This window comes from Cervus canadensis, chromosome 14 (genome assembly GCF_019320065.1).
Source record: "Cervus canadensis isolate Bull #8, Minnesota chromosome 14, ASM1932006v1, whole genome shotgun sequence".
In the NCBI taxonomy this organism is placed as follows: domain Eukaryota; kingdom Metazoa; phylum Chordata; class Mammalia; order Artiodactyla; family Cervidae; genus Cervus; species Cervus canadensis.
Window position 1 is genome coordinate 161,558 of NC_057399.1, and position 71,241 is coordinate 232,798.

General features: G+C 40.8%; 5 protein-coding genes and 1 long non-coding RNA gene across 9 annotated transcripts in view; 2 read left to right on the forward strand and 4 right to left on the reverse strand.

Moving 5' to 3' along the window:
• Positions 1-4,462, reverse strand: part of LOC122452766 (antiviral innate immune response receptor RIG-I-like) — a 145,555-nt gene extending 141,093 nt beyond the window's left edge. The window contains exon 1 of the mRNA XM_043486405.1: positions 3,434-4,462. Coding sequence (XP_043342340.1) covers positions 3,434-3,539 — 106 coding nt within the window. The 5' untranslated portion in view covers positions 3,540-4,462. The remainder of the gene's footprint in view (positions 1-3,433) is intronic.
• A 1,804-nt stretch (positions 4,463-6,266) lies between these two features.
• On the forward strand, positions 6,267-8,529 carry LOC122453332 (UPF0415 protein C7orf25 homolog). Its single transcript, XM_043487315.1, has one exon. It carries the CDS (start codon positions 6,292-6,294, stop codon positions 8,164-8,166), a length of 1,875 nt encoding a protein of 624 aa, XP_043343250.1. The 5' UTR covers positions 6,267-6,291; the 3' UTR covers positions 8,167-8,529.
• A 15,470-nt stretch (positions 8,530-23,999) lies between these two features.
• Positions 24,000-34,748, reverse strand: TOPORS (TOP1 binding arginine/serine rich protein, E3 ubiquitin ligase). 3 transcript variants are annotated; one of them, XM_043487312.1, is made up of 3 exons: positions 34,427-34,748; positions 32,592-32,786; positions 24,000-27,548 (listed from the first exon to the last, which is right to left on the reverse strand). In XM_043487312.1, the coding sequence occupies exons 1-3, from the start codon at positions 34,427-34,429 to the stop codon at positions 24,636-24,638; spliced, it is 3,111 nt and encodes a 1,036-aa protein (XP_043343247.1). In that variant the 5' UTR covers positions 34,430-34,748; the 3' UTR covers positions 24,000-24,635. The 3 variants fall into 3 exon arrangements, with proteins under 3 accessions (XP_043343247.1, XP_043343245.1, XP_043343248.1); XM_043487310.1 differs by lacking the exon at positions 34,427-34,748 and adding an exon at positions 34,088-34,237; XM_043487313.1 differs by lacking the exon at positions 34,427-34,748 and adding an exon at positions 28,214-28,308 and having other exon boundaries at positions 32,592-32,726.
• Positions 34,306-34,995, forward strand: SMIM27 (small integral membrane protein 27). The gene is made up of 2 exons (XM_043487319.1): positions 34,306-34,472; positions 34,789-34,995. Exons 1-2 carry the CDS (start codon positions 34,428-34,430, stop codon positions 34,909-34,911), a joined length of 168 nt encoding a protein of 55 aa, XP_043343254.1. The 5' UTR covers positions 34,306-34,427; the 3' UTR covers positions 34,912-34,995.
• A 654-nt stretch (positions 34,996-35,649) lies between these two features.
• On the reverse strand, positions 35,650-50,181 carry NDUFB6 (NADH:ubiquinone oxidoreductase subunit B6). 2 transcript variants are annotated; one of them, XM_043487317.1, is made up of 4 exons: positions 49,839-50,158; positions 46,249-46,341; positions 39,206-39,250; positions 35,650-35,820 (listed from the first exon to the last, which is right to left on the reverse strand). In XM_043487317.1, exons 1-4 carry the CDS (start codon positions 50,016-50,018, stop codon positions 35,752-35,754), a joined length of 387 nt encoding a protein of 128 aa, XP_043343252.1. In that variant the 5' UTR covers positions 50,019-50,158; the 3' UTR covers positions 35,650-35,751. The 2 variants fall into 2 exon arrangements, with proteins under 2 accessions (XP_043343252.1, XP_043343253.1); XM_043487318.1 differs by lacking the exon at positions 46,249-46,341 and having other exon boundaries at positions 49,839-50,181.
• Positions 50,182-50,694: 513 nt separating this feature from the next.
• On the reverse strand, positions 50,695-55,801 carry LOC122453336. The gene is made up of 3 exons (XR_006273009.1): positions 55,729-55,801; positions 55,423-55,498; positions 50,695-50,817 (listed from the first exon to the last, which is right to left on the reverse strand). It is a non-coding gene; the product is annotated as an uncharacterized LOC122453336 (long non-coding RNA).
• Positions 55,802-71,241: the final 15,440 nt, after the last annotated feature.

Sequence of the window (71,241 nt, forward strand, 5' to 3'; positions counted from 1 at the left end):
GGATCTTCCTGACCCAGGGATCGAACCCAGGTCTCCTGCATTGTAAGCAGATGCTCTACCGTCTGAGCCACAAGGTAAGTCCTATTGTCAGTGGGATGTAAATTCTAAGGGAGTAATTCCAATTGTCTGGCAGGTTTACCTCTGTATTCTCAGAGTTTAGAAGACCTAGTACTCAATGTACACTTAATAAAGGTATGCTGAATGAATGTAAGAAGACAGGAAGGAACGCCTCCCTTTTCTGCCAAGGTCTATGCAACAATAAAACAAACCCTTTTAAAGTATAAAATTCAATGGCTTTTAGAGCTGTAAATCCATTACCACTATATAATTTTACTGCCTTTTTATTACTGTAGAAAGAAATCTTATACCCATTAGCAGTCATTCCCCATTTCCCCTGTGGTAACTATGGATTTGCCTATTTTGGACATTTCATATGAATGGGATCATAGAGTATGTGGTCCTCATGGCTGGGTTCTTTCACTTAGCATAATGTTTTCAAGGTTCATCCATGTTGTAATCATGTATCATATTTAATCCTTTTCCCTGCTGAATAATAATCCAGTGTATAGATACACCAGTTTTGTCTATTTATTCATCAGTTAATGGGCATTTAGGTTTCTACATTTTTTCTTTTATGAACAGTAATGCTATAAGCGTTCATGTACAAGTTTTTGTGTGAACATACATATTCATTTCTCTTATGTACATAAACAGCTAGGCACAAGACTGCTGGGTCTTAAAGTCACATTCTGAAGCCTGGGGTTAGGATTTAACCAAAAGAGCTGAGAAAACAAGGCGGGGGAGGGACAGATAATTTAATCAGTGTAACAGAAAACAGGAAAAATGGGGTGGAAAGCAAAGAGTTGATGTGGTAAAATACAAAGAAATGAACAGGAAAGATATAAACCAACTACATGAAAACAGCTGCCTATGGGGCAGGACTTGAAGTAAAAACTCTAGGGTATTGTTAACATTCAAAAATAAGATAATATTATACACAGAATTTTTAAGCTTGCTTTTAAAAAATTATTTATTTCTGGCTGCACTGGGTCCTCATTGCTGCATGGGCGGCTCTCTAGCAGCAGAGAGTAGGGGCTACTCTCTAGTTGTGTGGAGGCCTCTCACTGCAGTGGCTTCTTTTGTTGGAGCACAGTCTAGGCACACGGGCTTCAGTGGTTGCAGCAGGAGGCTCAGTAGTTGTGGCTCTCCGGCTCTAGAGCACAGACTCAACAGCTGTGGCCCACGGGCTTAGCTGCTCGGCGGCACGTGGGATCTTCCCGGATCAGGGACTGAATCCATGTCTCCTGCACTGGCAGGCAATTCTTTACCACGGAGCTACCAGAGAAGCCCTCAAGCTCACTTTTTAAACTTACCTTTTGGGGTTTTTTTTGTTTTGTTTTATGAGGGGTTTATTGTCTTTTTTTTTTTTAAGGTTTGTTCAGAGAGATACATACTTCACAGAAACTTTTGGTATTTTTATTGTGATGTATTATAACTATAAATTAAAGTTAATATATATTAAAAAATAATCCCACCTATGCACTCCCATAAGCACACTATGGTTTTCCATCAACACAGTCATCACACTTTTATTAGCTATTGTTCAGTTACCTGACTTCACATATGCACTCTAATCTCAGAGTAGAACCATTCTTATTGATCCTTCATTTCCTAAAAGGATGCTTCCTATTAACTATTATGTGTAGTAGTATGTGTTAATGCTAGCCAATGCTAGCCTCAGGCCTGACACACACCTTAACTGGTGCTAAGTTGCTGGTTATTAAATCAGTATACTAATACATGAAAGAAGGGGATTCATATCATTGTTAGTGTTTCACTTTTTGGAGGATTTCTAGAAGAGACAGATGTCTTGCATGGCTTACATTCTTCAAGGGCCCCAACTACTCTGTGGCCATTAGGATGTTATTTTGTTACTTGTCTCTGAGCATAGCAACAAAGTGGGAGTCCTTTGTGTTGGTGGTATTCTTTCACTCCTCACTCCACAACCTGTGCTTTGCTTTTACAGAGCAATTAGCACTCAAGTTACCTGTCAGCTTTAATAGTTTCCAAAAACTGACTCACATCAGGAAAGTTATGTAGGCGTTTGGAGCAGACTCCCTCTTTCACCTCACTCTTTCCAGGCAGCCCCTCCCTTCTCTTCTCCCTAAGGCTCTGCTTACCCCTGGCACAAAGTACCTCAATACAAATCTGTAAAATGGCCATTATCCATCATCATGGGACTCAAATGCTGTGCGGAAACACCTGAATTGAAGCCTAAAGCCGTTCACTCCAGTGAGTCTTGCTCCTCTCATAATTTGAAAAGATACATGCACCCCAGGACTTATTACAGCACTATTTACAGTAGCCAAGACATGGAGGCAACCTAGCTCTCCAATGACAGAGGAATGGATTAAAAAGATATGGGACATACATACAATGGAATATTACTCAGCCATAAAAAAGAATGACATAATGCCATTTGTAGCAACATGGATATACCTAGGGATTATCATACTAAGTGAACTCAGACAGAGGAAGACAAATATCATATCACTTATATGTGGAATCTTAAAAATGATACAAATGAACTTCTTTACAAAACAGAAACAGACTCACAGACCATGAAAACAAACTTATGGTTCCCAAAGGGGAGAGGTGGGGGAGAGATAAATTAAGAGTCTTGGATTAGCATATACACACTACTATACAAAACAGGTAATCTATGGAGCACCCACTGGATAGTGCCTAGAACTCTGCTCAATATTCTGTGATAACCTATATGAGAAAAGAATCTGAAAAAGAATAGTATAGGTATATCTGAATGGTATAGGTGGTATATATAGGTATAACTGAATCACTTTGCTGTACATGAAACTAATGCAACATTGTAAATCAACTATAACCAATATAAAATAAAAATCAAATTTATAAAAGTTTTCCAGTTATCTGCTGATAAGATCAAGATCTGGCAGAGTGAGTCTCAACTTCTTTCGGAGTACAGCACTTTCTTATCATTTGTGTGCTTCGGTCCTCACCTGTCTCCACCAACCCCTTGGACTTTAAAGTATTTTAAGGAAGGGCTTGTATCTTATTCTGAATCTCTGATGTCAGCGCAAAGACCAACACAGTAGACGGACACAACTATTAGTAGAAATAAATGAAACGGACAGCGACATATTTCCCCAGCTTTAAGTCTAAACAAATGTGCAGCTCTAAGCAAGTCGTTTCACTTCGCTGGGACTCAGTTTCCCCATCTGGGCCTCCAAGGGCTTCTCAAACTCTTGACAATCCCCAGTCTAAAATATTGCGAAGATCTTGCCACAAACCCGGAGTTTACTGTATTGTTTCAAAGACCGGGATGGGGGTGGAAGGGGAATAAGAAAGAAGTCCTGAACTGTTTTCTTGCCCCAAGGGACAAGCGGCAACCACTCACCGTCCCTAAACCAGGGAGTCATGTAGCTCAGGATGTAGGTAGGGTCCAGGATCTTCCTGACATAGCCGCGGAAGGCGTGCAAATTCCGCCGCTGTTCGGCAGTCATTCCGGCGGCTCAGCTCCCCGCGACCACCTGCCTCGCCTGCGCTCCGCTCGGCTGCGCTCCGAGAAAACACAGCTGTGAGGCGCGAGAAATTTTCCCAAGTGAGCACCCAGCGCGGAGGCGGAGCTGCAGGGGAACCCGGGCTGCGGAGGAAAAATCGAAACTGCAACTAGCGGTGGGGGCGGGACGCCCAGGCTCCCTGCGCGGTTTCGTTTCCTCTCGGGCTCGCGTTTCCCGCGAGTTGCTCTTTGGTGTTCACATCATCTTAGACTTTCTGTTTTGCTTTTAGGGCCGTAAAGTTTAGATACGATAAAATGCATAGGTGTTAATTTATAATTCCGTGAGTTTGGGGAAATGTATGCGGGTGTAACCACTTTGCCCAGGTTGTCTGGGTCCTGTGGTCTAGTGTCTTAACTTTACAGGAGACTGTCACCTGTCTTCCAAAGTGGCCATCCCGCGGTGCCTTCCCGCCTGGAGTGTGAGAGCTTCAGGTGATGCAAGTCCAGGAAATACACACGCTGGTTAGTCTGTTGTTCGCTTGTTTGGTTTGGGCTTTTGCCTGGTATGAAATAGTGCACTGTTGTCATATATATGTAGTCCAAATATCCTCTCCCAGTCTGTCTTACATCATTCTCTTTAAGGTGTCTTTTGAGCATAAATTTATTTTGGTGAAACCTAAATAAATTTAAATAATAAATAAATTTACCAGTTTTTTCGTTGATTACTGCCTTTTGTGTCCTCTTTGGTGAATCTTTGCCTACTCCGAGGTCATAAAGATATTCTTTGTTTTCTTTTAGGTCTTTGTGTTTTCAGCTTTTATCTTTGGTTATGGGCTTCTCACATTAATTTTGTTGTGGTATGAGGCAGAGGTCAAGCTTTCACTTCTTCCATACTTGTACTTGTCTCACACAAACTATTTCATTGAAAACTTTTCCCTTTTAATAGCCTTGGCACCTTTGTCAAAAAAACCAACTGACTGTGTACTATATCTGATTTTATTCTGTTCCACTTATCTATTTGTTTACAGTGCTTTATTTCTCTTTGTGAAGACTACACTGGGACTTACCTGGTGGTCCAGTGGCTAAAACTCTTGCTCCCAGTGCAGAGGGCCTTGGTGTGATCCCTCGTGGGGAACTAGATCCCACATGTTGCAGCTAAAGATCCTGTGTGCCACAACTGAGGCCTGGTACAACCAAATAAATTAAAAAATACTAAGGAGAAAAAGTACATTGACCGTTCTGGGATCTTTGGATTTTGCTATGAAATTTCCTTGCCTGGAGAATCTCATGGACAGAGGAGCCTCTTGGCTCTAGGGTCGCAAAGCGTCAGACGCCTCCGAGTGACTTTCACTTTCATGAACTATTCAGTTTGCCAATTCCTATTTTTAAAAAAGCATATTGGGGTTTTGATCAGAACTACATCAAACCTACAGGTGAACTTGAGGAGAAATGACATTTTTAACAGTAGTGAGCCTTCAAATGATGGATGTAAGTTTTCATTTATCTGGGTCTTTAATTTCCCTCAGCATTATTTTATAGTTTTACAAGTACAGATCTTCTACATCTCTATTAAATTTATTCTTAACTATTTTACATTCTTTGATGCTTCTTTAAATTGAATTGTTTTTAAAGTGTCATTTTCAGATTTTTTTGTTGCTGGTATATAGAATCTATTAATTCACTTGTATTATGCAATTCACTAACTCACTTATTAGCTCTAGAGAGTTACTGTTCTGTAGAGTTCTTAAAAATTTCTATGCAAACAGTCATGTCATTTGGGAATACATGGGTTTTATTTCTTCTTTTCCAATCCTTACGCCTTTTATTTTGCTTCTTTCCCATATGGCACCTCCTATGGCTTCAGAAGAAAGCTGAATAAAACTGGTGCGAGTTGACACATACTAATCTCAGCAGGGAAACAATCAATGTTCACTTTAATCACAAACTCTGTAACAGAGAAGAACAAACCTGACTCCATACCAAATCCATTCCTTTAGCTCTAACATGTGTGGTCTGTTGCTTGTGCTTGGTCACGCTGACTCTGCACCAAGGGTTCCTCAAACTCAAAAGAATGCTGCCTTCAGGCTGAAATATACAGGATAGTCCATTCTCAGGACTCTGATCTTTAGAGGCGTAACACCTTTCCATTCATAGAGAGATAAAAATTTGAAAGCAGAGCATAACATTTGTCTTGTCGGAGGTTTGTAGGAACATCATGCCAGACCTAGGTCAACGGCGGTTAAGAACAAAGGATTCCAGTGCCAAGAAGTTTGCAACAACCAGCCACACCGCTTTCCCTTTTAATATAAAAAAAGGCTCAGTTCTAACTTTTGAAAGATGGTTCCTTAGGACACTAGTCCACCATCTTCTTGGTCTGTTGGCTTTCCAAACAAAGTCATTATTCCCTGCCCCAGCAGCTTGTCTTTGAATTTACTGGCCAGTCATACAGTGAGTGGTATAAGCTTGGACTCAGTAAACAGGTTGGCTATTGGTTTTTCCTAGATGCCCTTTATCAGATTGATGTTTTCTTCATTTCTGCTTTGCTCAGAGGTTTTTTTTTTTGTTAAATCATGAATAGGTGTCAAATTTCTCAACTTTTTAATATCTATTGAGGTGATCATATATTGTTAATATACTGAATTTCATTTATTGATTTTTTAATATTAAATCAACCTAGAACTCTCAGGATAAATCACATTTGATCATGAAGTAGCACCCTTTTAAAAATATATTTCTGGTTGGGTCTTCGGGTAAAGATGGCGGAGCGTGGTTACAGCTTTTCGCTGACTACATTCAGCCCGTCTGGTAAACTTGTCCAGATAGAATATGCTTTGGCTGCTGTAGCTGGAGGAGCTCCTTCAGTGGGAATTAAAGCTGCAAATGGCGTGGTCTTGGCAACTGAGAAGAAACAGAAATCCATTCTGTATGATGAGCGAAGTGTCCACAAAGTGGAACCAATCAGCAAGCATATAGGTTTGGTGTATAGTGGCATGGGCCCAGATTACAGGGTACTTGTGCACAGAGCTCGAAAACTAGCTCAACAGTACTATCTCGTTTACCAAGAACCTATTCCCACAGCTCAACTGGTCCAGAGAGTAGCTTCCGTGATGCAGGAATACACCCAGTCAGGGGGTGTTCGCCCATTTGGAGTTTCTTTACTTATCTGTGGTTGGAATGAGGGACGGCCATATTTATTTCAGTCAGATCCATCTGGAGCTTACTTTGCCTGGAAAGCCACAGCAATGGGAAAGAACTATGTGAATGGGAAAACTTTCCTTGAGAAAAGATATAATGAAGATCTGGAACTTGAAGATGCCATTCATACAGCCATATTAACCCTAAAGGAAAGGAATAATGCTGTCAGCATGTCTGCACACTCCATGCTCTGTGAACGCATCACCATAGCCAAGGAGCTGATCAAGAGAGCAGAATCACTTTCCAGATCAAGAAAAGGGGGCATCGAAGGTGGTGCCAAGCTGTGCAGCAAGCTGAAGGCGGAATTAAAATTCTTACAGAAAGTAGAAGCTGGAAAAGTAGCTATTAAGGAGTCCCACTTGCAGAGCACTAACCTGACACACCTCAGAGCCATCGTGGAATCAGCAGAAAACCTGGAGGAAGTGGTCAGTGTTCTCCATGTCTTCGGTTACACAGACACCTTTGGAGAAAAGCAGACCCTTGTGGTGGATGTTGTTGCAAATGGTGGTCATACTTGGGTGAAAGCCATTGGCCGCAAGGCTGAACCTCTGCATAACATTTGGTTGGGCAGGGGCCAGTATGGTGACAAAAGCATTATTGAGCAGGCTGAAGACTTCCTCCAGGCCAGTCACCAGCAGCCCGTGCAGTATAGCAACCCTCACATCATCTTTGCATTTTACAATAGCGTCTCCAGCCCCATGGCTGAGAAGCTGAAAGAAATGGGCATATCAGTGAGGGGGGACATAGTAGCAGTGAATTCTCTGTTAGATCACCCCGAAGAGCTCCAGCCCAGTGAGAGTGAATCAGATGATGAGGGCCCTGAACTTTTGCAGGTGACCCGGGTAGACCGAGAAAACATCCTAGCAAGTGTCGCGTTTCCTACAGAAATCAAGGTGGACGTGTGCACAAGAGTCAACCTGGACATTACTACTTTAATCACCTACGTATCTGCCCTCAGCTATGGAGGCTGCCACTTTATCTTCAAAGAAAAAGTGCTCACGGAACAAGCAGAGCAGGAGAGGAAAGAGCAGGTTCTGCCGCAGCTGGAGGCATTTATGAAGGATAAGGAGTTGTTTGCTTGCGAATCTGCTGTCAAGGATTTTCAGTCTATTCTAGATACCTTAGGAGGACCCGGGGAGAGAGAGCGAGCTGTGATGCTGATTAAGCGAATTAATGTGGTCCCAGACCAGCCTTCTGAGCGTGCCTTGAAACTAGTGGCTAGTTCAAAAATTAACAGCCGCTCATTAACAATTTTTGGGACAGGAGACACCCTGAAAGCCATTACAATGACTGCCAATAGTGGTTTTGTCAGGGCTGCCAACAACCAGGGTGTTAAGTTTAGTGTATTTATCCATCAGCCCAGAGCGCTTACTGAGAGCAAAGAGGCCCTAGCTACCCCCTTACCAAAAGACTGCACAACTGACAACAAACACTAATGATATCCTTTATTGTCATGGAAATAAGTTATTTATACCAAAGGCTGTGTCTCCCCATCTTAATTGGAAAAAAAAATCTATGGTAAAATTAATACTTAGAACTCTTATTAAATCAGTTGATGGTGTGTCTCATCTATAAAGTAAATAGCCTACCATAGAAAAAGCATAAGAGACAACCTTATTTATCAAACTGGCTACATTATAATTAGAACAGAAATACATCTCTGCAAGGCTTGTAGCTGTATCACAATACTTTGATTTGTTTGATTCAGTAGGGCTCCATCTCCCCTAATGGTAATTGCATCTCTTTGACTGTGGCTACATTGCATCTTGCATTAAATATCGAGCAACCTCTGAAAAAAATATATATATATATATATTTCTGGATTCAGTTTGCTAATATTTTGTATTTATGGTCATACATTTTCTTGTAATGATAAGGTTATGCTGACCTTATAAAACAAAAGTTTGTGTAAGACAAGTATTGTTCCATCCTTAAATATTTAACAAAATATACCAGTGAAGCCACTTGGGATTGGAGTTTTGTTTGAAGATTCTTCTTCTTATTATTTTTTATTGAAGGATAATTGCTTTACAGAATTTTGATTTCTGTCAAACCTCAACATTAACCAGCCATAGGTACACATATATTCCCTCCCTTTTGAACCTCTCTCCCATCTCCCACCCCATTCCACCCCTCTAGATTGATACATGAAGATTCTTCATAACAGTTCAATTTCTTTACTAGCTATAAGGCTATTCTAATTTTCTGTTGTTGTTGTTTAGTTGTTAAGTTGTGTCTGACTCTTTTGCAACCCCATGGACTGAAGTCCACCAGGCTCTTCTGTCTATGGGATTTTCCAGGCAAGAATACTATAGTGGGTTGCCGTTTTTTTCTCTAAGGGATCTTCCAGACCCAGGGATCGAACACTCATCTCCTGCATTGGCAGGCAGATTCTTTACCACTGAGCCACCTGGGAAGCCCTAATTTTTTATCTGACATCAAATCAGTTTTGGTTAAGTTGTGCTTATTAAGGAATTTGGCCATTTCCTCTAAATCATTATATTTGTTGATATAAAGCTATTCATGATATTCTTTATTATCTTTTTACCTTAAAAAAAACAGTCTTGTAGAATCTAAAATATGACACAAATGAACTTATCTACAAAACAGAAACAGATTCACAGACATAGAGAACAAAGACTTGTGGTTGCCAAGAAGGAGTGGGGTTGGGTAGAAATGAACTGAGAGTTTGGGGGTAGCAGATGCAAACTATTATATATATGATGAATAAACAACAAGGTCCTACTGTATAGCACTGGGAACTATATTCAATATACTGTAATAAATGATAATAGAAAGGAATGTAAAAAAGAATATATATATGTATAACTGAATCACTTTGCTGTTTAGCAGAAATTAACACATTGCGAATCAAATATACATCAATTTAAAAAAAATTTAGTCTTGCCAGGAATTTACCAACTCTGTTTTTTCAAAAACCAACTTTGGCTTTGATAGCTTCATTGTTATTCTATTTTCTGTTTCATTGATTTCTGCTCTAATCATTATTTTCTCCTACATCCACTGGGTTTAATTTGCTCTTCTTTTACTAGTTTGGTAAGTTAGAAGTTTAAATCACAATTTTACAATTTTATACATTTTTCTTTCCTAATAAAAGCCATTTAAGGCTATAAATTTTCCTTTCCTCAGCTGAGTTTTAACATCCCATCAGTTTGATAGGTTGTGTTTTCAACATCATTCCATTTGAAATAGTTTCTAATATCCCTGTGATTTCTTCTTTAACCTGTGAGTTAGCTAGACATATGCTGCTTATTTTTCAAATATTGGGAATTTCCTAAATAGCTTGATGTTATTGACTTCTGATTTTAAACTGTTGTGATCCAAAAGCATATGTTGTAGGATCTCAATCTTTTGGAATCTATTGGAATTTGCTTTATGACCCAGCATATAAACTATCTTGATATACCTTTCAGATATACTTAAGAAGAATGTGTATTCTGTAGTTCTTGAGTATAATATTTGATAAATTTCAATTATGTCAGGTTGGTCTATGAGTGTGGTTCTAGTCTCCTATATCCTTACTATTCATAGTTTTCTTTACTTGTTGTATCAAGGACTGAGAGGGGTGTTAAAATCTCCAGTTATGATTACTGGTTTGTCCATGTGTCCCTTTTGTTCTATCAATTTTTGCTTCATAAATTTTGTAGTTCTGTTATTAGATGTGTACACATTTAGGATTGTTGTTTTCCTGATAAATTATGTCTTTATGAAATGTCTTTTTGTCTGTGTTGATACTGGTTATATCAAAGTCTACTTCATGTGTTATTACAGAACCTATAACAGCTTTCTTATGCTTACTGTTTGCATGGTATATAATTTTCCATCCTATTATTTTCAACTTCTCTGTTAATATGTACAGTGCACCTTTAGTATACAGTTTATAGTTAGGTGTTCCTTTTTTATCCAGCTGACAATCTCTGCCTTTTAATTGGAACATTAAATCTATTTATATTTAGTCATTTTACGGGTTTAAAACTGCAGGTTAGCTGTTTGTTGCATCTGATTTTGTCAGCTGTAAATTGTTTTCTTTTTAGTTTTGTCTGTGTGTGTGCATCTTTAACTTATATCCGTCTACTTATCGTTAATATACCACATCAAGTAAAAATATAAGATCCTTGCAACCATGTAATTCCATCCATCCCAGCCCATCATTTTGCTATTGTCCTAATTTTTACTTTTTTATGCATTATAAACCACATAATACAATGCTATAAGCTTTACTGTAAAAAGTCAGTTGTCTTTAATAAGAAAATATTAAATAAGAAAATTATTTTCTTTTCTATTTCCCATTTACCATTTCTAGTGTTATTCATTCCCATTTGTAGATAATGGTTTCTTTCCATCTGATGTCATTTCTTCTGGTTCCTCCAATATGTTGTTTAGGCTTCCAGTGAATTTATCATTTTAAATATTGTTTTGAAGAGTTCTAAGATTTTCACTGTTTTTTTCTTCTTTCAGTTTCTCAGCTGAGAAACTCTATGTTCACCATTATAGCTGTCTTTTAAGTTCATGTATATATTTCTAATTATATCTTTAGAGTCTTCGCTAATTCCACCACGTGGATTATCTCACAGTATGTGGTTGGGTTTTTTCTTTCTTTTTACTTTTTTGGCTGTGCTGCCCAGCATGCGGGACCTTAGCTCCTTGGCCAGGGATCACACCTGTACACCTGCATTGGAAGCACTGAGTCTTAACAACTGGGCCATAGGCAGGTGCCACACTATGGTTTTGTAACTTTTTTCTCTTGACTACAGATTCCCTCACACGTTTAATAACCTTTTATTTTACACTGGACATCACAGATATGCTGTAGAATCTCTGGATTCTATTATTTTACTTTGGGGAGTGTTGCTTTTTGTCTAGTGTACTAACTTACCAGTTATTAATTTTGAAATTATAGAGGGCTTGTTTCACAATTCTGGTGGGTTTCACACAACTGTTAAAGGTTTGCCTTTATGCAAGGTGATTCCCTTATTTGGGGATATAGTCTTTTTTGTTAAGGTGTGGCCCTGAGGGGTTTCAGTGAAAAGCCCTACATGTTTCCACTGCCTTTCCAAGTTGGTGAAACTCAGACTCCAAATTCTGCCTTCCCTTTCCAGCTTTCTTGCTGAGAGTTTCCAGCCCTCCAGCCGTTGCTTACCTGGGCCCTTGGATTCTCCCCTCCATGGAAGGATTTGAGTGAAAGTTATATACAAATTCTAGGGGTCCCTCTGTTTCCTTTCAGAAATTTCCCCCTCAGTATCATCACTGTGGCAGCCCCAGGGTTCAGCTTCTAATTCAATGACTGTGACTCTCTGTGTTCAAACTGACAGACGGACGAGTGGGAACCCTCAGAAGAAAAGTCAAATGAATGCAGTCCTCCTGCAGTAGGGTTCCTGTCTTTCAGTATTCTACCTCCCTCTAGTTTCTGCTTTTTTTTTTCAATGCCTTTAAGTACTTGTTCTTTATATTTTGTCCATTTTTATCACTGTTTTCTCATACAAGCTATTCTGCCACTAATTGGGTTTAAATTTTTAACTGAGGAAGAAAAATCAGATCTAAAATTCCTTAAAAAAAGAAAGACATGCCTCCTTTTATGCTACAGAGCTTTGAATAACAATGAATTAATTAAACATCAACAATTACAGTGCAGAACCTGAAAGAACTGAAGTTCTATAGACAGAGGCATTTGAGAAGTCAGAGAAGCAGCGAAAGAAGGAAAGCATCACCGAATGATGAGAAGAAAGGATTCAGCAGAACTGCCAGCTCACCTGGGCATTAATTTTAACCAGCACATTTGCAGAGTATTTACTATATCGGGGGTATTGTGAAAAGAACTGGGTATGTGGGGATAAGTAAAAAAGTTTCCCTCAGGTGGAAAAGCATAAATAAGAAATTGACAAATGTGAAATAATGCAAAGAAAGCTAGTAAAGTCATGAATCAGAAAATAACAGACATTGAGAAAAAACTTTTAATACAATGGTAAGGGTATATTTTTCTGAATAGGGCACATTTCATTCAGCTGGATCTTTAAGAATGAGAACTGTTCACAAAAAGCTGGAACAGTGGATTTCATGCAGGGGGACAGAAAACAGAAACAGGTCAACAAGAAAAAGTAAAAAACACTGGTAGCTGGAACTTCAAGAACAAGGGGTAAATAGTAGGCAATGCTGCTAAAGAGGCAAGCAGGGCCTTGTAATGCAAGGAATGAAGGGCAGTGGTAACACATGGCAAGGTTTTGAGCAAAACAACATAATCTGATAACATTTTTAAAAGAACTCTCTGGTTCCTATGCAGAACTAGTAGTTCAGTTGGGAGGTGACTCGAGTAAGATATATGAAGGCTTAGATAAGGACAGTGGCAGTGGAGAGTGGAAGAAGAGATGTATTTTAGAGACAGGATTGAGTCAATAGCAGCAGAAAAGAATAGGGAAAAGAATCAAGGCCACAGCTCAGGCATCTGGTCTGAATGACTGAACATGGTCGCACCATAACTAAAATGGAGAAGATACGTTTAGACTTTATGACATTCTAGTGTGGGAGACGGACAAGAGATTAGATGTCAGGTAAGAGCAGTGAGGAGAATAAAGCAGGAAAAGGGAATAAAGAGTAAATGGGGGCCGCTTATGTTATATGAATTGATCAGGAAGATTCATATCAAGTGAGAACATGCCAACTGGGTGAAGAGCATTCTACTCAAAAGGAAGAGAAAGTACAAAGTCTGGTAGGCAGTAGTAAACTGAGTCTGCAGGGAAAAAAAACAAAAAAGGTAAGCAGGGCCGTGGGAGTGGGGTGGACAGGGAAAGACAAGGGAGAGAGGTGGCCAAGGCAGTGCATGGAAGGCCTGACAGCAGACAAGGAAAACGATTCTGATCCTAAGTACACTAGGTAACTACTGCAGGATTTGAGAGGGAGGAAACAGAAAACAAACTGCAAGGGGGGAGGTGGAAGCAGTGACCTGGTAAGAAGCTACAGCACTAGTCCCAGTGAGAGACAATGGAATCTTGAACTAGGATCAAAGCAGTGGAAGTGGTGAAGTTGCTGGATATGTAACCTTAAGACCCCCACGACAATTTGCTGATGGACTGGATGAAGGATACGTGAGACAGGAGCCAAGGAGAACGCCCGTTTGTCTCCCCTGAGCAGCCGCATGAGTGGGGGTGCCATCTGCTACCGTGGATGCTGGAAGAGAGGCAAGCTTGGAGTAGGAAATCAAGAACACGCTCGCTCGCTTGCTGATGAGGACAGTTCACAGGTGGCACTGCTCAAACATCAATGTGCGCACAAATCATCCTGATAAAGGTACAGCTTCTAATCCAGTGTACCTGGACTCTGCATTCCTAACAAGCTCCCAGGTGATGCTGACGTTGGTGGGCCACAGACCTCAGTCTGGATAGCAAAGTCACTAAAGAAGCAAGAGCTAAAGGAAAAGGAGGAGAGCTGCAAAGTCAAAGTTGTTATGAAAGTGAACGGAACTGAAACCCAGAGCACACAGGGAGGGAGGAGCCTCAACTAGCGGTTCTCAAACTGGTGTGCGGGCCGGGAGCACCCGAACCACCTGGAGACTTGGTAGAAAAACACATTCTTGGCATCCCAGACCTTCTGAATCAGAAACTGTACGGGTGGAGCCCAGCAATCTATGTTTTAACAAACTCTCCCAATGATTCTGATGCATGTGAAGTCTGAGAACAGAGGCCAAGAGAAAGAGGAGTTCATCGAGTGGAAAGATGAGTGCTATCACAGGTTGATAGCAAAGATTACAAGTCACTTTTCTCAGTATTTACACCTGTTATCAGGTAACTGCAGTTCCCCTCATCAACAACAGAATCTCTTTTCCCTCCCCTGGAGTCTGCTTGGAATTACGACTTTGAATGAGGAAATGACAGTGTGTTACTACTGAGTCAGGCTTTCAAGCTTCTGCTCTCTTGGAGCCCTGTGACCATGATATAAACAAGCTCAGGCTAATGTGCTACAAGATAAATGACCACATGGAAAGTACCCTGTAATCCTAGCTGAGGCCAGCCTAGGTCAGCAGACCCACCAGTTAACTGGACACATGAGAAAGCCAGTCAAGACCAAGTAGGCAGGCAGTGTCTCTAATAATGTGCTGGAGGTTATCATTTTTGATACATTTTGATAATGTGCTAGAGGGTTCTTTTTTTTTTTTTGCCTGAGCTTAGCACTGACCAGAACTGCCCAGTCAATATGGAGTGTGTAGGAGAGAAATGGAAGGTTTGAGGAGGAAGAGGTGGGAAATATCCATTGTATCAATGAGAAAGAATAATACACTTGTCCACTAATGTGTATCATCTGGAAGTTCTTGGTTCCTGTACTGTTGAAGCCTGGCTTGGAGAATTCTGAGCATTACTTTGCTAGTGTGTGAGATGAGTGCTACTGTGCAGTAGTTTGAACGTTCTTTGGCATTGCCTTTCTTTGGGAGGCAAGCTAGGCTTTCAGATTCTCCAAGCTAGGCTTCAACAATATGTGAACTGAGAACTTTCAGATGTTCAAGCTGGATTTAGATAAGGCAGAGGAACCAGAGATCAAACTGCCAACATCTGTTGGATCATCGAAAATGCAAGAGAGTTCCAGAAAAACATCTACTTCTGCTTCACTGACTATGCTAAAGCCTTTGACTGTGTGGATAACAACAAACTGTGGAAAATTCTTCAAGAGATGGGAATATCAGACCACCTTACCTGCCTCCTGAGAAATCTGTATGCAGGTCAAGAAGCAACAGTTAGAACCAGACAAGGAATGGACTAGTTCCAAATTGGGAAAGGAGTAAGTCAAGGCTGTATATTGTCACCCAGCTTAAATCAAGATTGCCCGGAGAAGTATCAATAAGCTCAGATATGCAGATGACACCACCCTTATGGTAGAAAACAAAGAGGAACTAAAGAGCCTCTTAATGAAAGTGAAAGAGGAGAGTGAAAAAGCTGGTTTAAAACTCAACATTCAGAAAACTAAGATCATGTCATCTGGTCCCATCACTTCATGGCAAATAGATGGGGAAACAGTGGAAACAGTGACAGACTTTCTTTTCTTAGGTTTCAAAATCACTGCAGATGGTGACTGCAGCCATGAAATTAAAAAGATAAAGAACATTACAGCATAGTAACACATATATATGGAATTTAGAAAGATGGTAATGATAACCCTATATGCAAAACAGAAAGAGAGACACAGATGTACAGAACAGAATTTTGGACTCTGTGGGAGAAGGCGAGGGTGGGATGTTTCGAGAGAACAGCATCGAAACATGTATATTATCTATGGTGAAACAGATCACCAGCCCAGGTTGGATACATGAGACAAGTGCTCGGGCCTGGTGCACTGGGAAGACCCAGAGGGATCGGGATGGGGAATACATGTAAATCCATGGCCGATTCATGTCAATCTATGACAAAACCCATTACAATATTGTAAAGTAATTAGCCTCCAACTAATAAAAATAAATTTAAAAATTTTTTTCAAAAAATGCTTGCTCCTTGGAAGAAAAGTTATGGCCAACCTAGACAGCATATTAAAAATCAGAGACATTACTTTGCCAACAAAAGTCTGTCTAGTCAAAGCTATGGTTTTCCCAGTAGTCATGTATGGATGTGAGAGTTGGACTATAAAGTAAGATGAGCACCAAAGAATTGATGCTTTCAAACTGCGGTGTTGGAGAAGACTCTTGAGAGTCCCTTGGATTGCAAGGAGATCGAACCAGTCAATCCTAAAGGAAATCAGTCCTGAATATTCATTGGAAGGACTGACGCTGAAGCTGAAGCTCCAATACTTTGGTTACCTGATGCAAAGAACTGACTCACTGGAAAAGACCCTGATGCTGGGAAAGATTGAAGGTGGGAGGAGAAGGGGACAACAGAGGATGAGATGGTTGGATGGCATCACCGACTCAATGGAAATGCGTTTCAGCAAGCTCCGGGAGTTGGTGATGGATAGAGAAGCCTGGCGTGCTGCAGTCCATGGAGTTGGACACGACTGAGTGACTGAACTGAACTGAATGTGTATCATACAAAGTTTGAGCTGGTGACTGTTTTTATGATAACAATCTATAGAGTTATTGATTTCCTTCAGGAACACTTAGCAGGATGTACATACGGACAAGTTTAGAAATGGGTTCACCCAGATTGAGGTCTTGCTAGGTAACAGGTTAATAAACTATTACTTGCAGGACAAATCTAGCATGTGGCTTGGTTTTTAGAGGCTGCAAGCTAAAAAATGCTATAACATTTTAAAAGTGCTATAGTAAAAAACTATAGACCGTACTATTAAAGACTACAACAGAGACTACATATAGTGCCTAAAGCTGAAAATATTTACTATTTGACCCTTTATAGGAAACGACTGCCGACCCCTAAATGATGTGAATGAGGACAGAAAGTTGGAGGGTATTGCAACGAACTGATTTAAGTATAATCCAGAAAATCATAGCTGGGCATGAAGGAAAATGTAGCAAAGAAGGGTGACTTAGAAAGGTCAAAAGATGGTCACTCCTAGTACTGAATTGTGTCTAAGTCATATTAGATATCCTCAGAGGCAGTCTAACCTGATCTACCCAGAGCAGTAGTTCCTGATATAATGATCACAAGAAGGTACAGTGAGATACTCTAAAGAACTTGAAAATAAGACACTTCTTGTGTTGTACCGTATGTAGGACACTGTTATGTATTTGGCACAGGAGATACGAGATAAAATTGGAAACAAAGAAAGTATATGAAACTAGAGGAAACACTTCTTGGTCTCTTTGAAAAGCATTTCTTCTTTCATCAGCCTTCTTTAGGTTGTATTCTCCAATACTTTGGCCAACTGATGCAAAGAACTGACTCATTGAAAAGACCCTGATGCTGGGAAAGATTGAGGGCAGGAGAAGGGGATGATAGAGGATGAGATGGTTGGATGGCATCACTGATTCAATGGACATGTTTGAGTAAACCCAGGGAGTTGGTGATGGACAGGGAGGCCTGGTGTGCTGCAGTCCATGGGGTCGCCAAGAGTCAGACAGGACTGAGCAACTGAACTTTAGGTTGTATTCTCTAGATTTCTCACTTGTCTTCTCTTCTTGCCCTGCCTCCCCTCTCTAGGAGGTCTCATGCATCCCCACAGCCTCATTACTACTCTTACCAGTGACTATTCAATCCTGTCTCTAGCCCCAGTTGTTCTTCCAAGATGCACACTCCTACTTCCAGCTACCCACTGGAAATCTTCATCTGCATAGGTAGCCTCTATTCCATGTTGTGCAAAGAATTTTTGTGGACATGCTTTCTACTTGTACTGGCCAATATGATAGCCACAAGCCTTGTGTGGCTATTAAATGTAAGTAAAATTCAAAAGTCCTGCAGTTTTCTGACTTATTAATTTTTGGCTGCTCTGGGTCTTCATTGCTGCTCCAGGGTCTTCAGGCAGGCCTTCTCTAGTTGCAGAGGGGGGGCTACTCTCTAGTTGTGGTGCCCAGGCTTCTCATTGCGGTGGCCTCTCGTTGCAGAGTGCCAAGCATGGGCGTTAGGCGCACAGGTTTCAATAGCCGCAGCATGCATGCTCAGTAGTTGTGGCACACATGTTTAGTTGCCCCATGGCATGTGAAATCTTTCTGGACCAGGGATCGAACCTACGTCCCCTCCCAGCATTGGAGGACCACCAGGGAAATCCAAAAGTCCCTCAGTTTTACTAGCCACATTTCAAGTGGTCAACACCCCCATGTAGCCAGTGGTGACTTAATTGCATAGCATAGCTCTAGGCAACTCAAACATCTCAAACTGAACTCGTTTTTCTCCCCCAACTATCGCTAATTCCTTTATTTCTTACCTTGAATATTGTCAGCATTCTCTCACATGAAAAAAAAAAAAAAATGTCTGGTCCTACCAGACTGTTCCCTGTCCCTCACAGACCAGCCTCATCGAAATGCTGCCCAAATCTTGTCTGGTCTACCTCAGAAATCTATTGACTTCAGCCTCTCCTCTGGGTCACCACTTTCCCACAGGTCCTTTTGACTGAACTGCTGCAAAGAGCTTCTCAAACATATTTTTTGGCCGCACCGAGAGACACTGACATTAGTGATGTCCATGGAGATGGCAACAGCCTTGATGGCTCAGTTTGAAAAGAAGACATTACTGGGCTGGTTCTCCAAATCAGAGGCATGAGAGATCTTAGTTCCCTGACCAAAGATCGAACCACACTCCTGGCACTGGAAGGACAGAGTTCCAACCACTGGACCACCAGGGGAGTCCTCAAATGGTTTTTTACTGAGACTTGCCCTACTCTAAACCTTCTTCATTATTTCTAGTTGTTTTTTTAACAACCTGATTGTTCCATTCCCACCTTCTTTAAAATTCTTGTCTTCCCAACCCAGAGATCGAACCCAGGTCTCCCACACTGCAGGTGGATTCCTTACTGAGCCACCAGGGAAGCCCAGAATTCTCGTCAAGTACCACCTTATTCATCCTCATCAGCCAGCACCTGGCATGATCTTGGACGACAGGTACACAGCATCTGGTGAAGAAACCAATTTTGCAGATAGGAAAGTGGAGACATAGCTTCCCGCCTAGGAGAGAACTGTTACCTATTTGAAGTACAGACAACCTTGCAGGGAAACAGAAGCCAGCCTACTCCAGGCAAATACTGGAGGCTTTAATTTTGTCCCATGACCATGTGAAAGCATACCACCTAGCATTCTGGCAAACATCACAGCCACAGTTTCTACTGGGGTGAATCTGGACTCAGACCTTGGTCTAAGTTGAATTCTATCTCCCTTACCTCCTGCTTTTCTCAGGTACAGATCCAATGGTACTTCTCATCCCCTAAGTAAAGTACGAAAAAATTTACTAATTTCTGTGACATTGTAACACTGAACATCACTGCACTTTTTAAAACAGCCATATACCACTTACTGTTTCCCAACACCTAAAAGATTCAGTTATTGACTGAAAACCCAAAATGAGGAAATTAATCCTCTCCCAAGCTTTGGTCACCTTCGGTGCATGAGTCAGCTGCTGCAGCAGAAATGAGTGTAGTTAAAGGACAAGACGTAATACCCATGACACAATTACCGTTTTCTTCTCCATCCTGTTATGTCCCAGCATCACCCAGAGTGTTCTTCCATGTAGAGAGTACTTAGCCTCACAGATCATTGTCCTCAAATCCAACCACCTTCACCTCCAGTCACGTTGGTTACTTTCAATCATGGCTAGAATTAGGCATTCTTTAAAACATTTTTCAGTCTTCTGAAAAAGGCATACCCCCACATATACATACTTGAACCTCACTGTAAAATGAATCCCTTGACAATCACTGCTAACAGTCATCTCATAGCTTCACTTCCTTCCCTACCCAGCCCAGATGCCAGAATACACCAATTTAACTACACTTATCTCACTCAGCTCCCTAGCCCACCCTTTCTTTTGCTACTTACATTCAGCGATACTTTAACCATAGATAAATCCATTTGTTCATTTGCTGTGTAAATACTGAATGCATACTCCATGTCCAACTTTAATTTCTGCTTCTATTTCCACACTGTTGAATGCTACCAGAGCAAAATCACAAGTATCAGGGCCCCATAAATACTCCATTATCACCATGAGGCCTCAACATTCGCCAGCAATTCGTGGCTAACCCCTTCACACCCCTGAAGAAGCATTTTTCCACTCCTCTCCTCAAGCCCAATCCTAGTGACCATCCATCTTTCTCAGAGGATGGCATTGCTTCTTACTTCATGGAGAAGAGAGGCTTTAGATAATGAACTACTTCATCATAACCATCTACCCACCAATGTCTTTGTGCAATTTTACTTCCTTCTGCCACTGTGGTAGATTCGCCTCTGCTGCTGTTACTAGTTCATGTACCTGAGCTCTGCAACCACCCCTCTCTGCATTTTTCTCCTCCAGTTACCCTCCTTTATTTCCAACTAATCCTATTCCAGGAGTATGTGTGTACACGCCCAGTTGTGTCTGACTCTTTGTGAACCCATGGACTGTAACCTGCCAGGCTCTGTCCATGGAATTTTCCAGGCAAGAATATTGGAGTGGGTTGCCAATTCCTTCTAGGAGCTCCTTCCCCAAAATCTTGTCTCCCTCCCATTCAAAATTTTAAACATTAAGCAAACTCTCCTTTGGTGTTATACCCTCACCAGCTTGCTTCTGAGCATGGAACCAAGAGTAGTTAACTGTGTATCTCAGACAAGACCGTCATCTTCAACAGGTCTAGCCTTATAAACTGTCTAGTGACTTCTATTTTCCTGGAAAAAAGTGGCTTTAATAGTCACATTTCCTTTGTCATTTTTGCCCCCTTTTGGAAAATATTCAAGGCTGGTAACTAATACATTCTCATATGCAGGCAACCCCGAAGGCCTGGAGGCACTTTTGTTTTGAAACTATTTCATCCTTACATAAAAATCACAAAAAAAGTAGAGAATTCCTGTATTTTACCCTCCTTCACCAATTTTTAAATTTTGCCACAATTTATCATTATTCCTCTCCAACTATGTATTTTCTCTGAACCATTTGAGGGTAGGTTACATAATGATTATGATTCAGATACCCAAGTGGGTTTTCCTAAAAGTACCAATCACCAGACAGACCTATACAAATTCTGGTCTACATTATCATAGTAATTAATCAGTCACCATTTTGGTAGTACAAAGGTCTACTGAGCTTAATGTTAGAAATGGATCCATGCTCTGAATACTGATGAAATCGGATTTTTGTTAAGAACCCCTTCCCACTTCTCATCCCGACCCCACTGACAGGGACAGTCGGTGGTGGTGGTGTTCAGCACCCAAAAGCACCTTCTGAGAAAACTTCCCAAGTCCAGAGACCCATTACCGGCTAGCTCAATGTTGGCAGCCTATGCTAGAGGGGACTGAAATTATTCTCCATAATGGAAGAATAATTCCCAATAAGGAGAGGTCATCAACTGGCCTTGCATAAAGCCTTGCCCCTTTGTACACACCACCCATTGTTATTACAGACTAGATGGGTTAGGAACGCTCTTGGATTACCTTCCCCAAGAGCTAAGGCCGAATTTAACTATTTAGACCAATAGCAGTAAGTTTTCCTGTTTATCAGAGGATCAATACAAGCACAAACGCTTGCATTTCCTCTACACAAATTAGTCACAAAAACTAAAATCCCGAGGTAAAAGAAAATGACTCACTGACAATAGATTTGGATGGATAAGCTAAGTGAATGTAGTGTTTGGTTGAAGGTTTATTATGTAGCTTCATGAAAGCAGGTCTCAGGCAATTTTTAAAATCTCTAGCACCTATACTTCCACCCAGTAAGGGTTTTAAGCATATCCAATGTGAAAGAGAAGGGATACAGCAGAACACACAGTTGCCAAAGAACTTTCAGACTGGTGAGAGAAAACAAAGTCAAAGTCAAAGTCACTCAGTCATGTCTGTGTCTTGGCAACCCCATGGACCATACAGTCCGTGGAATTCTCCAGGCCAGAATACTGGAATGGGCAGCCTTTCCCTTCTCCATTTTCCCAACCCACGGATCGAACCCAGGTCTCCTGCACTGCAGGCAAATTCTTTACGAGCTGAGCCACAAGAGAAGCGGTGAGAAAGAAGACATTAGTAATCAACTGCAACCAGTGATGCATGCTCTAAAGGAATCCAGGGCTGTTAAAGAGCAAATGATTGACAGGAATGGAGTGGGAGGGCACACTTTAACACTAATCTAGTTTAGCTACAGAGTTTAGTTTCCAGTGGAAGAAAAATGCTATGCATGAAGGCCGTGAATTAGTGGGGAGCAGCACACACGCAGACCCAAAGCATGTCAGTGAGGCCAAGGCACAAATCAAGTGAGAGAAAAGCTGAAGATGGACTAGAGTCTCTAATTAAGCAGATGTTTGTAATTCGTATTATTTTGGACTTTCGTTTCCTTTTCATAAATATCCTAAGAATAACAGGAAGCTACTGAAGGATTTTAAGTAGAATGAAAGGATAAAAAATGTTTGTAAAGGTCTTTTGAAAGCTACAACAAGAATGGATGGAGGCAACTAGTGGATGCAGGCAGACCCATTATGATAGCACAAGAAGAGATCATGGCTGTCTAGACTGGATGATGGTACAGACACATTAGAAATATTAGAAAAATATCTAGTAACCAGGATTTACTGATTGGATGAAAAGGCTGAAGGAGAAAAAAGAATCAAAGACTTGGAAATTTGGGGCCCGAACACCTAGGAGGATGATGCAATGGTGCCATGTATGAAGATGGCTTTCCACTAGTGCTTTGAGCTTTTTCATTAAAATACCATGCAAAAGCAGAATGTGTAATAAAACAGTACTCTTAAATTTTTAAGCACTCTTACATACTTAAGAAAAACTAGTCATTTCATAATTTCAAAGTGTATTTCTTGATTAACTATAATCATCCCACAACTTCTCAATGTCTGAGCTTACCAAAATTGTATCAACTTTAGATTTTTGTCATTTTAACCAGTTTTCTACTGCCTTAGGATAAACACAAACTCTAAGCACAGCCTACAAAGCTTGGTCCCACACTCTTGTCCCTTAACAAAACCTGCCTTTAGTTCCTGGAATATACCAGACTCCTTTTCCATCCTTGGATTTCTGTATGTCTCCTTTACTAATAACTCTACTCCTGCTTAATGGCTACTTGTCTCAACCATCACTTCCACCTAAGATTAGGCCCCCACTGTACGCTCTTAATGGAAATTATGCTTTCTCTCGAGAGAACTTATAGTCTGCAATGTTTATAAATACATATACATACATGTCCCATGAGGACAGGGAACATACCTGCTCTGTTCTGTCACTGAATCTCTAAAACCTAAAACAGAACCTGTCACAGAGCAGGCATTCTAACTTCTGTTAACAAGGAACGAACATCGCAACCAGGCAGTGACCCCTAATTTAGACCTAATCGAAGTTCCACTGTTCACAGACAATCAATCCTACATCAGGCTACCAATATCTAGCAGTTTTTATCACCTCTGAAACAGAAGAAAACAAACACAGACCTTTTGTGTAAAAGAACTATTTAAGTAAAAGAAGACAGGCAAGGGTTTTGTTTTGTTTTTAGTAAGCTGTAACTGCATTTTGCTGAAGACAGAAAACAAGAAAGATACTCTTCATAATCAGATTAAAGAACTAAAATAATCATTAAAACTGTCTGAGGTTAAATGCAGTTTGCATTAAAACTGTGAAATTCACTATAACACAAGGATAGCCTTAACAATTTACAAGACTTTAGCTCCACTATAATGATTTAAAAAAATACTGCATAAAAAAAATTTATGGATTGTTTTAAAGTGTTACTGTTTTATTTTTTTCTTTTGTTGAATATACATTTGCTTTACTGGCAGTCCAGATAAACAAGTATATAAAGGAAATATTTAAATTTTTCTTTTGGCAGATGTCAAGATAAGCTGTGCAGATTAAAATGCCTCAATTTAACCTGAAGAAATGGTTTTGAATTATACAAATTTTTCAGAAGAAAAATAAAGACTGTCCAAAGGGATTCTTCTAGCTTATAACACATTTCCAGAATAACTCTCAAAAAGAAATTCAAAAATACTCATTGGCTACTTTAAAAATATGTCAATACCATATGGCTTTACGAAATAACTTCTAAAATTTTTATTTTTTATTTAAAAAGGATCCCAAGTTTTAAATAAACTGCTAGCAATATCATTTTCTTCACTTAAAAGTGCATATCTCTCAAGGTGGAACATACATACTTTTTGAACAAATAATGATTTTTACAAATTTTTTTTTTTTAACACCAAAAAAACCAAAAAAACTCACAAAATATCTTTAAGGGGGAAAACAGTTTTCACCAAGTGTCATCTCTAAACAGACTGCAGTAGATGACACTGTTCTTTTCTTCTCTTTTTATACCATCAGAATTCTCAAAGAGATGCTTTGGCAGTTTTAAGACACATCATGGTCTCTACCAAGAGACACTGACATTAATGATGATGTCCTTGATGGCTCAGTCTGAAAAGAGACATTACTGGGTTGATTCTCCAAATCAGAGGCAAAGGTGCTCTCTTCTCTTACATCAAGAGTTTGTTCAATTGAAGCTGCCTGGGGTGATATATTATCCACAGTTTTATTGGCATTATTGAAGTTGTTATTAAGTATGGTAATATCACACTCCTTGCTCAGGACACCAAATTCATCTTCTATTGTAACTACATCTTTAGATTCAAATGGAGCCAAAAATTCACTTTGGAGAGGGTCTTGAGGACCACTAGGGTCACATTCTATATTCTCTTTTACTTCAGAGTCTTTATCACTGTCACTGTCAATGGTAATCACAACTGGGGAACGTGAAGCATTATCACCATGGTGTTTCTTATGCTTCCTCTTATGTTTCTTCTTTTTCTTTTTATGGTGTCTGGTTGTATCGGTAGCTTTCCCTTCATAAACTATCTCTACACTCAGGCTGCGGGTCCTCCTTTTTCTCCTCTTGTGCTTTGTCTCTCTGTCTGATGACCGGCTATCTGAAAAGCTGTCACTCTCATTTTTGTAGCTTCCATCCAATTTTGATGATTTTGAATAGTGACCTTCCTTTACTTTAGAAGCAAATTCATGTGATGGTTGAGCAACATCACTAGTACCCTCCAAATGCCGTGTTTTGTACTTTCGTTTCCCACCAGGCTTTTCATTTCTCACCCGGTCAGGCCCTGTAGATGCAGTCTTTGATCTACTACTAGACAGGCTCCTTGATCTATGCCTTTCATAGTAGTAGTATTTCCTTTCACTGTGATTATTTTTCTTCCGAGCGTTTGTTCTTTCAGAAAAGGACTGAATTCTAAGTTCTGGACTTGACGATTGTCTGGAATAGTGAGCTCTGGACAGAGTCCTCCTCCTGTAAGATGACTCGTAGCCATCCCTGTCCTTGTTTCTACTATAGTAAGTATACTCCCACTTATATCTGCTGCCATAATTATTTCTCAAATAGTAACGATCTCGATTTCTGCTCCGTGATCTTCTTTTACCACGATCACTGCTACGAGATCTTGATCTGCTAGAACTTTCACTACTTAGAGACAGAGTTTGGCTTCTTCTTGACCAACTGCTATCTCTGGTTCTTGATCTCTTCTTGTCTCTTCTACCTCTAGGTCTACTACTCTCCCTGCTTCTGGATCGCTTGCCTTTCATTCTTTTCTTCCCATGATGCTTTCTGCGATTCTTCTGATCATGCCCACTCCTACTCTGGGAATGTGAATCTGAACTTCTCGATCTTCCCCTCTTTCTGTGTCTGCGGGTATATGGGGAATATACTCTGTCTCCTCTGAGGGATGAGCTCAGGTCTCTGAGAGAGGACAATGATATAGATCGTTTCTCTTCCTTCTTTGAGCTGATTTTTGTACCAGAATCACACTGACCTTTATTTATTTGTTCATCCTTTCCAACGACAGAGCGTGGAGATGAACATCTACTAACATCACTATCACCAGAACTGTAAGACTGCTCTTGTTCTTGTGCCTTCATGGTCTCCATTTTCTCATAAGAACCTAACTCCACCTCAGAATCAGAGGACAGTTCAACAAGTTCTGGGGTCCTCTCCGCTAGAGGTTTAACAAATCCAACAATGACACAGTTATCTGAAGAAGAATCACTGTCATTATTTAGGTCCTCATTGGTCTGTACTCCTTGTATCTGAGATGTAGCTCTTCCTGTTACAAGTTCTTCATCTGAACTGTCTGAAGTATTTAAAAGGGAAGACATGGCAGCATGCACCTGCTCTGAGCTTGAGTAAGAAGGTCCTGGAGTTTCATCATCCCATGGTGCTTGACTAACAGTGGCTACATTAACATCCAGCTCTTGGGTCTCAGCTTCATCTGGAGATATTGTTATGACTGAAGAATCAGAATGGCTACCTTCTTCATATGAAGGAGCAGGGCAATCATAATTAGCATGCTGATCAAAGGCTGCCATGTTAAATGGAGAGCGAGCAAAACTGATAAATTCATGTATAAAATGCTCAGTCCGATTAAGCAAAAACGGCCTCAAATCAGACACAAAGGCCTGACTCTCCAAGTCATAGCGAGTAACATTGCTCATGATGATGTGCTGGACGATATTCACCAAAGATCCATGAGCTCCAAAGAGAACTGTGAGTTCACGTTTTAACCAGGGGACTAATCTGTGAAGGCAAGCTGGATTTCTACGGAAAAATTCAGCTGAAATGTCCCTGTAGCGACCACCATCTTCAATATTTCTAACTCGAGCACCAGCACGATAGAGAGTTCGCCTAAAATTAATGATATCCTGTTCTTGAATTTTCCGCAAAGATCTCTCATCTGCAGTAGCTGGCCTTCTTATTGAAATCTGTCTCATAAATGGAGGAATTTCACCATCTCTAGGTCTCGCTGAAATGCTTAACCCTTCAAATAGTACTCCACTGTCTGGTGGAGTTGTTGTTCTTCTATTCACGGTACTACTAGGTGAATAAACAGAAGCACTTCGTTCCCTTGTCATAGTTGTGCGATAGCGGAATCGTCGGACATCAGGAGTGGCAAAAGAGCCATTGTATGAAGGTCTTAGGACATATTCCTTGAAGTCATCTTCTGCCCTCACAGAATGAAAAATAGAATCAAAGGGCTGCTTACATAGTGGGCATTCGGCTTTGTTTTTTGACCACTCCTGTACACAGCGAAAACAGAACTTATGTAAACAGCGATCTAAGTAAGACACATTATCAAATCTATCCAAGCATATAGGACACTTAGAATCGGGAGATGCATCAGCTGGTACTGTCTGTTGCAATTTGCTAGTGCCAGCTTTAGGTGAAAAGTTGTCCATTTTAAATTCCTTAGCGGCTGATGCCATTATCTGTAAAAGGGAAAAAAATACATCAGTAACCTGATAAAAATGAAATGACTAAATCTGAAAAAAATGCAAATGACTGAAACATACTTCAGTGAAAAGTAGTACATGTCTGTAACATAAAGGGACAGCGTAGCATAGTAATACAGTACTTAAAGCACTAGTTCTAAAGTTAGATCTCCTAGTTCATATCCTGGTTCCACACTACCAGTGTGATTATAGACTAGTTACTATCCTTATGCTTCAATTTCATCTGATGAGCAGTAATACTAGAACCTGCCTCACAGGATTTGTGAAGATGTTTAAAAAAAGAAAAAGGTCTTAGAAAAAGTGCCATAGTAAGCTCTCAAATATTCTATACTATGCTATTATTCCTTTTAAAAAGATAATTTGAGGAAAATTTGATATATACAAAAAAGTGCAAAAGAAAATATATCAAGTAGCCAAATATCCACCATTCAGATTTAGCAACTAACATTTTCTCATGGTTATTCCAGATTTTTTAAATTGTCCCTTTATGTGCCCCTCCTCCAAGCCCATCCTTCTCCAGAAAACAAAAACCAAAAATATTGCAATTCTCAGAATTATTTCTATGTATGGTTTTATATCTTTCATACACACACCCCAAACAATATGGACTACTTGTTTTGTTTGTGGTATTATATACGTACCTTTAAAAATAGCTTTAGTGAGAAAATTTGCATACCATAAAGTTCCCCTATTTGAAACAGTTCTGTGGATGATTCTTCCAAACACAAAAAAGGATCTGTTAGTGAAGATTATTAAATGAAATAACTGTAAAAGCATTCAAGGCCAGTCTCTGGCTTACAGCAACTGCTAAGTAAACGTTAACTACTGTTACTCTTACTATTGTTACTATATTCAGTTCATCACTGACTCCTTTCAGTATCCCTAAGAAGCTTTTCTTCTCCTTCCTGTTTAATCTAGTCACTCACAAAGTATCTTGAAATCATGCTTTCAGCCTCCTTCCCTTATCTATTCTCACAAGGACCACTAGAATCTTAAAAGATTCGTTCTGTTTTCTTGAAATGTATCAGTTTACATTGGCCCATAATTTACTAAATGAATTTTCAAGAGCTGAAATCTAGTTGCATTACATCTGGGCCTTGTTCCCTGTTTAGTTGCTTTCTATACTAATCATTTTATAAATATTAAATATGTGTTTCTTCTTCTGTGTTTTCCTGGGCCTATTACTGCTCTTTCTCCACCTCCTCTATCACAGAAGTCTCATGAACAGTCTACTGATATCTAGTCAAATAATAAAACTGTAATTTTCTAAACAAGAGACTCACTGGCCATATCTAGCTCTAACAAAAAACAAATAAAACCCACAACAAAAATCTGTGATTGTGGAATTTAAGTATTTCACCACAGACTTCAAATTAATTTGCTCATCTAGTGCATCTTAGCTTTCTCAGAGCCGTATCTTAATAGGAAATCAATTAATGCTGAACAAGTTTCTTCAAGGGGGTCCAAATACCTCCAGTCCTGTCTTCCACAGTGGGAATGCAAAAATTACCACTGTTCTTAAATAGAAGAGAGTTATAAATAAACTTAATATGACATAAATTTCTCAGCATTTCCCCCTACTTCTAATATTTTTAAATTCTCCAACTCAAGGGGGGGGATCTTTTAAAAATAAAAACTGTTCAGAGACTCTGTGGGCATTAGGGAAAAGAGTGGAGAGGGCACCAGATCTGGACTGATGACCAGGTTTCACCTAAAACTAACTCTGTCAATTGGAGAAATCCACATTAACTCTGGACTTCAGTTTGCCTCTCAATATAAGAAATCACTAGACTTTTAAAATGACTGGTGAATTTCTAGTTAATACAGTTTACCTTAATTTGTTTTTCTGGAATACAGAATTTTTGTGTGACCTGGAAATGTTTAACAAAGATTTACAACCCAGAATGAATTTATTAAAGAGAACTATTTGATAATAATTTCAAGTTCAAATAAAACAATATTTCACTAATTATAAATTTTTTAAGATGGAATTTTAGTCCTCCTTTCCCTAGTTTTATAAGCCTGTTAACCAATATGACAGCACAAGTATATAAAGAATGATGAGTAACATTATGCAGAGTAGGTAAAAAGAAAAAATTCTTAGTTCTGTTTCGTATTTCTACATAGAAGTTACTTTAGCTATAAAGAATGGTATTCATGAGAAACATCGTACAATGGCAATGAATGTAAATCATCAATAAGGGATCTACTCTTTTGAAATCACCACTAAATACTAAAAATATGTGCTAATTCAAATAAAGTAGAATTTATTACCACATGACCCAGCAATTCCACACTTATCTATCCAAATGAAACAAAACCATATGCCCACACAAAAACTTTTAAATGAACAGTCGTCGTTGCTAAGTTGCTTAAGTTCTGACTCTTCTGCAACCCAAGGGACTGTAGCCTGCCAGGCTCTTCTATCCATGGGATTCTCCAAGCAAGAATACTGAAGTGGGTTGCTGTGCCCTCCTCCAGGGGATCTTCCTGACCCATGAAAAGAACCCATGTCCCTTAAGTCTCCAACACTGGCAAACGGCTTCTTTACCACTAGTGCCACTTGGGAAGCTAAAAAGAGTTTTAATAGCTAAAAAGTGTCAAATGCTCATCAACTGATGAATTCTAACATTTATCATCTTTAGAATTGGGGTGGAAGGAAGGGTGATAGTGGAGGCAGGTGGAGGCTATCTCCACCTGTGGTATATCCATACAACGTGGTTTATCCGTACAATGGAACATTTGACAATACAAAGGAACAAACTACTGATATATGCTACAAAATGGACGAATCTTTTCATTATCAATTACAAAACATCACATTATATGCTATTTTATATGAAATGTACAGAACAGAATCAATAGAAAGTAGACTAGTGATTGTTGGATGTGTGTAGGGGAAGCCTGGGTAAGGATTATCAAGGTTTCTTTCTAGGATGATGAAAATGTTCAATTATAATTGCAGAAATATACTACATAAACACACTAAAAACCACTGTATTATAAATTTTAAAGAAGTGAACTTTATTGATAAGATATAAATTATATCTCAACAAAGCTGTTTCAAAATGCAAATTAAGGCATAAAACAGAGATAGCAAGGGAACAGATTTGAAGGTTTGGGGAACTTCTCTGGTGGTCCAGGGGCTAAGACTCTGCGCTCCCAGTGAGTAAGGGGCCTGGGTTCAATACCAAACCAGCCAACTATATCCCACATGCAACTAAGACCCAAGGCAGACAAACAAAATATATATTAAAAAAAAAAAATGATTTGTAGTTTTGCTGGAAGAATTCTGGGTTAGGCAGCAAAGGCAGACCTGATGGCAGATTTAGTGCTTCAGATTCTAGAAGCACCCTAGAATAAAAGTTTCTCTATCCTAGTACTCTAGGAATTACAGAACTTCAAATTAATTTCCCCATGAAGAGAAGATTAATCAGTTCTTCTGAACCCTTCCCCTTAACTGCCTCTCAAATTCTAAATAAAATTTATCATCTTTAGAATTGGGGGGAGGGGTGGCAGGTGGAAGCTGATAATAAGAGTCGGGAAGCTGGAAGTCTAAATTAGACCACAGACTGGACATACCTCACATTTAAAAAATTTGACAGAAGAGTTATGTTTTCATGGAGTGATGTTAATTCTAATGCAGAGTCAGGGCTGAGAAAAAAACCTTACATTTTTCTCAGTTCTAAAATGTTTTAAATAACAGTATCCACCTGAAAAGGTGGTTGTGTGAAGAGATATATTCCACATAAACCCTTGGCATAGTGCTTGGTGGGGAGTAAGAATTTAATACTGTTATCCCATGTTATGTGAAGATAAAATTAATTTCTGTAATTTCCATCACCCATAACTGATTATAAATGCCCAGAAAGATGACAAGCGAATGATCCTCATATTAGTATCATTATCATATTTAATATATCTAAGCAAAATGGCTAAAAAGGGTTCACAGGTGGATCAACTAAGTATTATAACTATTATAATATTCATAAACTATTATAAACAATCTGGGCCCTATCTCTTGTGACCTTAAAGAAACCGTGTACCTCTCTGCACTGCAATCTAATCATCAATACCAAGAAATCAAACAATTTAAACGATCAACTAAACAGATCCTAAAAAATGTAAATTTACACCAGACCCTAAAAAATGTAAATTTACACCAGACCCAAGGAAATTTAATTCCAGTTTCAGCAATAAAAGGAACTGCTTGGGAACCATTACCCTCTAAAGCCGCTCATTCCAGCTAAGCACGACTGCTTTGGCTGACTGTACAGCTTTCAAAGCCAGAGACTAAAAGCAAACAAAACCCCAACTCTCACCGTTATTAACGTAAATCTTCGATAACCCCTTCCGAATTTACTTCAATTAACTTGAAAATGACCTATCAAAAATTCTATTCACTTTTCCTCCCAGAGCACTATTTGCCTCCTCTCAGTACCGCCCTCTTCCAGTCTACCAAAGTAGCCCGTGAAGCGAGATGCAGAGTCGACGGATGAAGTCACAGGCTCACGGGGTGTAACAGACAACTACCAGAGTTAGAGACAGTCGCTTCCTTTGGTTGAGAACTGCCACCTGCCAGGATCGAAGGCAGGCACCCCGTGCATTACATAATCCCAACGAACTCAAATACTGTTACTCCCATTTTACAGACGTCCTCAGAGATGAGGGGGCCCTCCAAGGTCACACCTCTGGCAGCAGCGACGCCACAGACTCGAACGTTTGTGCTTTGTGTCGTGTCCCCCCCACCCCCCACCCAGAGACCAAGCTCCTTCCAGTACGCGGCTGGGCTCGCGCTTTGGGGAGCGCGTCTCGGAAAGCAGCCCTCCCCCGCCCACCGGCACGGATCCACAGGTGCGCCGCAGAAGCCGCTCGCCCGAAGCCTGGCCCGCCGGCTCACCGCGGCGCCTCAGGCCCGGACAGCAGCTCTCTCGCCCCTGGGCCTTGCTGCAGGCTGGAGCTCCTGCTCTCCCGGCCCCCTTCCGACCCCCGCGCCCCATTGTTCCTGACCTCACTTACCTCAGAGGATGCCGGCGCAGGCCGGGCTGGGGCGCTCGTGGCCAGTTCCCGGCGGCCCAGAAGGCTGGGCCGGTGACGGCAGGATCCACGAAGGCGAACTCTACGACTTCTCCGCCGGCCCTCCGAAGCGGGAGTAGGCGGGGGCGCTTCACCCTCCTCGCGAGACAGCGGAGACCCCGGTGGCTGCTGCGACCCCTGTGACGTAAACCGCTCATCACCAATGGCAGACAGGGGGCGGGGGCAGAAACCAAAACCCACTTCCCGGCCCCCAGCGCGTCAAAACACAGCAACCGCCCGCGTGACGCATGCGCGGTAGAGGACGCCCGCGCTGAGGGCGGGGCTTAGCGCGCTCGGCCTGACCCCGGCCCTTCCCCCACTTTCCTCCGCTGCTCGAAGGAGAGCGACGGGATCCCCTCAGGCCGAAATCGCTAACGTACCGTCAACTTGAGTAATACCTGGGGATTACAAGCTCACTGTCTTAAAGTTCGCTTCTAACTTACCTGGAAGACACGATAACTAGCTTGGTCTCATTTGAAAGTTAAAGTCAATCAGTCGTGTCCGACTCTTTGCGAGACCCCATGGACTATACAGTCCAGGGAATTCGTCAGGCGGTAATACTGGAGGGGGCAGCCCTTCCCTTCAGCGGATCTTCCCAACCCAAGGATCGAACCCAGGTCTCCCGCATTGCGGGCGGATTCTTTACCAGCTGAGCTACAAGGGCTGTGGTCTCATTTAAACCTCGCCAAATTCTGCGAGAAGTTACTCAAACTATCTCTGGTGTTCGATAAAGGAACCGAGTTATCCGGAAGGGAAGGGACTTGGGCTGAAAAGTTAAGAACCACCACCAGGATTCGAATGGAATCCCAAATCAATCTTGAGAGATCAACTCCAGTCAGGATGAACAGGGACCTGACCTAAAATCAGTGGGAATTGAAATCTTCCCGAAACAGATAACGTCTTTTCCTTACCCGCTCTCCGAAATATGTACTAAAACCCTGTTTAGGTGATATCTGAGATTACAGAAACAAAACGTCTGGAGCCTAACGCGGCCCGGTTGTCCCATTCTTCGCTTCAAATGTAAGCGTCCCGAACATTTTTGGTACAACGGCCTGCGTGCCAAACCCCATCCTTTGGCTTCATATTTGATCGTGCTACAGTTCTAAGCATACAAATGCTCGATGAGCACTTGCTAATTGGCAGCTACATTATGTCGGGTAATTCGTGCCACGTTATTTCTTCTTAAAAGTATCTGATATCAACAAGCCATTGCGTTCTCAAAAACTTTTAAGAAAAGCTCCAGTAACAGGGAGTCCCACAACGACTCGTCAGTTACATAAAAGCAGGCTGTACTCTAAATCAAAGGTGAATACACGAACTACCTATACCGTGGGAACAGATCCGGTTAGAAACATTAATTCTTTCCGTGCTAGACGTCGGCGTAATACTTAACCGTGGGTTATTTTTCCAAATAAACTTTTAAATGCACGTGACGGTACCTTATCTCGCATTAATACTGCTCTACAACCGAAAGGCGACCGGTGACAAGTCAAGCCTATTCCTCACAGCGGCAAAATAAACCCATTTCTAGCGTTATTTTCTCGTTTCTCTCACTTCCTCCCCTTAAGGCGGGCTAGGCCCCCGAGCACGTGACACCGCCCCCCAGCTCCGGGCGGAAGAGGCCGGCCGGGCTGATGGGAAACGCGCGGGGAGGCGAGTGGGCGGGCGCTAGCGCCCGGCTGAAAGATGGCTGCCGCCGCCCGGCAGCCACCGCCCCGGAGGTTACTGTAGGGCCTGCGGCTTCCGCCCGTGCCCGCGAACCACTGCCACAGCCTTACCATGAAGCCAGTGAGTCGCCGCACCCTAGACCGGATTTATTCCGCGGTAGGTCCCGGGCTCGGCGGGCCTCCCCGGGGTCTACGCTCGAGGCCCGCGGGTGGAAGGTCCCCTATATCTTCAGCGCCCAGAAACTCTAAAATCCATTCTTGAATTAAGCCTTTCACTCCCTAACCTCGACTCCGCCTCTTCCTGAAGGACACGGTCTTCCGCTTCTTACGTAAGGGCTACCGAGTGAACTCGCTTCCGGAACCACATTTATGCGAGTTTATCACTAAAATCCCCACCTTAGCAACGTGCGCGGCAACCTGATGGGGGCCGGGAGGACGTGCCACTCAAAGGTTGTTTTTACTCCATTTCCTAGTTGCTCCTCGCGGTCGTATTGCTCTCCTGGGGATACGTCATCTATGCGTCAACTGTAGCTGCACGACGACAACTAAGCAAGGAATACCCAGACAAAATCTTCGGAATGAACGAAAATTTGTAATTCCTCTGGATTTGATTTCATGCATATACAGTTCTTTACCTCTGATACTTGTCTCGATTTAAAGTAAAATCTTTAATATAATGATCCCAAATTCACTTTTGTATACCGTCCGTTATAGTAACCACTAATTGTCGATTTTTCATATACCAAGAGCTTTGTCTTTTAGGTTCTCATATAAGAAAGCACAAGGATCTTAGGTGATGCAGTTGTAAAGAATCTGTCTGCTAACGCGGGAGACACCACTTCCATCCTTAGGTGGGGAAGATCCCCTGGAGCAGGAAATGGCAACTCGCTCCAGTATACTTGCGTGGAGAATTCCATGGACAGAGGAGCCTGGCAAGCTACAGTTCAAAAAGAGTTGAAGAAAACACGAGGAAGGATAACAATGCACAGTATATCTGACAGTTTTTTGATCTAGAGTTTCTGAAATACTTCTGAAATGTCTCCAGAAAGCCTTTAAAACAAAGTGTGCTGTAATTTCTGTTCTTATTTTTATTGCAACATTTCATTCCGTTGTATACCTTCACATCAACTAGATTAAGTACAGTGTAAGAAAAAACTATCATGTGACTAAACAATTTTCTACATTATGTTTTCCAGGTTAAAAATGGCCAGAAAAAGTAGGTAACCGACCATATTATTTTTATTTAGCCTGTCCAGTTTTTACTTATTGTTAGATAATTCAGTCTCAAATTGTACAGAGAGAATGGCACAGGTTGGGAAGAAACAGACAGCACATATGTGAATAAACTTTATTACTTTTCCAGAAAGTACTTTCAATAAGTTGGTAATGTAGCAACAAACTTAGGCTCATACACCTTTGAAATTTTAAAGTAATCTTCAATGATGTTGATCAGGAAATTCTTTCATGGGTGGGATTACTTCTCCAGTCTCCAGAATTGTATCACCCTAGAGAAACAAAGGTGCATTAGTGATAAATCTTGTCAGCAGAGGCAACAGTTCCCCTTCGAGCTCATCTGGAAAACCTAGCTCAGTTCTGGCATTCACATTTAAAAGTGACATAGGTAAAATAGAAGCTGTCTAAAGATAAGAAACCAGTATCCAAAATCTTAAGGAATAAGGAACAAATAGGGGAAGTTTTACTCAAACCAAACGACCACAAAGGACATGAAAGTTGTCTTTACAAAGTGACAGAAGGATGATCTTTATTTGCTTGGCCCCAAGAAATAGGAGAAGCCCTAGAAAGAAGTTGTAGGGAAATAGCTTCACTTCAATACAAGGTGGTATGTATTCCCAGCAACTAAATATGGTAGGCAGCCACCAGTTTACTCTTTGGCTCAGAAGAGATATTAGAGACAGACCAGCAAACTTTGCCTAGGCAGCTGGTCCAGATGTCTCTCCAACTTTCCAAACCTAAATACAGTGGGTGTGGCAGAACAGGAAGGGACTTAAAGCTAGAACCAAGTAGTGTGAATCCTGGAACCCTCCACTGACAAGCTGCATAATTTCAGGCAAAGTACTTAGCTTTCATTTCAGCTCTCTGTTTAAGATAGCAGATTCCATAAGCCTGACAGTCCATGAATTGACTGAGAAGGGCAGAATTATCCCATCACCACCTGCCATTCCCTGTCCTGGTTGCTCAGGACTATAAACTTGTATTATAGTAAACCAGTATACATTTTGGGGAAAACCTGTTAGCACAGCTAGCTTTACCCTAACACAGAAATTAATAACCTGAACTGGTATGAATGCTGTTGTAATAAAAATTGAGCTACACGGTACTGGCTTAGCAGTCTGGCTTCAAGACACTGGCGCTGGAGGCTAAGAGATGGAAACAAGAGACACTAATCAGTTAGAAGCACCAATAACTTAGAGGTTCTAGGAGAAGTACCTGGAAAAAAGTTATAGTATGGGTTTAACTACTACACTAATGGCTGCCTTAGGAATGTACTTTAAGAAACGTAAGCCCAGGTAAGAAGTGGCTGATTCGAGAAGAGAAATAAGAATCTAAACATTCAGGACCAGGCAATATTAGAAAATCAGATGGATTGTTTCTGAATCTCTAAAGAGTAAGAGCTAAGACTGAAGATTCTGAGAAGCCCATAAAGCTCAGTAAACACAGGGACCCAGCACCATGCAAAGATCAGACTGAAGCGGAGGTAGCGCCTGAGACAGAGTGTGTCTCAGTGGCTTCCACGTAGCTGCCGCTGAGTGGAGAGGCAGCAGGGTGAGGACATGAAATGAAAGGACTTGGTAACTGGGTACAAACCACACATACCGGCAGGTGGGACCGACTCGAAGCACAAAGGTTAGACTCCTACCAAGTTTTTCTTTCCATGCCTGCCAAATGTGAGAACTAGATGGTCCCAAGAAACCGAACGTACAGAGGCAAAAGCCTGTGATGGTTTTCTCTGGCCCTCAACCTTCTGTCAACAGGAGGTAGACTTTAAAGGCTGTACAACCCTAAGAAGGGCATATTTCCCAGTCCTCATTTTAGATGTGGTCTAGATTGATAAAGGAAAAGAATGGATGTGCCCCCGCAGCACACCACCCCCCCCCACCCCCGCCAGGAGTCAGGAAGAACAATGAACAAAGGTGTTTCCTTCAGAAGCAAAATCAGTCCCATTCAAGTAACCTTCCACACACAGGGGTTAGGAGTCTTCCCAGTGTTTGACCAGTGGGGCTTCAAAACCAAGTGACTGCTATGCTGTCCACATTCCACTGTTGAATAATGGGTGTGGTTGGGGGGACAAGGGATACAGTTCACTTGTCATTGATCCTCAAATCTCTAAGAGAAGAATCTCCAAGATTAACCCTGACAGATATTACTGTGCATCATCTGGCAGTCTCAGGTTGCATTGATGGAATGGGATCTTGGGGTTTCTCCCAAGGAAAAGGTCTTGTGTTACATGTGTGGGAAGAAGGAAGCAGAGAGTCATTTGTTAACTAGAAGGATAGACTGTGGCAGAGGTTCCAGGTATGGGAGGCTGGGAAATATAAAAAAGCACAAAGATATCTGGGACCATGAGAATAAGTCCTGGCAAACAGGACTTGAATAGAAGTGATGTTAGCTACATCGAAGCTTAGACCTTAAAATCATCCTCTGAGATATTCAACCCTGTGATCTTGGAGCTGCATATTCACAATGGCCTAACTATAATTGTCTGATCTACACTAGTCTGTGATATCAATAGGAAATAAACTTTTGGTAAGCCACTGAGATTTGGGGATTTATTTCTTACTGTCTATCCTGTTCTAAAGTATGTACAGATGAGCAGTCTTCAGGTCCTCAAAGGGGCAACTTCTCAAGTGGGTCAATGGTACAGAAATAGGAAAGAACCGCAGTAGCAAAATATATGGAAGTAGGAGAGATGCTATGGAATCACCATGTGGTCTTCTAAAGAGATCCTCCTCCTTTTTCTTCGAACAGTAATGGCAAAATAAATAAAAAACATATAAATGGAAGAATAAATATATTACCTAACTGGTTGAAACCAGCAAGATAAATGAGGCTACCTGGGCCCTGACAAACACCAATTATACAGAAACACAGAAATCTACTACTTCCTAAAGCAGAATTCCAACTGGAGGAGTTAGCCTATTTTGGTGGTTCTCCCTAAAATTCCCTTCTGCTGCAGTTGTCAATGGATTATTGTGACTATGTCATTTGATGGAAGCAAGAATCTACATGGAGTTTTGTTTTCTAGAAGTACATAACTTAGAGATTGATGGTAGTTCATTATCTGTGACTAGAAATGGGACAAGAACATAAGATGTATTTGACTCTGCTAAACAATAACCTCATGAACAGCCAGCAAAATACCAACTGACTAATAAGTAACCTTTAATGGTAAAAAGAGTCATTTTAAATTAGGTTAATAGCCTGCATATCCATAGTATCCAATTTAAAGCACACAATAACATTTTAAATTCACATATGGAGAGGTTATGGTCAAACTGTCACAGGAAACAATAATAAGTTTGGAAATAATAAAATAATTCAGTTGTTCTTACAATGCCCAGGTGTCTGCTCAAGCCAGGGCCCTAAGTCCTTAACCCACATGAAACAGGGCACCCAATGAAAAACTATTGGGACCTTCAATTCACTTTAGGACTACAAAGGTCACACAAGTTTTACAGCCAGGGTGAAAAGAATGTGCCCATGTCCCAGGTTCAACTCCAATTGCTACATCACACTATTTCCTTTTTTTTTTTTTTTAAAGAATACGCAATAGGTACTTAAAACTTTCAGCAAGAAGAATTTTAGTCTAATGATCATTTGGGAAGGGAGAGAGAAATATAAGCAAAAGAAAAAACATGTTTTAAGACTTACTGGAAATATTCTTGGCTTCTTTTCAACGATGGTATACGGTTTTGTCTGTAATAAAAGTAATTCTCTGTTAATTATGGTTTTAGAGTTTTTCCTAAAAGAAATCGATCATATCCCAAATTTTTACTAAGCTCCAGGCTCATACATTCAATTATTTACTTAAGATCTACTTGATCAAACAGGCATTGCAAACTTAACCAGGCCCAACACTTAACATCCTTCAGCCCCAAACTATTCCCTATCTCTGCGACAGCACTTTCATTCTCCTAATTATAAAGGCCAAAAACCCTGACTTCGTGGCAGATCCCACTGACTCCACCTTGAGGATTTATCCTGAATCTAAGTGCTTCTCACCACTTCTAATATACTACTACCCTTGTCCAAGCCGCTACCATTTTTTCACCTACTGGTCTCTTGGCTTCCGCATGTGCCCTCGTATAGTCTATTCTCCACATTGCAGAAAGAGTAGAGTAATTCTTTTTTTGTTTTAATATTTATTTATTTGGCTGCACTCGGTCTTAGTTGCAGCATGCAGGATCTTTAGTTGTGGCATGCGGGCTCTTAGCTGCAGCATATGGGATCTAGCTCCCTGACCAAGGATCGAACCTAGGCCTTCTGCATCGGGAGCTCAGAGTCCTAACCACTGGACCACCACAGAAGTTCCTACAGTGATTAAGATGCATCACTCCTCTGCTCAAAGTTTCATAATTCTTAAGAAAAAATTAAAAAGCCAAAGTCCTTGGCCAACTCTCTGATCTCACACTACCTCCACCCACCCCACCGCCTGCACTGTAGTCGCAGTGGCTCCTCTGTGTTAGTACAATCTGTAAGGCCTGCTTGGGCCTCAGAACCCTTCATGATTCCTCTGCCTGAAATGCTTTTCTCCATATCCTCAGTTCATTTACGTTTTTCAAAGAGCATTTCCTCAAAGAAGCTTAATTAGAATAGCAGTCCCTCTCATCCTCTAGTCTTTTACCCTTAAGTTTTTCTTCTACAGTCTTAACCACCTCCTGTAACATTATCTTACAACATTTGCTTATCTATTCACTGCCAGTCTCCAAGACTAGAAGAAACATTTCCTGAAGACAGGGACTCAATCAGCCTTGTTCAGTGCTGTATCCCTACAGTGTTTTAGATCAGTGCCTTGTACACAGGAGGTGCTACATAAATGTACTTACTAAGCACCCACATCTGCACAAGATACCACACCAAAAAATTTAAAAGATTATTGGCATGATGTAAGACTCAGGCAAATTGGAACCAAAAGCAGGAGAGAAACTCATAAAACAATGTGAGGACACTCAAATGTCGCTAAAAACTGCAGCCAGAGGCAAGAGGATACTGAAATATCTTCAGAGAATGTTCAATTTAATGCAGCATAAAGGTATTAGCTAAAGTGAACTGGCTGTAACAGTACTGAGGATGCAGGCCTACCCAAATCAAGAGAAAGAGTAAGGTAAAGGAGAGGCCTGCGGACATCTACTGACAGAAAACCTTTAATTACGTCCATCTGTCCAGGAAAAATCTTCTAGAAGTATGAATTTCTCAGATAAGCCACCATATTAATGGCTCAAATTGTCAACCCAGCAACTGCAGGTGGTTAAATCTTTTTCTTTGAGGAGATAAGTGTTTTTTCAATCCTAGAAATATTCAGTTAAATATAGCTATGACAAGGTAAATTAAGTCAGGGTATAAACAGATGAATGTCAAATTTAATAAGGATTCTAGGTAAAATGCATTTAGGTATGTGAATTCTAAATTTAAAAAGATTTTCCTTTTCAGGGTCATTAATGTGTCCTGTAAAATTCAGCAGGTCCCCAACATCTTTGGCACCAGGGGCCAGTTTCCTGGAAGATAATTTTTCCATGGGGATGAGGTGGGGAGTGGTTTCAGGATGATTCAAGCACATTACATTTACTGCCACTTTATTTCTATTATTATTACATCAGCTCCCTCTCAGATCATTAGGCATTAGAACCTGGAGGTTGGGACCCCTGCCATAAATACTTAAAAATAAAACTGAATATATAAAATATATAAATGCAGTTTAAAACATTTAAGAGAATTTGATATTTGTAAGTGGAATTGTTTTATGGAAATTCAATTTGAATTATCCAAAGATAATAAGAACAAAGAAAAGAGACTGTTCATATTTTACTAGATGTATATCTAGTTAACAAAATTTTAAAACTGAATTAAAAAAATCAAGAGATGTTTTTAAATTTGAAACTAAGAAACTGCACATTAATTTATATTTCGGGTAACTGGAACAGTTACTTCTGCACATAAAAACCACTCTTAGATGTTAAAAAAAAATTTCACAGACAGTAACATTTTTTCTTCTTTAGGGTCCTGCATGTTAAGACACTGAAAAAAAGAAGAGGTATAATGATACAAGGCTATCCTCATAGCTCAGTCAGTAAAGAATCTGCCTGCAGTGCAGAAGACCCAGGTTTGATTCCTGGGTTGGGAAGATCCCCTGGAGAAGGAAATGGCACCCACCCCAGTAATTTTGCCTGGAGATTACCATGGACAGAGGAGCCCGGCGGGCTGCAGTCCATGGTGTTGCAAGAGTGGGACACAACTTAGTGACTAAACCACCACCATCATGATATAAAGTGGGCTGTGGACGTGTAGGTGAACATGAGTATAAAACTTTGTTTAAGCTCATCAATGACAGAAATGTAAACTACACTCTGACCCTTAGACATACATTGTTAGCCCCCTTTTAATGGCCAAAGATTTTCTGTTGGTTTATAAAATGAAACACTAACCCCCAATTCTTCACTAACCCCCAACTGGAGGCCCAATTACTGGCCTCCACTAATCTCATGTTTCTACCATGTAAGACAGGCCATGTCCACTCAAACTTCCTCAGAAACTGACAGGGCAGCACGTGCTCCTAAGCAAATTTACTTCCTCCCCATCACCAGAAAGCCTTCCTTTACAAAGTCCTACTTAAAACCTTCGTTGTGGAGGAAAAAATTTTCCTCTACCTTTCTAGGCTCTTCTGGTTTGTCTAAGAATTAAGTTGACCTGAGACAGATTAATAGGAGAAAAGCAAACAAAATTCAGTAACATCTATACATGGGAGAGACCCAGGAGAACCAAGTAACTTCCCAAATGAGTTAAATACCATCTTAGGCCAAAGACAAAAGAAGATGCCGGGAGTAAGTGTTTAGGACTTCACTGGAGAGGAAGGCAATTCACATGGAGACAGAAGAGCAAAACTTTGGGAAACAAACGTCTGCTGGACCATGAGAGACGATGGGACACAGTAGGGAATTTCAATAGCCTTTGCTAGGCTCCTTCCTGTCTACTACATTTAGAGTTCATATTATAGTTATCTATGGTGATAGTTCCCTTCCTGGAACAGGTCTTCTAATCTACATTATTTTAAGAAGTTAGTGAAAGTGTTAGTTGCTCAGTCTTGACCAATTCTTGCGACCTGATAGACTAGCCCTCCAGGCTCCTCTGTCCACAGAATTTCTCCAGACAAGAATACTGGAGTGGGTACCCATTCCCTTCTCCAGTGGATTCTCCAGGGGATTGTCCTGACCCAGGGACTAAACCCGGGTCTCTTGCACTGCAGGCAGATTCTTCACCATCTGAGCCACCAGGGAAGCTGTATCTCTTGTCTAACACTGTCCAACAGAAACATAATGGGAGTGGCTTATGTCATTTTAATCTGCATACCAAAGAGACATTGTGGAGTGGCAAATTTTGCTTCCCTGAACTTTTAAGGCTAAAAATTTTAGAGTCAAAATGATTGTGAAATTTTATTTCATCCCCACCTTGGGTTATTTCTTTAAAAAGTATCTTTTGGCTCACTACTTTTTCATTCCTATTATCTCTGCCCTGATCAGATTCTCATCAACTAACATCTAGTAAACTGCAACAGCCTCTGCTGATTTGCCTGACATCAGTACTTTCCTCCCTCCAACTCACCCTACAGTTCTATGTTTTTATGTTTTCCTAAATAGATGAGTTCAGTTCAGTCATTCAGTCGACTCTTTGCGACCCCATGGACTGCAGCACACCAGTCTTCCCTGTCCATCACCAACTCCCGGAACTTGCTCAAACTCTTGTCCATTGAGTCAGTGATGCCATCCCCTGTTATCCTCTTCTCCTCCTGTCTTCAATCTTTCCCAGCATCAGAGTCTTTTCCAATGAGTCAGTTCTTTGCATCAGGTGGCCAAAGTACTGAAGCTTCAGCATTAGCCCTTCCAATGAATATTTAGGACTGATTCCCTTTATGATTGATTGGTTGGATCTCCTTGCAGTCCAAGGGCTCTCAAGAGTCTTCTCCAACACCACAGTTCAGAAGCATCAATTCTTCAGCGCTCAACTTTCTTTACAGTCCAACTCTCACATCCATACATGACTACTGGAAAAACCATAGCTTTGACTAGATGGACCTTTGTTGGCAAAGTAATGTCTCTGCTTTTTAATATGCTGTCTAGGTTGGTCATAGCTTTTCTTCCAAGGAGCATCTTTGACTGCAGTGCTGCAGTCAAAATCTGCAATGATTTTTGAGCCCAAGAAAATAAAGTCTGTCACTGTCTCCAAAATAGATCAAGCCCCCTACACACAAACCTTCAAGTCACAAACTTTCAAAGATGCAAATGTGTCTGCATGCCCAATCATGTAAGGCCTGAGTTAAATTGCAGCTTGCCCTCCATCTCCTATTGCTGACAATTCTTCAACTCTATCATCTTCCACCCCCTCTCCCTCCTCCAGTTAGTAACTCTTCTTACTCACTGACCTGATGCCAACCCCTGTAAGTCAGCTGTTGTACTGTACTCCTGTACTTTTCAAGGTACTATTGCTGTTCACTATCACTTTTATGTATTATTTTTGTGAAAAATACTATAAACCTATTACAGTACAGTACTTCATAGACCATTGTGTTAGTTGGGTACCTAGGCTAACTTGGTTGGACTTAAAAAAAAAAACAAAACTGGATTTAATGAATGTGCTCTCAGAATGGAATCCATTCATATGTAGGAGACTTACTGTATATCACCTTATCAACTCACTCTCCTATTTAAAAATGGAAAGCTTCTCACTGCCTGCCACATAGAGTTCAACATGCATATAACCAACCTCCTGTCATTCACCACCACCACACTCCAGTATAAATAACCTCTGTCATTCAGGTTGTGACACCTTACTCTGGCTTGCCAACCCCATCCCTGCCCCAAACCACACTTCTCCCTGATGTCCTCCTCCCCATGCTTAGATTCCAACGTCCTACCCCAGGTTGCTGCCGCAGCAGCTCTCCAAATAGGTATACACATCAACCCCCCCACCCCCCATCCATTCAGGACCTAACACTCATCACTGTGTACAAGAATATCCTCCTCACGCTTTGGGTTATAAAACTCCACGCTGGGCAGGCAACTATCACCACTCTCCTTCCATTCCACTCCCTGAAATGTACTCCTTCCTCACCACGCCTGGGATCTAACACCCTACACCAAGGTATGCTGGGCTAAGTCGCTTCAGTCATGTCCGACTCTTTGTGACCCCATGGACTGCAGCCCACACCAGGCTCCTCTGTCCATGAGATTCTCCAGGCAAGGATACTGGAGTGGCTGCCATGCCCTCCTCCAGGGAATCCTTCTAACCCATGGATCAAACCCGTGTCTCATGTCTCCAGCATTGGCAGGCAGGTTCTTTACCACTACTGCCACCTGGAGAGCCCCACCAAAGTATCCTGAGCCTTTAAAATAAGGCAACAGGCTGAGTTCAATCATCACATGCAGATCTTCTGGACACACTGAATTCTAAAGAAAGTAAGTTGTGAAAAACCAGAGAGAACAAAGGAAAACGAAATGACAAAGACAACCTTTATCCATTTTGAATTCTATCTTATATAAGATCTGTGCTTAACAAAAAAGAAGCAGAAATTCTGTTCTCCTTTCCAGACTCAGGGCTTCCTTGGTGGCTCAAAGGGTTAAAGCATCTGCCTGCAATGCGGGAGTCCTGGGTTCAATCCCTAGGTTGGGAAGAACCCCTGGAGAAGGAAATGGCAACCCACTCCAGTACTCTTGCCTGGAAAATCCCATGGACGGAGTCCATGGGGTTGCAAAGAGTCGGACACGACTGAGCGACTTCACAACTTCACTTTCCAGACTCAGGACCCTGAGTTTGTACCAGTATTATTAGATCAACTACATTCCTGATCATTTAAACATCATTTCTATGAGGAAATATCATTCAAGTTGTAACCAACTGATATAAAGATTAAATTTTCTGAGACATTCCTGGTGGTTCAGTGTTAAAGGCATCGGTCTGCCAGTGCAGGAGACATGGATTCGATCCCTGATCCGGGAAGATCCTACATGCTGCGGGGATGCCTGTGCATCACAAATACTGAAGCATGCGCGCCCTAGAGGCTGTGCTCTGCAACAAGAGAAGCTACTGCAATGAGAAGCCTGCGCGCTGCAACTAGAAAAAGCCCCCGCTCACCACAACTAGAGAAAAGCCAGTGCAGCAATGAAGACCCAGCACAGCCAAAAATAATAAATAAATAAAATTATTTTTAAAAATTAACTTTCTGAAAAACCATGCATTAGTTAAGTTTTATTAAGCCTTCTACTAAAAAGGATTCAAAGTAATTCAAGATCAGTTATAAGTGGCAGATTATTTCGACTAAGTAGAGGAGGGTAAGGCAAATTGACAAAGGAGATAATTTTGTGCAATATCAACAATATATTCTGGGATTTCCCTGGTGGTCCAGTAGTTAAGAATTCGCCTGTCAATGCCAGGAACACAAGTTCCACCCCTGGTCGAGGAAGATCCCACATGCCATGGGGCAACTTAGCCTATGTGCCACAACTACTGAGCCCACTGCCCTAGAGCCTGTGCTTCGCAACAAGAGAGGCCACCACAATAAGAAGCCAGTGCACTGCAATGGAGAGCAGCCCCCACTCGCTAAAACTAGAGAAAGCAATAAAGACCCAGTGCAGTCAAATATACTTAAATAAATATTTTTAAAAATAAATAAATTCAGAAAAACACACAACTTAAAGCATACTTACAGTCACATGATACTTGAGATAATAATGAATAATCCAGACAGGAATAAGTACATGAGTAAAAGCAAAGATACTGTGTCGGTATGTCTTATAGATCTGGGGGAGAAAAAAAATACATGAAATAAATAGATTTCTCACTTTTTTTTTCCAAACTACAGTAATATGTGCATAGATATATGCCTTTAAAAAGACTTCTAAAAATATCCTTAATATAAGTTTATGATAAAATATGGAATTAAAAAATGAAAGGGTAAGTTTAATTGATTTAACCAGAGTAATCAAAACTACAGAATTTTCAGGTAAAGTCATTTCCCTGATTTATCAACTTCAGATACGCACAATCAACACCATTTGTACCGTTCCAGGTTTAGGGTGGACAACCTTGAATACACTAATGCTGGAAAAAGCATGTTTTACCTACTGGGATAAGGGTGCCCCAAGCTCACTTTGAGGTGCCTTTACACACAGCTGTTTTTAAAAAGAAAGGCAAAAGACAGCTAAAAATGGAGTTTTTCCATGGCAGCCAATTTCAATGAAAGAGACCTATTCTTTCAGGGAACGGATAATCTAGATTAAAAGTACTATAATAGATATGATTATGGAAGAAAACGTTAGTTAACTCTAAGTAAGGTAAGACAGATTTCAACAAATGATTATTTCCTTAAATCACTAGCTGTCAACTTTCAGTGGCTGCCAGTGAGTAATATCAGAGATACAAAGTGGGAGAGGGGAGGAGATTGAATTTTACCACCATAAATTAGTATCGAAGACACTCTTTGAAAAATTTGCACCAGACTTTGCAGCACAGTAAGAAAGTAGATACACATGGATTTCAAAGTGAACGCCTTCATTACTAGCCCTGTGACCATCGGTAAATCACTGAATTTGTGTAGGTCTCTGTTTCCACATACTTACAATGAGGATGAGGAATGGTTTCTACATTACAATAGTAAAAAATTAAACTTTTAACATACATGAAAGCACCAGGCACAAAGTAAGCACCCAAGCATTACTTATTACCACTATTATTAGCCAAAGTTCCAAGGAACTCTGAGATACAGTATTCATCACCCATAACAGATGTGATTTAACAACGGCTTCAAGAAAATGTGAAGAGACCCTGAAAATAAAGACAGCACTTGAATGATTTTCTGCAGAGTAAAGTCCAGGAATGACATTCTTAAACAAAAGAATGTGTTAAATGTACATAGTGGTGGCTAAGGAAGTTCAGTAGCTCAGTCGTGTCCGACTCTTTGCGACCCCATGGACTGCAGCACGCCAGGCCTCCCTGTCCATCACCAACTCCCTGAATTTACTCAAACTCATGTCCATCGAGTCAGTGATGCCATCCAGTCATCTCATCCCCTGTTGTTCCCTCTCCTCCTGCCTTCAGTCTTTCCCAGCATCAGGGTCTTTCCAAATGAGTCAGCTCTTTGCATCAGGTGGCCAAAGTAATGGAGTTTCAGCTTCAGCATCAGTCCTTCCAATGAACACTCAGGACTGATCTCTTTTAGGATGGACTGGTTGGATCTCCTTGCAGTCCAAGCGACTCTCAAGAGTCTTCTCCAACATCACAGTTCAAAAGCATCAATTCTTCAGCACTCAGCTTTCTTTATAGTCCAACTCTCACATCCATACATCACTACCAGAAAAACCATAGCCTTGACTAGATGGGCCTTTGTTGGAAAAGTAATGTCTGCTTTTTAATATGCTGTCTAGGTTGGTCATAACTTTCCTGTAAGGAGTAAGCATCTTTTAATTTCATGGCTGCAGTCACCATCTGCAGTGATTTTGGAGCCCAAAAAATACAGTCTTCCACTGTTTCCACTGTCTCCCCATCTATTTGCCATGAAGTGATGGGACCAGATGACAGGATCTTAGTTTTCTGAATGTTGAGCTTTAAGCCAACTTTTTCACTCTCCTCTTTCACTTTCATCAAGAGGCTCTTTTGTTCCTCTTCACTTTCTGTCATAAGGGTGGTGTCATCTGCATATCTGAGGTTATTGATATTTCTCCCAGCAATCTTGATTCCAGCTTGTGCTTCATCCAGTCCAGTGTTTCTCATGATGTACTCTGCATAGAAGTTAAATAAGTAGGATGACAACATACAGCCTTGATGTACTCCTTTTCCTATTTGGAACCAGTCTGTTGTTCTATGTCCAGTTCTAACTGTTGCTCCCTGACCTGCATACAGATTTCTCAAGAGGCAGGTCAGGTGGTCTGGTATTCCCATCTCTTTCAGAATTTTCCACAGTTTATTGTGATCCACACAGTCAAAGACTTTGGCATAGTCAAGAAAGCAGAAATAGATGTTTTTCTGGAACTCGCTTGAACTTTTTCGATGATCCAGTGGATATTGGTAATTTGATCTCTGGTTCCTCTGCCTTTTCTAAAACCAGCTTGAACATCTGGAAGTTCACGGTTTACGTACTGTTGAAGCCTGGCTTGGAGAATTTTGAGCATTACTTTACTAGTATGTGAAATGAGTGCAATTGTGCAGTAGTGTGAGCATTCTTTGGCATTGCCTTTCTTAGGGACTGGAAAGAAAACTGACATTTTCCAGTTCTGTGGCCACTGCTGAGTTTTCCAAATTTGCTGGCATACTGAGTGCAGCACTTTCACAGCATCATCTTTTAGGATTTGAAATAGCTCAACTGGAATTCCATCACCTCCACTAGCTTTGTTCATAGTGATGCTTCCTAAGGCCCACTTGACTTCACATTCCAGGATGCCTGGCTCTAGGTGAGTGATCACACCATTGTGATCACCTGGGTCGTGAAGATCCCTTTTGTACAGTTCCTCTGTGTATTCTTGCCACCTCTTCTTAATATCTTCTGTTTCTGTTAGATCCGTAGTATTTTCGTCCTTTATTGAGCCCATCTTTGCATGAAATGTTCCCTTGGTATCTCTAATTTTCTTGAAGAGATCTCTAGTCTTTCCCATTCTATTTTTTTCCTCTATTTCTTTGCACTGACCATTGAGGAAGGCTTTCTTATCTCTCCTTGCTATTCTTTGGAACTCTGCATTCAGATGGGGATATCTTTCCTTTTCTTTGCTTTTCGCTTCTCTTCTTTTCACAGCTATCAACAGCATATCAATAGGGCCTCTTACAGTAATTAACATGAAGCTACATTACCAGCTAGAGGCTTATCCTGCTTTTGGGTCGAATGTAGTGTTAGTTGGTCTGTGTAATCTCAACCTCAAAAATCACACAAGAGTCCTTGGATACTAAAATCATTGGATTTTAACTCTAGTGAATCCTTGGCCATCCTTCTGAGGAAAGGTTTCTGCAGTCAAAAAAAAGCCCAACCTGTAGCGTCCTGTATAATCTAGGCAAAGATTCGCCTCCTTCTCATCACACCTGAGGGCCAAAGGGCAGGACAATCCCAAAGCCATACAAGCTCCGAACTCCTGACATCCACCGCATGACCCTTGGGACCAGACGGAGTCCCAGACAAGCCTAAGTCTCGACTGGACCTGACTCTCCCTTGGGGAACTTCCGGGCGCAGAGCTAGTCGGTCCTTAATGCCGCTATACCGAGCAGGTTGTCTCAGTAGCCAGTAGGGGTGGGGTTGGGGAGGGCGGTCACTCACCACGTTCTTCCAGAGAGCTCCGTCTTGCAAAAATTTATTCCAGAATCGCTCCACAGGCGACACCCTCTGCGGAGGCAGCACCGGTTCCCGGGGGCTCAGCTCCTGATCTTTCAGCCATCGCCTTCTCAGCTCTCGCAGCTGCTGCAGCCGCAGTTTCTCGTCGGGCGTATACCCCGACATGTCGCTGCAGATACCAAGGCAGCAGGACACGGCGCGCACCCGAACCAGGGTCTTGTCACTTACGCGCGCTCCCGCTCTGCAAGGCGACCTTGCGAGGACGCCTGGGAGCGGCGCGCCGTTATAACGTCACTCTGTTCCTGCCCCCGAGCGACTCCAACCTGTGCATAGTGGCTGGGCATGCGCAAAGCCTGGCACACCTCGCCGATTTTACTGTTCCAAATTACCAGAACCGGCGGGGGCGGAGCCCAGAAGCGACGGGGCCCAGCGGGGCGGGGCCCAGCGGGGCGGGGCCCAGCGGGGCGGGGCCCAGCGGGGCGGGGGGCGGCGGGCGCTTAGTTCCCTGAAGAGAATGAGAGGTCGGAGAACTAGAGGTTCTGATGAGGAAGAACTGGTGTGCTGGATATTGAAAAAATGAGAATATGTGACTCAGTGAATGTGACGTCCAAGTGTAAAACTCTTTACTTGCTCTCCCACCTTAGAATTCCTCTTCCCGTGACCTACAGAGCCTGTGGAGACACGTTGTCTTCTGCCAGTGACTGAAAAAGTGACCCTGAGCAGCTGTCTCAGTGTCCCCTTCATGTGTTCCTGTTATTGTTTAGTTGCCAAGTCGTGCCTGACTCTTTTGCGACCCCTTGGACTGTAGCCGGCCAGGCTCCTCTGTCGGTGGGATTTCCCAGGCAAGAATACTGGAGTGAGTTGCCATACCCTTCTCATGGGTAATCTTCCTGACCCAGGGGTCCGCATTGCAGGCGGGTTATTTACCGCTCAGCTCCTGCGGGAAACCCTTCCTTCATCTGTACTGTAGAAGTAAAAAGAATCTCAATATATAGCAGAGTTGTACACATTCACCCTTTGATCCGGTATTCTCATTTTTAGAATTCTATCCTAAAGATATAGTGGTGAAAGTACGTGCAAGATTGTTCACTGCAGCATCATATATAATAAAATATGGAAATTCCTCAACAAATGGCTAGTTGAATAAATTGTAAAATAACGCAATGAAGTGAGTGCTTGAAAACATATATTGTTCAGTGAAAAAAAGGCTACATGGAGAGGTGTACATAGTACCTTTTATCCAAAAAAGGGAGGACAGTAGTAATACATATACATTTGCCTATGAAACAGCCTAGAGACTATGGCCAACGCAGTAACCATGAATATCTCTAGCTCCTAGATTGTGATCTCTAAATACTGTCTTCCATCAAAAGGAACCAAGGCTCCTTAGAGTAGTTGGTCTCAAAACATTTTGTTCCATAAATCTCTTTAAATTCTTAAAATTGCCTGGCTTAATAAATGATAGCAGAATTCTTATAGCTGCTTCTACATTCAATCATAATCTCATACGTCATGTAACCTTGGGAAGTTCTGTATATATTTGTGAGACAAAGAGAGTATAAAAGAGCAAATAGCATCTTAGTATTTTTGTGAAAATAATTGTGACCACACAAACCCCATGATAGGATCACAGGGACTCCCAGAGTCTCCCCAATCACACTTTGAAAACCATCACTTTGGAGAAATAGCTAATTTCAGGTTCGGGTTGGAAATGTAAAATAAGGCTGGAACGTCTTATCTTAGCCGAAGGCAGGGAGGTTTTTAAAGACTAACAGGGTCGTGTCAAAATGATTGAGGAGACAACTTGAATAGACTTACACTGGTCAAAGATGGAATGATTTGAGCATCAATAAGTATAGTGACTTCAATGGAATGAAAAATATCAGGTACATTTACATACATGATTTAAGAAATGATTTGTGGTTTTAAAAAAATCGATTTTTTTTTCCACTATAATTTTAAAAAAAAAAACCTTATTGGTCACTATTTGATGGTGTTAGGGAAAGTGAAAGTGAAGTCGCTCAGTCGTGTAAGACTCTTTGTGACCCCAGTCCATGGGGTGTTAGGGAACCAACTCATTATTTTGAAAACTAATAAGCAAAGGAAAAATCAAGCATTTTTCTGGCCTCTTTATATAAATCATAAATTAACAAAATAGTTGATAAGGAGAAATTTATTTAAAAAATCATAAAAACCTAATAAAAGAAGAATAGATGGCATAGTTAGAATATTACTATTTTGCAAACATTAGTTTGTTAATTAATGCCCAGAGGAAGAGATTGACATCCTTGACAGCAACTGCGCCTCCTGGTGGGAGACTGCCTCACTGCCTGTGAACGAGCCTTGCTAAACAAAAAACTGAAGCTGAATCTGATCAAGTTTCTAGATTTAACCATTCATTTACAGGAAACAGGAATGAGATCAGAATGATATTAATACAATAAGAAAAATCTAACTTGTAGAAACTTCAGACAAGCAGCTCAGATTCTTTAAAAGACTATCAGGAGGCGAGAGAGAAAACCTATACATTAAGAGAAACAACAATAAGAAAACAAATAACCCAATTTAAAAACTGGCCACAGATCTTGGCAGACACCTCGCCAAAGAAGATATACAGATGGAAAGTAAGCATACGAAGAGATGCTCCACATCATATGTCATCAGGGAAATGCGAACTAATGCCACTACACACCCACTAGAAGTGCCAAAATTTGGAACACTGACAACACAAAATGCTGTGGAGGAGGGATGTGGAGTAACAGGAACTCTCATCCATTGCTGGTAGGAATGCAAAATGGTATCACCACTCTGGGAGACTGGAGGGTTCTTATGAAATGAAACTTTCTCTTACCTTAAAATCCTACAATTTTGTTCTTTGGTATTTACCAAAGGAGTCAGAAACTTACATCCACACAAAAACCTGCTCACAAATGTTTACAGTACCTTTATTTATACTTGCCCAAACTTGGAAGCAACCAAGATGTCCTTCAGTAGGTGAATGTTTAAGTAAACTGTGGTACATCCAGACACGGCTTCCCTGGTGGCTCAGATGATAAAGAATCTGCCTGCAATGTGGGAGACCTGGGGTTCAATTCCTGAGCTGGGAATATCTCCAGGGAGATACTCCTGGAGAAGGGAATGGCAACCAACTCCAGTATTATTGCCTGGAGGATTCCATGAACTGAGGAATCTGGTGGTCTACAGTCCATGGGGTCACAAAGAGTCAGATACAACTGAGCGAATTAAGTGTGCAATAGCATTATATCTTAAAAAGCAAAAAAAAAAAAAAAAAAGGAAATATGTTAGCTTTAAAATACTTTATTAGGCTTCCCTGGTAGCTCAGCTGCTAAAGAATCCACTTGCAATGCAGGAGACCCCGGTCCGATTCCTAAGTCAGGAAGATCCCCTGGAGAAGGGATAGGCTACCCACTCCAGTATTCTTGGGCTTCCCTTTACCCAGAAGGTAAAGAATCCACTTGCAATGCAGGAGACCTGGGTTGGGAAGATCCTCTGGAGGAGGGCATGGGAACCCACTCTAGTATTCTTGCCTGGAGAATCCCCATGGACAGAGGAGCCTGCCGGGCTACAGTCCATGGGATCACCAAGAGTCGGACACGACTGAGCAACGAAGCACAGTATAGCACATCCAGAAAAGGGCATGTTATTCCATGCCAGAAAGAACTGAGCTATCAAGCTGTTGAAAATACATGGAGGAATCTTACTGGCATATAGCTAAGTGAAAGGAGCCAAACTGAGAAAGTTACATGCTGTATGATTCCAACTACATGACATTCTCCGAAAGACAAAACTATGGAGACAATAAAAGATGAGTGGCTGCTGGAGGGGGTTGGGGGAGACTAACAGGCAGAGCACAGAGGATTTTAGGGGAGTAAAAATATTCTGTATGATACTATTATAATGATGGATGTATTATCATACATTTGTCCAAACCCACTGAACTCACACCACCAAGGGTAAACACCATGAACTTTGTGTGATGTGATGTATCCATGTAGGTCCCTTGTATGTTCATCATCGGTTTAAAATAAAAGCACTATTCTGGTGAGAGATGTTGATAACGGGGGAGGCTACACATGTGTGAGAACAGGGCATATACCTCTCACTTTTCTCTCAATTTTATTGTAAACCTAAAACCTGTCTAAATATTTGTTTTTTAAAGAGAGACAATGAGGGAAATTTGAACACTTTCTCAATCTTTTATGATAATAAGAAATTACTTTTCATTCTATATGTTATGATTTTGTGGTTATATTTTTAAAGGGGTATTCTTATCTTTTAAATATAACTTCTAAACTACTTATAAATGAAAGGACAGTAGCCTGCCAGGCTCCTCTGTCCATGGGATCCTCCAAGCAAGAATCCTGGAGCAGGTTGCCATGCTCTCCTCCAGGGGATCTTCCAGACCCAGGGATCAGACCCATGTCTCTTACGTCCTGCATTGGTAGGCGGATTCTTTACCACTAGTGCCCCTGGAAAATCTGCAATTTACTTCTAAATAATGAAAAATTAGTAATGAGTTGGTAATGTTTGAAGCTGACTAATAGGTAAATGGTGGTTAATTATGCTCCGTTCATATACTATTTTGTATATGAAATATTTTAAAAGATTTATGCCTTGAAGTAGTAAGCAAATTGTGTCTTTTAAGCTCTTATTAACCCTCATTCTGTCTTATAACTGCTTAGGTGAGAGCTCTCATCTCTATTATGATGAGATACAATCATTTGATAGTCAAATTTGGGTAAGTCCCTGAGTGTTTAATTACCCCCAGAGGGGTTGTGTAAGGCATTTGATAGCCCAAGTAAGTGTTTTCCTTGTGAGTCAAGACAGGGCTTCCCTGATGATTCAGTGGTAAGGAATCCACCTGCCAAGCAGGAGCTGCAGGAGATTTGGGTTCAATCCCTGGTTCAGGAAGATCCCCTGGAAAATAAAATGACAACCCACTCCAGTATTCTTGCCTGGGAAATCCCTTGGACAGAGGACCCTGGTGGGCTACAGTCCAGTCCATGGGGTCACAAAAGATTTGGATACAACTTAGCAACTAAACAACCAACCAAGAATTAAAGACATCTAGTAGTTTCTTGTGGAGAAGGCAGTGGCAACCCACTCCAGTACTCTTGCCTGGAAAATCCCATGGACGGAGGAGCCTGGTGGGCTGCAATCCATGGGGTCGCTAGGAGTCGGACACGACTGAACGACTTCATTTTCACTTTTCACTTTCATGCATTGGAGAAGAAAATGGCAACCCACTCCCGTGTTCTTGCCTGGAGAATCCCAGGGACGGCGGAGCCTGCTGGGTTGCTGTCTATGGGGTTGCACAGAGTCGGACACAACTAAAGCGACTTAGCAGCTTAGCAGCAGCAGTAGTTTCTTGAATGGAGGGTCCTTATTCTGACTTGCTCTGGAAATTTACCACACTTTTCCCCACTTCCCACCATCACCACATTTATAAAGGGGGGGGGGGTGGGAAAGAAATGAAATCAATATTGTTTTGGAAAATATCTTATTCCATTGGTTAATGCCTACCATATTTCCACCCCTTTCCACTTACCTATAGCTGTGAAATCCATGGAGATTAGTCAAATAAAAACAAAGCACAACTGGCGAGCCTTTCCCTCTCAACACACCTGGGAAAGGTAACACAAACTTAGATGGTTGCAGCACTTGGATAACTACCTGATATTCCCACAAGAGGGCACTCTAAGTTTCTGAAAAATCGTAAAATCTAACAAATGGGGTTTTATATAAGGTCTCATTAACAAGCCCATAAGGATGGGAAAGAGCTAAGGAATGGTGGGCAGGGAAAATAAGGGGTCAGGAGATAAAGTGAGACGTTGTCTTCTGTCAATAAACTTACCTCTTCAACTTTAAATCCATCTAATAAGAGTCTGTGGGCGTCCCAGGTGGTGCTAGTGGTAAAGAACCCACCTGCCAATGAAGGAGACAAAAGAGATGTGAGTTCGATCCCTGGGTTGGGAATATCCCTTGGAGGAGGGCATGGCAACCTGCCCCAGTATTCTTGCCTGGAGAATCGGATGGACAGAGGAGCCTGGTGGGCTACAGCTCATGGGGTTGCCAAGAGTCAGACATGACTGAAGCAACTTAGCACACAATAAGGGTCTGTGTTTCCAGCTATGGTTTTAAAACCCAGTTCAGTTTGACTGCTGCAAGTGCACAGTTTGGGGCAGACATGAAATGGAGCCTGTGGATTTCAGATGGTGTGGGACAGAAGGCAGAAATGCCTGCAGCAAACCACCTCCCCACCACCACCCCTGCACCTGTCTGAGTCTGCCAGCAGGAACTGCAATGAGAGTTCCACATCAAAGTTCCCTTTCCTTCCTTCAATCAAAATTTTAAAACCTCTGTGTTGTCTTCATTTTAAGTACTGCTTAAGACTACTGTTGAAAAAATATTTATTTTCCATTCTTTTATATCCTAGTAAGATTCATTCATATTGTGCTTCCGCTTTAAAGAACAGTGTATTATCCTGCTACACAAGGCATGATTATTCCCAAAAGGGGAAAGAGGAAAATGATGCTTGCTTATGTTGATCAGAAAAATCTGTGAAGGTGCACAGTTCAGTTCAGTTGCTCAATCGTGTCCAACTCTTTGTGACCCCATGGACTGCAGCACGCCAGGCTTCCCTGTCCATCACCAGCTCCTGGAGCCTACTCAAACTAATGTCCATCGAGTTGGTGATGCCATCCAACCATCTCATCCTCTGTCGTCCCCTTCTTCTCCTGCCTGCAATCTTTCCCAGCATCAGGGTCTTTTCCAATGAGTCAGTTCTTCACATCTGGTGGCCAAAGTACTGGAGTTTCAGCTTCAGTGTCAGTCCTCCCAATGAATATTCAGGACCGATTTCCTTTAGGATGAACTGGTTAATCTCCTTGCTGTCCAAGGAACTCTCAAGAGTCTTCTCCAACAACACAGTTCAAAAGCATCAATTCTTTAGCGCTCAGCTTTCTCTACAATATGTCTACAAATTTCCAACTAGTGTTTCAGAGGTATACAGAAACTAATATAGTGAACAACTTCATGGGGAAATTCATTACTAACAGAGGGAGAAGGGTGTGCCAGAGACAAAGCATTGAGCTGAACCATCTATGGAGCATGGTTGGCATGACTTCAAGTGTCTTAATTTCCTTCTGAGATGAGTAGAGCAGACTAAGTTGTTTGATGGATTAGGCATTTAGTAGTCCACAACAATGTCCGTTGATAAAGTTTTTACATCTGTTTGGATCCCTGCACTTTCAGTGGCAAGTGATGCCCATCAGAAATCAGCCTAGAAAGAGTGATTGATAAAAACTGTTACCTCTGTAACACAGAAGGTATCCTCCAATTCTCTGCAAGAGTTTCTAAATTTTATGTTTTCATTTCAATGATAATTTTTAAAATATAATGTGAGCATACTCTCCATTGCCTCAATAACTACCTTATAACCATACACCCAAAGGTGCATGTATGTTTACAGTTGTAGGGGAGCCATGTGCAGGCCGTGTGATGTTACAGACACTCTTTGTAAACAAAGGCTTCACAGTCAGGAGGGGTAGAAAGGTGGCAATGGAGCCACCCAACAGCATATAGCACCTCACAGTAAAGACCCTGTCTTTGTATATTCTGACTAGCAACAGTTCATTCAGTAGATAAGGTAATACATAGACAAAAGAAAAGGTTTTCATTATGCCTTTTTGTTGTTAGAACATTATGTTATTATTGCAGTTTGGTGGATACTATTGAGCAGATCAGTCCAACAAAACAACAAATTGCTTAAAATTAGTATCGCTGTTTAAAAGGAAAAATAAAAAGCAATGCTCAATGGTGCAATATTCCAGCATGTTCAAAATCAAGGCAATATGCAATGAAGCAGAATATTCCAAATACATCTCTCCATTATTCAACCCAGTATCACTGTCTTTTTAAATTACAACATATCCATTCTTTGAATTTTATTAATTTTTGGTTATTGTTTAATTTGTAAGTTAATTTATGTTTTATAGTTGAAGCACGATATAGGGAGAAGCCTATCCCTTCTCCACGGGAACTTCCCGACCCAGGAATTGAACCAAGGTCTCTTGCATTGCAGGCAGATTCTGTACCTGCTGAGCCACCAGGGAAGCCTCTAGAATGCTGATTTATTCCTATTCAAATATTTTGGTTCTGTTTCTTAACAGTAATAGCTATCATTATTATTATTATTTCAAGCAAACTACTTCCATTCCTCTGATGTAAATTTTAAGAGGCAATAATGATATGACATATTGAGTAAAAGCGTGAAATTTGAGGAGAGAGCATTTTGGGTTCCAATTCCATCAAACATTAATCAGTTATGCAAATTTACAGAATGTATTTCATTTTTCTGAGCCTCAGTTTTCTAGTTTTCAAAATGAGAATAATAATAGTGCTTATGTCATGGTTTTTATGATGATTAAAAGGGTTCTTGAATATTAAAAAGGCAATGTCAGGTAGGTGGTTGGACATATGAGTCTGGAATGCAGAGGAAAATTCTGTGTGAGAGATATACTATTAATCTATATTTATATTTAAAGTAGGTTTCTTCTTCATGACAAGCCCACAGCTAACATCATACTCAATGGTGAAAAGCTGAAAGCATTCCCTCTAAGATCAGGAACAAGATAAGGATGCCTCACCACTTCTATTCAGCATAGTATTGGAAGTCCTAACCACAGCCATCAGACAAGACAAAGAAATAAAGGGAATTCAAATTGGAAAGAAAGAAGTGAAACTGCAGATAAAATGATACTATACATGGAAAATACTAAAGATGTCACCAGAAAACTACTAGAATTCATCAATGAATTTGGTAAACTTTCAGAATATAAAATTAATACACAGAAATCTGTTGCATTTCTATACACTTAAGCTATCAGAGAGACAAATTAAGGAAACAATCCCATTTACTATCACATCAAGAAGGATAAAATACCTAGGAATAAACTTACCTAAAAAGGTAAAAGACCTGTACTAGGAAATCGATAAGGCTCTGTTGGAATCAATTGAAGATGGCATGAAGAGATGGAAAAGACATACTGTATACTCTTGGATTGAAAGAATTAATATTGTTAAAATGACCATACTACACAAGGCAATCTATAGATATAATGTGATCCCTATAAAAATACCTATTTTTCACATAACTAGAACAAATACTTTAAAAATTTGTACAGAAACACAAAAGATCCCAAATAGTCAACACAATCTTAAGAAAGAAGAACAGAGCGGGTTTGGACTATACTACAAAGCAACAGTCATCAAAACAGTATGGTAATGACCCCAAAAAAAAACAGCCACACATAGATCAATGCAACTGAATAGAGAGTCCAGAAATAGAACCATGCACTTAAACAGGCAATTAATGTATGACAAAGAAGGCAGGAATATACAATGCAGAAAAGACAGTCTCTTTGATAAGTGATATGGGGAACACCAAACAGCTACATGTAAAAGAATGAACTTAGAACATTTCCTAATGCAAATAAATAAACTCAAAATGGATTAAAGGCCTAAATGTAAGGATGGACACCATAACACTCCTAGAGGAAAACAGGGGCAGAACAGTGTTTGACCTAAATCATAGCAATATATTTTTGGATCTGTCTCCTAAAGCAGAGGAAATAAAAGCAAAAATAAACAAATGGGACCTAATTAAACTTAAAAGCTTTTGGACAGCAAAGAAACCATCAACAAAATAAAAAACAACTTATCGAATGGGAGAAAATACTTGCAAATATTAAAACTGATAAGGGATTAATATCCAAAATATATAAACAGTTCATACAACTCAATATTCAAGCAAACAAACAAGCAAACAACAATTAAAAAGTGAGCAGAAGACCTGAATAGACATTTTTCCAAAGAGGACATGCAGATGTTCAACAGGCACATGAAAAGACACCCAATATAGCTAGTCATCAAGGAAATGCAAATCAAAACCAAAATGAGATATCACCTCACACTTGTCAGAATGGCTATCATCAAAAAGAACAAAAATAAATGCCGGTGACAATGTTCAGAAAAGTGAACCCTCATACACTGTTGGTGAGAATGTAATTCAGTGCAGCCACTTTGGAAACAGTATGGAGCTTTCTCAGAAAACTAAAAATAGAACTACCACACAACCCAGCAATGCCACTCCGGGGTATATATTTGGGAAAAAACAAAAACAATAATTCAAAACAACATATGAACCCCAATGTTCATAGCAGCATTATTTATGATTGCCAAGATTGTAACAACAATCACCAAGATGGAAATAACCTACGTGTCCATCAACAGATGAGTGGATAAAGAAGATGTGGTATATATACTTACACATACATACAATGGAATACTTGTGCTCAGGCTCAGTATTCAGCTCATGTCCAACTCTTTGTGACCCTACGGACTGTAGCCCACCAGGCTTCTCTGTCTATGGGATTTTCTAGGCAAGAGCACTGGAGTGGGTTGCCATTTCCTCCTCCAGGGATCTTCTTGACCCAGGTATCGAACCCACATCTCCTGTGACTCTTGCATTGTCAGGCAGATTCTTTACCACTTGAGCCCTAGAATTTGCAATATACATAGACAACTAATCCAAGTCTACTTTCAAATAACACCATATCTCTTCATGGGTAATACGAATACCTTACAGTAACACAATACTCTCAATTCCTCCCTCCCACCCCTTATAACATTGCAGTTATTCATTTCACTTGTATATAAACTGTAATCATTGAATACAGTGCTATTATTTTCTCAAACTGTTATCTGCTAGATAAATTAAGAATAAAAAAATGAAAGCTTTTATTTTACCTTCACTTATTCCTTCTCTAATGCTCTTTCCTTCTTTTTGTAGACACCAGTTTCTGACCTGTTTCATTTTGCTTCTCTCTGAAGAACTTCTTGTAACATTTCTTGCAAGGCAGGTCTACTGGCAGCAAATTCTCTCAGTTTTTGTTCATCTAAGAAAGCACTTCTCCATTTTTCAAGGGTAATTTCACAGGATACAGATTTCTAGGTTGGTTTTTGTTTCTTGTTTTTTCTGTTTCTCTTAAAACACTAAATATTTCATTCTTTTCTTCTTGATTGCCTGATTTCTGAGAAGTCAGATGTTCCTCTACAGGAAAGTCTTTTTTTTTTTTTTTTCTTCTAGATTGATTCGCTGCAGTTTGAAAAAGATATGTTTAGGTGTTGTTTGTGGGGTGGGGGGACATTCATCCTGTTTAATACTTTCTGAGTTTCCTGGATCTGTGGTTTTCTGTCTGACATTAATTTGGGGGAAATTCTCAGTCATTATGGTCTCAAGTATTGCTTCTGTTCTTTTCTCTCTTATCCTCCAGATTTTCTCATTATATATATGAGAGAGGCGAACCAGGACTGAAATCTAGCTCTGAGGCCAAAGCCCATGATTTTCTCCAGGCTGATTTGTGAAGAGTTTGCTAGCAAATACTTACATTAAGCCATAAATTACTCAAGCTGAAAAACTACAGGGGCATAATGGAAAGTGATCCTGAGTGAGCAAACAAACCGAACACCAGCTTTTAGGGCCATGGGAAGCGGATGGGGGAGGGAAAGAGACTACTATTACTGAGCGCTTAGAACACAGGAGGTCCTGTTGGTCTTTATCTACCTTTTCTCTTTTACTCCTCTCAACAACCCTGCAAAGCAGAGCTAATTATTTTCATGTTACCTATGAGGCTTTGAAGCACAGGCAGGGTTAGACTGATGTAAGACCTTAATAAAGACTGACTTTTTATGGTTTCGTTCCTTTTCACCCACGTCCCATGCCCCTGTCCCCAACATTCCAATCCTCTTCCTCAGTGCCCTGAAATAGGTGAGGTTTCCTTTGAAAACTTAATCCTTGGCAGCTTCAGAAAAAAAGTTGAAAGAAAAATTAGATGATTTCACTTTATCTCTTGATTGGCTTGATTTTATTGTCGGAGAAATGTGTGTGTGTGTGTGTGTGTTAAAATGGGCTCTATTTTCCTCATTCTTTCCTTTTCCCCCCACCCCCTCTCCCTCCTGCTGCCCAGCCTTCAGTTGTTTTGTTTTGTATTTAGAAGTGTATGCCCTTTGGCTTAGTATAACATCTTTGGCTCTTACACTGTTTCCTGCAGAAATTGTAGATACTGCTTACCCGTCTTCTGTGGGAAAGTAGGGAGCCAGTTTGACCTTTCTCTGTTGTAGGCAACTAGCCTTTTCTGCTTGGATGCCTCAGGAAACCTCTCTTTATCCCTGAAGTTAAATATCTTAATCAATGTCTGTTGTTATACTTCAAATAGTCTCTGGGTATATGGTGTACCATTACAATAGCAGATGTCATTCTTTCATTTCAGGGAAATTTTCCTTCATTGTATTTCTGAATAATTTTTATCTCATATTGTTGAGTATGCTATTTCAGACACAATAATTATCTATATTTTGTATCATCTAGAACTGAACACCTTATTTTGTCTCTAATTATTTTAGCTTCTTGGTAGTCTTCTGCTGCGTTCATAGTGATGGTTTTAAGGTGTTCTTCAATGCCAGTAACTCTTTGGTCGTGTCTAGACTGCTCTTTGATTTCTAATTTATTTGTTAGATCTATAATAGTATTATTTTGGTTCTGATGGGTTTCCTTAGCCTTGCAAGTCTCTTTCATCTCTTTATGTTGTTTCAGCATTTCGTCTTTGAGTTATTTATTGATGGCATTATTTTAAAGTTTTTCTTTAGCACAAGATAATCTGGCGAGTTTTCTTCTGTTCTTTGGGTTTTGTTTTCTTCCAGGCTGTCTCCTTCATGTTTGGTTTTCTCTCTCTCTCTCCCTGTCTCTTTCTAGCAGATTAACAAATTTGACATGACTTTTTTTTTTTTCTTGACATGCCATTTATTTTTATTTGCTCAAGCTATAGCTGAGCAGTTCTGCTTCTCTTCAGTTTCTCTGACCTACTGTAGTTCTCCTTGACCTCCTTTGTACCTTCCCTGGGAACTATCAGACCAGTGGATGGCAACTTGGGGGCTGGATGTCATTTTCTATTTACTTTTCAGCAGCTCAAGTCTTGAGAGAGGAGGAAGAACTCCTCTGGACCTGCCTGCAGCTCTTGCTGGGATCCTAAACCTCATTCTCTGAGTCGCAGTGAATGTTCTTTTGCAGGACACTCCTCCCAGTGAGGGCCAGGGGTCTCCTAATCCATGGACTCTGGTTGGCCCTCCAACTCAGCAATGACCTTGGAGAACAGCCAGGCCTGTCAGCCCCTCTAGCCTCAGCTGGGATCCACAGTGGTGCGGAGAGCAGCTCCTGTGCTCAGAGTTTCCACACTCACCTTCTGGCCACTTCTCTTCAAATCAAGGTGAATTCAGAGTATCAGAATTTTTTTTGACTCACCTGTTCTCACTTCTCTTTCTGGTGAGTGGGTGTCATGGTAAGCAAGGTGAAGAGCTACTTTTCAAACTTCATTGCATGAAGTTTTATTGTTTTTCTATTTTGATTGCTGCTGATGAATTTTTGCCTCCTAAAAAATAATATTTTTGTTCATTTCCTTAGGTACTGGGGGACAATCATTCTCTGATCTGATTTCCTTTACTCCAAAGTTTTAGAACAACTTTGTGATAAGCATTCTCGGTGATTCCAAGCAGATGGTTTGAATCAAATTCAGAAAAAAAGCCAAAGCATGAATTCAGAGTCAAGGTAAAAATAAAGCTAAGGATGGGGTGAAAAGCAGAGAGCCTTATTTTGCAATGGCTTTAAAGAGTGAGAGGGTTCCTAATTTCATATTTACTTAAAAAATATACTTGGGCTTCCCTGGTGGCTCAGATGGTAAAGAATATGCCTGCATTGCAGGAGACCCAGGTTCTATCCCTGGGTTGGGAAGATCCTCTGGAGAAGGGAATAGCAACCCACTCCAGCATTCTTGCCTGGAGAATTCCACGGACAGAGGAACCTGACAGGCTACAGTCCAGGGGGTCACAAAGAGTCGGACACGACAGCGACTTTCACTTAAAAAATATACTTATGCTTCTAAGAGCTTAAAAAAAAAAAAGCCAAGATACTTTGCTTTTCCTTTCCCAATGTTAAAAAGAATGGAAGGTGAATAGGGGCAGGTTAAAAACCTTACATATTAAATACATGTAAAAAAAAAGAAACCCCAAGTATTTTTGCAATCATAGAAGGTACCAGAGTGGCATTACAAATGAATATACAGGAATATCCTTCCCAAGATGTCTCCTTCTAAAAGCAGCTGAGCTGAACAGTAAATCTCTGACTTTACCGTACTCTGCGTTTATTTATCTTACAGAGTGTAACTAATTCTTTCGTTACTTTCAGAGATTAATTCTGTGTGCTGACTTCAGCAAGACTTGATGCTTCCATTTGTGCTCAGCCGCATTTTAAGCAACTCCCTGGGAGATAGTCAGTGCTGTGTACGGGGATTTCACTGCATGGTTCACATCGAGATCAGCAAAAGGGTGGATAAATCCCTAGGTGCAGTTTTAATTTTGTTGCCAGAAAAAAAAAAAAAAAGCGAACAATGCAACCAGTGTTCAGAGTCCACTGGGCTTAGCTTCTCTGATGTGTCTCTGCGAAGTGCATCGGGGAGGAAACAGCCCATCTTGGAGTCAGGCCCTCCCTGAATCACAGCGGCCAGCCAGACCCAGGAGGCTGCGTCCTTGGAGCCCAATGATGGATCATGCTGCCCAGTGCTGCAGGTCACCGGTTCTTGAGAGCTGCTAATCCTCTTTTCAGCGTTTGGCAGATGTGTCTCACCATTAGCTCAAGTTTTCTCTATGTTCCTCAAATGATTCACAATGACTCCTCCACATGTCACCTTAACCCAGTGAGCACATTTTCAAGAGCCATTTATTCATTTTAAAGTATTCGAATGCCTCCCAGTCACAATGACTGAAGAGGCCAAGCTCTTCATTGAATACCACTGATTTCCTGAAACGCTTCACAAGTACTAGTTAGGTATGGTGACTGGGGCAGGGTGGAAGTGGTTGAGCTCCTGCACTCAGATCCCAGGAACCTAACTCCTGTCTCCAGCACTTCACTACCTGCATGACACAGCTAGGTACTCACCCTCATGGGGCTCTTTATCTGTGAAATGGGAATAATAACGGCACCTGCCGGAAAGATTTTTAAAAAGCTAATCTACAGGGAATTCAGAGGTAAAGAATCCGCCTATCAAAGCAGGAGACGTGGGTTCAATCTCTAGGTTGGGAAGACACCCTGGAGAAGGAAATGACAACCCACTCCAGTATTCTTGCCTGGAAAATCCCATGGACAGAGGAGCCTGGCGGGCTACAGTCCTTGGGATCTCAAAGAGTTAGACACGCTAAGCATGCAGGTTTGCAGAGTTTCTATACGGAATCCTTGGCCCTGTGCAAATGACGTAGCCACTAGAGATGATTATCATCTTATTTTATTAGAGAAGGCTAGTACCAAAGATTCAATTTTATACATCTTAAAGTATTATTGAGTTGCTTTACCAATAAAAATGAATAGAGTGAAACACTCTTGAAACTGGACGCTTTTCACTTGCAAGTTTTAATCATTTATTTTTAACTGTATAAAAATCACCTGATTTTATGGACGAGGACACACACAAAAATATAGAGACCTTCCTGGGGTCACAAAGCTGACTAGAAGTCAAGTCAAGACTAAACCTCTAGCCACATTATCTTTTTAAATTAATCAATTTATCCGGCTGTGTCAGGTCTTAATTGTAGCACACGGGCTCTCTTTCTCAGGTGTGCAGGCTCAGTAGTTGTGGCAGGGGAACTTAGTTGCCCTGCAGCACTCAGCCTCTTAGTTCTCTGACCAGGGATGGAACCCACGTCCCCTGCCTTGGAAGGTGGATTCATACCCACTGGACCACCAGGGCTGTCCCTAGTCTCACCTTGAGTCCACTGCTCTTTTTCCTACATTACCTTGCCTTTCTTTGTGTGATCATCTTCATCAGCGAAGATGTTCGTGTTAGTGACTTCACATTTTAGCTGTTATAACAGACAGCCTCAAAATAACCCTGGATTAAACAAGGCGCTTACCTCTCTTGTTAAAGTTTGACTAAGTAATCTGGGACTGCTGTGGTGGTCCTGTAATGGTCAGAGACCTGATGCTCTGCCTGCTTCAGCACCTGCTGCCAAGAGGGCACCTCCAGCCTTTACCATCATTCCCACTTCCCAGTAAAGACGTGGAAAAGGGTAAAAGGCTCACTTCTTTGGTCTCAGAATACACAATATTTTGGTTCACGTCCCATTCACCTGGACTTAGTTATGTTTCTACATCCAGAGCTGCAAAGGAGGAAGGGAAATGTACTTTTTGCTTCTGTCCATCCAATGATTATATTTCTATGTAAAAAGGGAAGAAAAGATGTTGGGGTATAATTAACAGTCTCTGATACACACACAAAATAAGCTTTAGGTAGAGCAATATTATTTACAAAAGTACTAAAGTTTCTAGAGTTAAATACAACAGTTAGCAGGTATGCACAGGTCCTAAGCTCCCATGAAGAGTTCAGTTCAGTTCAATCAAGCAGTCATGTCTGACTCTTTGCGACCCCATGGACTGCAGCACGCCAGTCTTCCCTGTCCATCATCAACTCCCAGAGCTTACTCAAACTCACGTCCATCGAGTCAGGGATGCCATCCAGTCATCTCATCCTCTGTCATTCCCTTCTCCTGCCTTCAATCTTTCCTAGCATTGGGGTCTTTTCCAAGGAGTCAGTTCTTCACATCAGGTGGCCAAAGTATTGGAGTTTCAGCTTCAACATCAGTCCTTCCAATGAATGTTTAGAACTGATTTCCTTTAGGATGGACTGGTTGGATCTCCTTGCAGTTAAAGGGACTCTCAAGAGTCTTCTCCAACACCACAGTTCAGAAGCATCAATTCTTTGGTGCTCAGCTTTCTTTCTAGTCCAACTCTCACATCCATACATGACTACTGGAAAAACCATAGCTTTGACTAGATGGACCTTTGTTGGCAAAGTAATGTCTCTGCTTTTTAGTATGCTGTCTAGCTTGGTCATAGCTTTTCTTCCAAGGAGTGAGTGTCTTTTAATTTCATGGCTGCAGTCACCATCTGCAGTGATTTTGGAGCCCCCCAAAATAAAGTCTGTCACTGTTTCCATTGTTTCCCCATCTATTTGCCATTAAGTGATGGGACCAGATGCCATGCTCTTAGTTTCCTGAATACTGAGTTTTAAGCCAGCTTTTTCACTCTCTTCTCTCATTTTCATCAAGAAGCTCTTTAGTTCTTCACTTTCTGCCATAAGTGTGGTGTCGTCTGTATATCTGAGGTTATTAATATTTATCCTGGCAATCTTGATTCCAGCTTGTGTTTCATCCAGCCCTGCACCTCACATGATGTACTCTGCATATAATATATGTGTATATACAAGTATATAATAGGCAATTAACCTATTTCTAAAAATGTAGTTCAGGACAGCAGCACCCACATAAGGTTAGGTGGTGTGCTAGATCCACCTAGATCCACCTAAGGATCTAGGAAGGTGGTATGGGGTTTCCCCACTGTATTTAAAATATCTAACAAAGCCAATGAATAAAAAGATAAATAATAAGCATTGGTGAGAGTGTAAAGAAACTGTAACTCTTGTCCTCTGCTGGTGGCAGTGTAAAATGGTGTAGCCATTCTGTAAAACATTTGGCAGTTTCTTAAAATGTTAAACATAGAGTTACTGGATGACCCAAGAATTCCACTCCTAGTCAACTGCCCAAGAGAAAAGAAAAGTTATGTCCACACAAAGATTTGTATGTGAATGTTCATAGGAACATTAACATAGGTAGGAATATCCCCAAGTGGAAAAACCCAAATGTCCATGAACTGGCAAATGGACAAACAGGACGTGGTTTATCTATGCAGTGGAGTACTATTCCAGCAATAAATAGCAATCCAGTACTGATACATGCTCCCATACGGATCAGTCTCAAAAATGTGGTGTTAAATGAAAGAGGTCATACGAAACACCACGTATTGTATGATTCTGTTACATGAAATACCCAGAATAGGCACATCTGGAAGGACAGGAAGTAGATTAGTGTTTGCCTAGGGCTGGGGGTATGAATGGGAGTTGGGGTAGTGGGGTGAGATGGGAGAGTTTTGACTGCAAAGAGGCATGAGGACTTCTGTGCGTGTGTGTGTGATTCCAAAATTTTGATTGTGGTAACAGTTATACAGTTCAGTAAATTTGCTTAAAATTATTAAGTTGTACAATTTTTAAAGGCCAGTGGAAGCAGCACATTGATCCTTAGCTGGCAGGCAGATGTACATACAATGCATGTTTAATAGGCCACAAAATGGGCTGTTCTAGTTAGCATTAAGTTTAAACCAAATCATGTATAAGCCAAAATGATGTCCCCATATCTCAATATATGAGCATTTCTTCCGCAGCTGTTTTTCTCATTTACTGTACTTGTAGAAATAATATTTTCACCTTTTCCTAGTTTCTTTGCTTCTTGTTCTACTGTATTTAACATCATACTGAGAATCACTTCTTTTTCTGGTTTCCTTTAGGAAAATAATAATATGTGTTAATCAAATGACTATAGATCACTTAAAAATCATCTCTAGGCAATAGTTAATCTTGGAAATAGCTCTTTCAACAAAGTAGTTATTTAGTTTAGTTATTTTAAGGTAATTAGTACATATATACCATGCAAATAGGAATTCATAGTGAATTCTTTCTGGGAATCTTCTGTTATCTCCACAATCTCATTTCTCAAAATTTTTCTTAATTGCCAAATTCCATTTAAAAATATAAATATCATCCATTAAAGTAGTGTTAATAATCCATAAATAGAATCTGTTCTTTCTAAATAGCTCATGATTTACAAATATTCACATGTAAGTTGACTATACACTTGTAAATCATGTTTTACTTCTATGCATGGAAATAATTGATTTTTAAAATTATTTAATTCAGTTAAAAAGTATGTTAGCTTCCTAATCTGTAAATTGGAGCACTTCCAGATTCAGTTGCGTCATCTTCTAAAGCATATATATGCATTGTTAATGATTATTTGCATGTATCCCACATGTAAATATTTTGGGAAGGCTAACAATATATGTATAATGAAAGCAATTTCTATTTTCGACTGATAAGCAAGAACTTGTATCTAACTTTATACATAGTATTCCTCACTTTGTGTGTACATTAAAAATGTATTGTTAATAACAGCAAAAATAAGACAAAAAGGTGAATTACATTGAGATTAAAAACTCAGAAAAGGCTTGCCTGGGCTAGGGGACATGAAGTTTGCAGAAAGATGAAACCCAGGGATATGATTAGTGAGGCATGCTGCTTTGTTTTAAAGTGGCATTCTTTTTTTAAAGATAAGAAAGAACAATTAATAGCAACTAACTGTAGGCTGTTAAAGAGTTTTTAGAATTAACACCTTTTTTTCCCCAGTCACTTAGGATGTGAAATTTCTTCAGGAATCATAGAACAATTGGTATATATGGAACCGATCACTGAATGGCAAACCAATTTAAAGTATTAGAGAAAGAATAAGAGAGACAAAAATTCAGAGAAAGTTCGAACTCCCAAAATAATTCAAAGGATCATACATGGGGCACACAAGACAAGCATCCTCCAAGTCTGAGGAAGCAGGTAAATCAGTGCCTCCTCCCTGACCAGGGAAGGTCTTAAGGGCAGAATGGCAAAATTTCTTTTTTCACTTAATAAAAAAAAAGCCTATGCATTTCCAAATACAATCTTAACCATTTTTTTTTTTGATGACAAAGTGCTTACCTCCTCTTTATTTATCTAGCTGTATGCAGCCTCTTTCTCTTCCACACACTAACATTTTTATTAGCACTGAGATTTCTGCAGAGTCATATGCATGTGTTGGTTATCATAGGGCTTGCATTCTTTTCTGGGTCATATAAAAAAGTAATTGACCCTGCGCATGGCTTCTTATTGATTAAACTTCTGATACGTTAGTTTCAAACCCAAAAATGTAACCAGTAATAGGGTCACATTTCTTTACACTTCCAAATCAAGATAAATGGACGGCTTCCCTGGTGGCTCAGTAGTGAAGATGGATGATGGAAGAACCTCTGGCTTACCAGGACCCAATAAAATAAGGAGGACTCGGGCTTGGTCCTTGCAAAGGCCCTGGTGATTGTCTATGCAGTGTTAAGAAAGAGAAATGCAGAGTATTGTGAGGGCAGATAACATGACTGGTGAACCACTTGAGGGGGACAAGGAAGGCAACCCCAGCTAAGTGATGTTTAACCAGAGACACGAACAGGAGTAGGATTTGGCTCTTTACTACTCAACCAAACTTGGATCCCTTCACCCACTTTCAGTAAAGCCAAACTATTCACACCAGGTTGTGGTAAAGGAAAGTGTAGCGTTTACTGTGGGGGTGCCAAGTAAGAAGTTCAGGCCTTTTAAACATTAGCTGCCTGAACTCTTTGCTTGGTCTCTTGCAATAAATGCTACATTTTTCTTCATCATAATATGGGTCAGTAGACTGGCTTTACTGCAAGTGGGTGAAGGGAGCCAAGTTTGGTTTGTTAACATAATCACACTGAGGGGGTTGGAGATTTGACTCCTCCTGGGAATGTTTGAGCAGCAGCAGATGGCCAATAGAAGGCTGGATTCCAGTGACCAAAGGCTTCACTAATAGGAGATCCTCAGAAGACTCACCTCATCTCTGACCCCTGTGGCCTTTTTACTGGCCGAGCCTGTTGCTGGCTTTGCTCTTTCCTTTAGGATTTTTTTTCTTCAGGAGGTCCGTAGTGCACCACGTTAACCATCCTTCAGATGGAAATATCAGATGTACCTGAATCCCAGCAAGGAACATCTCTTAGGCTCTATCTGGAACATTCCCTCCATTCCCCTTTTTTCCTACTGTGCCCTCCACAACCACCAAGATCATAATTGTGATATATTAAAGAACATATGCTTGTGGAAACTAGAAAATTTGGGGGAGATTTATAACAGAAATGTACAAATGTTTGCTTTCTGTCCTATGACATTGTCTACTATTTTTTTTTTCAAGTGACAGCAAAATTTATCAAGTGCAAAACATTCTGAAGTGATTCAATCACCACTTAGCATCAATAAAAATGGTTCGTGATTCTATTGTCCGTGTGCAAGTCTCTAAACATTGTTACATGTTTCATTTCTGTGGAATCCCAACAATAATTTGATTGTAAAAAAAATCAGGGTCAGTAGCCTAGATTAAACAAAATGACATGAAAATCATCAAAACACAAGAAGAAAGAAGTACCTGTGTTCTGGGGAGAGGGAGAATAGAGGGGTGGAGACAAACTATAGTTAATAACAGATAAGTCGCCTGTGTATCTTTAATCTCCTGAGTTCAGTTACTGTTTCAGTGAAAACTTGAAGTAGCAAAAAAACAAGAAAGT

Coding starts and splice junctions, on each gene's coding strand:
- LOC122453332 (XM_043487315.1), top strand. CDS start 6,292: ATGGCGGAGCGTGGTTACAGCTTTTCGCTGACTACATTCAGCCCGTCT.
- TOPORS (XM_043487310.1), bottom strand. Junction 27,549..32,591: donor CTGCGCCGGCATCCTCTGAG/GTAAGTGAGGTC, acceptor TCCCTTTTACAG/ATAATGGCATCAGCCGCTAA.
- SMIM27 (XM_043487319.1), top strand. CDS start 34,428: ATGAAGCCAGTGAGTCGCCGCACCCTAGACCGGATTTATTCCGCG. Junction 34,473..34,788: donor TAGACCGGATTTATTCCGCG/GTAGGTCCCGGG, acceptor TCCATTTCCTAG/TTGCTCCTCGCGGTCGTATT.
- NDUFB6 (XM_043487317.1), bottom strand. CDS start 50,018: ATGTCGGGGTATACGCCCGACGAGAAACTGCGGCTGCAGCAGCTGCGA. Junction 46,342..49,838: donor GAGCTCTCTGGAAGAACGTG/GTGAGTGACCGC, acceptor TTTCTCCCCCAG/ATCTATAAGACATACCGACA. Junction 35,821..39,205: donor AGAAGCCAAGAATATTTCCA/GTAAGTCTTAAA, acceptor TTGTTTCTCTAG/GGTGATACAATTCTGGAGAC.